The sequence below is a fragment of the Saccostrea echinata genome, unplaced genomic scaffold, assembly GCF_033153115.1.
Source record: "Saccostrea echinata isolate AGI-Se365-2 ecotype Australia unplaced genomic scaffold, CSIRO_AGI_Sech_v1 ptg000033l, whole genome shotgun sequence".
NCBI classification, from domain to species: Eukaryota; Metazoa; Mollusca; class Bivalvia; order Ostreida; family Ostreidae; genus Saccostrea; species Saccostrea echinata.
The window spans coordinates 1,168,137-1,240,225 of record NW_026889782.1 but is presented as its reverse complement, the minus strand read 5'-3'; the positions used below and the strand labels follow the sequence as shown (position 1 = coordinate 1,240,225).

The window sequence follows — 72,089 nt, the reverse complement described above, 5'->3', positions numbered from 1 at the left end:
TGTGCAAGGTAACTACATTCAAAGTAATTGAACTACCTTCTCATAATGATTTTGGCAGGTCTCCCACTAGCTCTACAGTTGTCACTGGCTTCCCATTTAGCCTTACAATGTAATTATTTTCCCCAAGCTTTACCACTCCTACCCTCAGTTTTGTTTTTCCTCATCTGGTCTACTCGAACAGCAACTTGGAAACTATAGTGGCTAACTGATCCTAAAAATTGAAAAAGAAAGTGTAGAATCAAAAAATTCTCGTTGTAGGAAAATGTTAACCTAAGAATAAGACCAATTTACCTTGTAAAACTCCTGTCTGTCATTGTATGAGAATATTAAGATACACCGACTCATATGCGCATATTTAAAAACAATTTATATATACCTGAGTAAAGGGGGAGAGTTTTACTTGCCGTATAGATAGAAATTTAAGTAGTTGGGAGTCACATACCTGGAGGTTGCAAAACTGTATAGAAGCCGAAAAAGATGAATCCTTTAAGCAATTCTTTCTGCAGGATGGCATCAAATTTTCCTGATAATAAGGATTCAGTATAGATGAGGACTGAATCCGCTTGGCGCAGTGGTTAGAGCGTCTGCATCAGAGTCGCGGAGTAAAAAGCTGATCCTTACATCGCGGGTTCGAATACACTGCGGGACGTTGGGACCGGTCCTTCGGATGAGACCGTATAAACCGAGGTCCCGTGTCGCAGTAGGTATTCTCAACAAAAAGTTCCCCCACTGCTCAATGGCCCTGAGTGCCGAGTATAGGTATAAATTTGCGCTCTCCACCGGCAAATGGTGGCGTCTCCATATGAGTGAAAAATTGTTGAGAGAGACGTTAAACAACGAAAAAACAAGAACTGAATCCATGAGATCATACAGCTGAGTAGGAGAATTATAGTAAATTAATTAAATGATTATTCATTATTAAAAGAAAAAGGATCATACTATCCTTGCCACTACCATTAGCAGGGCTATTCCCTCAAAGATTCTGATGCCCATCTTAAGGAGGGATCACAAGTTGTCCACCTCCTTATTTATATCAGTGGCCCTCACTAGCATATAATCCAGAATTGATAAGTTAACTTATAGGGCTAACGAGGCTTCTTTGGCAGCATTTTCTAGAAATCTGGCAACCCCTGTATTCTTCTTATGTTTACCCACATTACCTTCATCACAAACAATTTCCTGAACATGTGAAAGAATTGTGCACACATTAAAAGTGATTTTAAAAAAACTCCGTTTTCGCAGGTCCGTGTTGGATTTTACATGTAACCCTTCCAGCAACGACGTTCTGACACATTCTATGCTTTCGTCATCCACAAAAACATTAATAACATGATCCAGTAGTGGATCTGGAGTTTGAAAAATTTACCGGTTTTCTAAATAATTATTTTTTGAAGCTAATTAAAGGAGTGTGTGATATGCAGTAGTCTTGATTTTTTTAAAGGTTGGTGCCTAACAAATTACGAACTGCGGGTTATGGGGAAAATAAAGTTATGCTCTTGTGTTAAGTACGAATACTTCTGATTTTGGGTGAATAACCGTTAATGATTAATTGTTGTTGAACCTTCCATCTGAGAATAATCCACTCATGTACATATTCCAAGTATATACTAAAAGAGAAGACACGACACCTGCTTGAATAGCTGCAGTATTGTAGCGTTATTGTTTTATATATTAGTCTTTGACTATTAGGCTACAGATCCCATAATGCAAATATGGTGCAATTTACGGCGCAAAATTTTCTGTGCAAGACTGGGGAGAATTTCACCACTTTCCAGCATTTGTCAATCAACAACCGTTCACTCCCTAATTCTAGTCATATTCCTTAACCAACCTGTATACATCATCCTCCTCCTCCTAACGCTTTACAGTCGTCTCTACAGACCAATAAAATTCTTTGTCGGATGGTAGAAAATTCAAAGCAAGCTAGTAGTTGATGAATGCTTGAAAGTTTAAAATTCTCCCCAGAAGTGCGCAGAAAATGTTGCGCTGTAAATTGCACCATATTTGCATTACGGGATCTTTAAGTTAGTTGATTGACCAATGCTGGATAGTGAAGGAATTCTCTCTAATCTTGCAGAGTAAATTTTGTGCAATTGCACCATATTTGCATTATGTGATGATTAAAGACAAATTATATAAAACCATAACGCTAAGCAGCATTTTTCAACACAAATCTTTCTGAGTTTTTTTACATGATAATTCCAAAACCGGTTAATCGGCTTTGCATACGGATCAACAAAATCGTAATTTCTGAAAATGTTTATCTTTTTGATACAGCGTTAGTCTTTGCTGAGAGATGTATATTTCCCAATATTGATCGCAAACATATATATGTGGCCTGTAATGAACTCTACAACAAACGAACAAATCGGTACCTCAGAATTCAAATTTCCTCGACCTCTTGATCAGCCACTTGCAACTGATGGACCTATGGTACCTGCTTCAACAACATCTATGACCGGTCTCTCATCACAATCTTTTCACAACAAATCTTCTACCCGCAGCTCTGCACTTGTTCAGAATTCGTCCTTCATGAATTGTGAGACCCATTTGAATCACCACGCTGTACAGGAGCAAAATCACACAACCAGAAAAAAAACATTCCGCGTCCTTTTAGTTACTTTGGAGCTTGCATCCGGAGCTACGGCCAACAACAGCCTATCTTACCTTTATTTATTATATATCTGGTGGACAGGAAAACGACCATGAATTATTCCCAAATGTAATGGTGTATAGCATGATTAAATACGAAATATATTGTTCTTGACAATATTGACTATATCTGTAAACTAAAACGCACATGTGGAATGCAGCAAAGTTTCTTGTATGTTATTTATAACCCGATGACCGTTTTACATAAGACTTTTTTTTTAATTAAGAGCAAGGATTTACATTTTGTGAACTAGTAATGAATTATTTCGTAAAACTGACATTTGTTTTAGATTGTGACACAAAAAGGAAGCACGCTCGTTAATATACATTTGAAATAACTAAATGTTTCCGAAAGACACTTAAAGTATACACGTTTGTCAAAATTGTAGTCCTGGCGTCTGGGTAAAATGTAATTGGAAAGTATTTCAAATTATCTAGCACATGCACACGTGCATCTCCATCCATTCCAACAACAGCAGTCTATCGGGCCGCCCGCAAATCCCATTTGAGGTCCTGTCAATGAAATACAATCGTTGCCTAAGTAAAAGCTTTTCAGATAAGCATAGAAAATGTTTCCGTCCATACGTGTGTTCGTGAGGGGTCATAATCTTTCATTCCCATACATTTTTCAGACTTTGTACAAAACACCATGAATTTTTTATCTTAACTTCTTTGCGACCCATCAAAAGGACGGAAACTTATTGGAAATTGAACATTAAGGTAAAGATATTTATTGCATCTCAAATAACAGGAATATAAGTGGAATGTATATGCATAAGGATAACATTTGAAAATAGTTAATGTGATATGATATTGAACATTCTTTGAATGGTTTTAAATTAAAATGAAGAAAGTACGAAAAACATATTAATTTGATTGCTTTGTGCTGGAAAGCTGTGGCGGTGTAAAGGTTGCATGAATTAATTTCAAATGAATATGAGATCATAATACCATTTGTTTTTGTTTGTTTGTTGTTAAACGCCCCTCTCGAGAATTTTTCACTCATACGGAGACGCCACCACTTGCCGGTGGAGGGCTGCAGATTTAAACCTAAACTCGGCACTCAGGGCCACTGAGCAGTGAAAGATCTTTTTCGTACAAACACCTACTGCGGCACGGAGATTCGGTTAATGCGGTCTCATCCGAAGAACTGGTCCCGACGTCCCACAGTGGATTCGAACCCGCGACCTAAGGATCAGCTCTAAACTATAAGGCCCACAACAACGTTTTTCGAGGGGGAAAGGGGACAACCCCCCTCTCAAAAGTGACAAGCCAAAAAAGAAAAAGATAACTGACAAAAAAATTTCTCCCCGATTGAAAAGAGATAATGTGTAATATTAATTAATTATTTTCTATGCTTCATATACTTAAGTTGCTTTTATTTTTATGAATGGTTTAGAAGTTGTATGGAGATACGAAACAAAACAGGAATAAAAGAATTGACTGTTAAACAAGAGAGAAAGAACCTTTTCAAAATGATTTTTCACTCCAATCTTTTTACAATTGCAAATTGAAATTTGTAATTTGCAATATAATCTAAAACCAAAGTCTTAGCTACAAATTCCATATACTATTCAAAGAAACCTCCAGACTTTGATTGTATAAAAATTCATTCTTTCCACCTAAAACGTACTCACTGCTATATTTCAAACTTTTCAACATTGTCTTTGCCAAGTTGTACAAAAATGGGATATTTTTTTTTTATCTTACAGCTCAGTTTTAAGTCAGAAATGACAGTACACATTTAATACAGTTGAACTTCGGTATATCGAACACTGATATTCCGACTGCTAAAGGTCAAAATGGAATGTCTTTTCGTTAACTTCTGTAGTTTTATAAACTTGTTATACATAGTATATTCCCATTTCCTTCTTCAGTCACAAGAAGTTAACTAACAAAATGGAAAAGCTTGGAGATTTTTTTTTACTCAGTGCTTCAAATTGGGACCACAGTCACGGTAGCTCAGTCGGTAGAGCGCTCGCTCCGTGATCGGAAGGTCATGAGTTCGAATCTTGGCTGCGACTGATATAAGTCGATGAAAAATAGGTAGCATCAGTTCCTTTACCATGCACTCGGCAATTTGAAATGAAAGTTGGGGGTCCTTCGGGTGAGACCTTAAAAAACCGAGGCCCGTGTCACGGAAGGCGTTGGCACGATAAGGATCCCTCAATGCTCATTAGCCCCGAGAGCCGAGTAAAGGTCTAAATTTGACGCCCTTTAACCGGTATATGGTGACGTCTCTATATGAGTGAAAAATTCTTGAATGGGACGTAAAACAAAGAACTACGCACGCTAACTCGCGATTCCCGCCTAAATTTTACATCCATTTAATTCAACACTAATGGCAATTTGGCCGTAAAATTTTTATTTAATGCAAAGAACAGTTCAATGGTAATTGACTGATAATTTTAATACCAGCGTTAAATTGTTAATTAATCCTAATTCCAGCTCTTTAAACAAGAGGCCCAAGGGCCTTAACGGTCACCTGAGTATAATACAACAATTTAGAAGTTAAATACACTGATAGATGAAGCATTGTTGCCCTAGCCCCCCCCCCCTCCTCAAGAACCCCAAAAACTGAGGCCATATATTTAAAAATTTTGGAAGAGGCATCCTTGTCTATCATAATCATGCACTTAGTTTGTTTAAATAATCTCCAGTAGCAGAGAAGTTTTTCAAAGAATCAATGCATTTTCACTATATAATCAATAGAGCCCCGCCCTAACACCAGAACCCCTGACCCTGGGGCCATGAAATTCACAATTTTTGAAAAGGCATCCTTATGCGTTTAAATAGTCTCCAGTAGCAGAGAAGAAGATTTTCAAAGAATCAATGCATTTTCACTATATAATCAATACAGCCCCACCCTATCACCAGAACCCCTGACCCTGGGGCCATGAAATTCACAATTTTTGAAAAGGCATCCTTATGCATCATAACCATGCACCTAGTTTGTTTAAATAATACCCAGGAGCAGAGAAGAAGATTTTCAAAAAATTAAAGCATTTTTACTATATAATCAGAGCCCCGCCCTAACACCAGAACCCCTGACCCAGGGGCCATGGCTTTCACAATTCTGGAAGAGGCCCACCTCCTCATCATAACTACGTACTTAGTTACTTTATTAAATACCCAGGAGCAAAGAAGAAGATTTTCGAAGAATTAATGCATTTTCACTATATAATTTATAGAGCCCTGCCCTAACACCAGAACCCCTGACCCTGGGGCCATGAATTTCACAATTTTGGAAGAGGCACTCTTGCTCATCATAACTATGTACTTAGTTCCTTTATTTAATACCCAGGAGCAGAGAAGAAGATTTTCAAAGAATTAATGCATTTTCACTATATAATCAATACAGCCCCACCCTAACACCAGAACCCCTGACCCTGGGGCCATGAATTTCACAATTTTGGAAGAGGCACTCTTGCTCATCATAACTTTGTACTTGGTAACTTTATTTAATACCCAGGAGCAGAGAAGAAGATTTTCAAAGAATTAATGCACTTTCACTATATGATCTATATAGCCCCACCCTAGGGCCAGAACCCCTGACCCTGGGGCAATAAATTTCACAATTTTGGAAGAGGCACTCTTGCTCATCATAACTATGTACTTAGTTCCTTTATTTAATACCCAGGAGCAGAGAAGAAGATTTTCAAAGAATTAATGCACTTTCACTATATGATCTATATAGCCCCACCCTGGGGCCAGAACCCCTGACCCTGGGGCCATGAATTTCACAATTTTGGAAGAGGCACTCTTGCTCATCATAACTATGTACTTAGTTCCTTTATTTAATACCCAGGAGCAGAGAAGAAGATTTTCAAAAAATTAATGCATTTTCACTATATAATTATTACAGCCCCGCCCTAACACCAGAACCCCTGACCCTGGGGCCATGAATTTCACAATTTTGGAAGAGAGTCTTGCTCATCATAACTATGTACTTAGTTCCTTTATTTAATACCCAGGAGCAGAGAAGAAGATTTTCAAAGAATTAATGCACTTTCACTATATGATCTATATAGCCCCACCCTGGGGCCAGAACCCCTGACCCTGGGGCCATGAATTTCACAATTTTGGAAGAGGCACTCTTGCTCATCATAACTATGTACTTAGTTCCTTTATTTAATACCCAGGAGCAGAGAAGAAGATTTTCAAAGAATTAATGCATTTTCACTATATAATCAATACAGCCCCACCCTAACACCAGAACCCCTGACCCTGGGGCCATGAATTTCACAATTTGGGAAGAGGCACTCTTGCTCATCATAAGTATGTACTTGGTAACTTTATTTAATACCCAGGAGCAGAGAAGAAGATTTTCAAAGAATTAATGCACTTTCACTATATGATCTATATAGCCCCACCCTGGGGCCAGAACCCCTGACCCTGGGGCCATGAATTTCACAATTTTGGAAGAGGCACTCTTGCTCATCATTACTATGTACTTAGTTCCTTTATTTAATACCCAGGAGCAGAGAAGAAGATTTTCAAAAAATTAATGCATTTTCACTATATAATCAATACAGCCCCGCCCTAACACCAGAACCCCTGACCCTGGGGCCATGAATTTCACAATTTTGGAAGAGGCACTCTTGCTCATCATAACTATGTACTTGGTAACTTTATTTAATACCCAGGAGCAGAGAAGAAGATTTTCAAAGAATTAATGCACTTTCACTATATGATCTATATAGCCCCACCCTGGGGCCAGAACCCCTGACCCTGGGGCCATGAATTTCACAATTTTGGAAGAGGCACTCTTGCTCATCATAACTATGTACTTGGTAACTTTATTTAATACCCAGGAGCAGAGAAGAAGATTTTCAAAGAATTAATGCACTTTCACTATATGATCTATATAGCCCCACCCTGGGGCCAGAACCCCTGACCCTGGGGCCATGAATTTCACAATTTTGGAAGAGGCACTCTTGCTCATCATAACTATGTACTTAGTTCCTTTATTTAATACCCAGGAGCAGAGAAGAAGATTTTCAAAAAATTAATGCATTTTCACTATATAATCAATACAGCCCCGCCCTAACACCAGAACCCCTGACCCTGGGGCCATGAATTTCACAATTTTGGAAGAGAGTCTTGCTCATCATAACTATGTACTTAGTTCCTTTATTTAATACCCAGGAGCAGAGAAGAAGATTTTCAAAGAATTAATGCACTTTCACTATATGATCTATATAGCCCCACCCTGGGGCCAGAACCCCTGACCCTGGGGCCATGAATTTCACAATTTTGGAAGAGGCACTCTTGCTCATCATAACTATGTACTTAGTTCCTTTATTTAATACCCAGGAGCAGAGAAGAAGATTTTCAAAGAATTAATGCATTTTCACTATATAATCAATACAGCCCCACCCTAACACCAGAACCCCTGACCCTGGGGCCATGAATTTCACAATTTTGGAAGAGGCACTCTTGCTCATCATAACTATGTACTTGGTAACTTTATTTAATACCCAGGAGCAGAGAAGAAGATTTTCAAAGAATTAATGCACTTTCACTATATGATCTATATAGCCCCACCCTGGGGCCAGAACCCCTGACCCTGGGGCAATAAATTTCACAATTTTGGAAGAGGCACTCTTGCTCATCATAACTATGTACTTGGTAACTTTATTTAATACCCAGGAGCAGAGAAGAAGATTTTCAAAGAATTAATGCACTTTCACTATATGATCTATATAGCCCCACCCTGGGGCCAGAACCCCTGACCCTGGGGCCATGAATTTCACAATTTTGGAAGAGGCACTCTTGCTCATCATAACTATGTACTTAGTTCCTTTATTTAATACCCAGGAGCAGAGAAGAAGATTTTCAAAAAATTAATGCATTTTCACTATATAATCAATACAGCCCCGCCCTAACACCAGAACCCCTGACCCTGGGGCCATGAATTTCACAATTTTGGAAGAGACAGTCTTGCTCATCATAACTATGTACTTAGTTCCTTTATTTAATACCCAGGAGCAGAGAAGAAGATTTTCAAAGAATTTATGCACTTTCACTATATGATCTATATAGCCCCACCCTGGGGCCAGAACCCCTAACCCTGGGGCCATGAATTTCACAATTTTGGTAGAGGGCTCAATGCTTATTACAATGATGCCAACAGTTTGACTGCTTCATGTCCGGGAGTAAAGAAGAAGATTTTTAAAGATTGCATTATTTTTGGTGGTTTTAGCCCCACCCCTCAGGCCCCGGGGGGGGCAGGGACCATGAAATTCACAATTTTTGTTCCCCTTCACCCATAGATGCTATATACCAAATTTGGTTGAAATTGGTTGAGCGGTTCTAGAGAAGAAGTTAAAAATGTTCAAAAGTTAACGCACGACGGACGACGCACGACGACGGACAAAAACAGATAGCAATAGGTCACCTGAGTGACTCAGGTGACCTAATAAGGGGGTTAGACGACATTTTTCATTGAAATCGGGCTTTAAAGCATCACCACATTGTAAAATATTCTTGAATATGAATTAATGTTCCATAAATCTTTTCTTGTTTTACTCAGATAAAATTAAACATATATTATTAATAAAATACAATGTTTTAGTTGTAAACCCCTTTGAAATTGGTAAAAAAAAAAAGCATTTTTGTATTTTTTATGTCTGTTAACATATGTTAACCCAAGTGAAACACAAAAAGCTTTGGTATGAATTTGTGAAATGACAGTCCATATTACCTGTAAAAAGGAATTTTTCTTTCGCGGGGGGATGTTTTAAAAGTATTTTCCGTTTTCCGTTGATTTCTATAGTGAAAAACACAAGTTTTACCGAAATTATAGTTATCTCTCTTTGTTTTCCCAAAGAAGTAATGTTTTATGAAAATTCATATAAATATCTATATAGATATGGAAAGTCATTCAAATGTGTTAACTTTTGAAAATTGACTTGGAAGTAGGCGGGAGAACAGTACTATCGTTCGCAATTTGAGACCTTAACTCGGTGCTCCGCGCCATTGAGCAGTGAGGCATGTCTATCATGCTAACGCTTACAATGACACGGGACCTTGGTCTTAGAGCTCTCTTTCAAAACACCTATGATTTTCACTTCAAATGCAGGCTGCTTGACGGCGGAACATTTACTCTCTATTTTTAGCCTCTTAAGTTTCACGCGAAGTGTGGAAAGAGATTCTAACCCGGTAACTCCCGATACCAAAGCAAGTGCCCTACGACTTGGCTACCGCGACCGGTATCGTCTTTCAACAATTTTTTTTTCTTAAAATAGAAAATTTGGTCTAATGACTATTTAAATAGTCATAACACCAAATTTTCTATTTTAAGAAAAATGTGTGGGAAGACAGTATTATACATTTTCTATAAAAGATAATTGAAAAATTATCTTTTACTCCTTCAAAATAAGTAAAGATCATTTGAGATTTTTATAAAAACTGCAAAAGCACATTTTCCGAACTACAGTTTAAATATATTTTCATTCTTGTAAGAATTTTTTAAATGGTTAGATTTACGTTACCTGCCTTAACCATTGCCAGCAAGACCACGATTATCACCAAAATAAGTAGGAATGCCAACAACTTCATAGTCGTACTACTCTTTGCTTACAAAGAGTTTGATTTAGTGCTGCGATCCCTTATGTATATACTGTTTACCTAATCCATGAAAAGTGCAACCTCATTTTGAATTGATTGTTGATGTTTGTGATTACATAAGTTTTCTTGGTTTGCACTCAAAGGTTGGGGTCAAACAAGAAATAATAGAGAAATCAGAAAGGATTAAATACTTTACGAACATGTTTCATGCATAATTTTCTTTATGAGCTTTTCCAGGCATTTTTGTGACAAAAAAATTATGTAATGAAATATAAAACAAATTTTAATAGTTTCTACTTTCCTCTGAAGGGATGAGGTGGCACGATGGAGAAAAATTTTCTATGTTTATTTGTGACATTTTAGTTTTCTCGTAGAATAAACGAAATATTTGTATTTACAATAGCTTCCATTTAAATTGGCAATAAATTGGTTTCGATATTGTCAGAATATTATACAAATATAGCCTTTTGATGAGGTAAATCCCTGGATATATAAACGTTAGAGAAAACATATCAACCGAGCACTAAGTGTGAAGACGATATCTTTTCTATAATGTCTAGGATTCTGCCGAATCAAAGGGATATATCTGTTTTATAATTTTTATATTGATTAATGCGAAATGTCCTAAAACCAGATTTGTCTAAAGGTTTTTCATATAAGGCATTGCTTTGTCATACGCATTATGACGTCCCAACTACAATTAGCAGCTGAAGTATCTATTGTTAGAAACATCCAGTTAATAATGACTATTCTGACGACATCACAATTGTTGCTTCACAGAAGAACGAATTATAGAAAGGCCATGCCTATAAGCCATTTGTAAAGTTTAAAATAGAAACACCCAGTCTATGAAATATTTTAGACTTAATCATGTGATCTTGTTCGAGATAATCAGATCCATGTGAACTATAGAGAAAAATAATAAATATGTGTTTATATGTGTTTTATTTGAACCAGAGACATTACATCTCATAGGTACTAGTATACAAAATATGCACATATATATATTTATACATAGGATTTGCACAGGATAAGTGTAGTATATGCTATTCAATATACATGACATGTGACAATTACATAAACAATAGCATTTAATGTATTATCATTTCTTATTGTACACTATTTAAAACATCATTTCTTAATTGATAAGAAAAATACAGAAATTTACCTAGGCTACATAGTTCTTTAGTATTTGTGGAACTCAGTTACTGTAATAATTTAAATACTGATGGTTTTTTGATATAACTCTTGATATATTTAATTCTTAGTTCTTCATATCGACGACATTTTAATACAAAATGAAATTCGTCCTCTATCTAAATATATTTATACTTGATTAGAGAGAGAGTAAACCATGTAAATATTTTTACAAGTTTAATTATGGTTTGTTTACCTGAAACATCATACCGTCTCCGTAACTCAGTAGGTAGGGCGCTCGCTCCATGATCGGAAGGTCGTGTATTCGAATCACTGTCGCGACTTACCTAAGTCGATAAAAATAGGTAGCAACTGTTCCTTCGCCAAGCGCTCGGTACGTTGCGGGTCTTTCGGATGAGACCTTAAAAACCGAGGCCCCGTGTCACGGCAGGCGTTGGCACGATAAGGAACCCTTACTGCTCAATGGCCCTGAGTGCCGAGTAAATGTCTAAATCTGAAGCCCTTCACCGGTATATGGTGACCATACAAAGCCGAAATTTTTGGTGAATTGCCTAAAGGTGCGGAGTGCCAACTCAGATAATTAGCTGGAATGTTGACACTTTAGCTTGCCATCTTAGAATTTGAAATTAAAGAAGATGGATCAAAAATTCAATTTAACTTTCATTATGAATACTTTCAATTGTGTGGATTCCAATGAATTTTTTTTTACATGGAGAAGCCAAGAGTTTAGGGCATGAGCTTCTTGAGTATTTTGTTATTCATAGAAATGGCGAATATATATGCAGTAAAATTAACGTGATTCAAATAATTTAGGGTTATCCTAACTTATTAATTTCTGTGAAAGAGTGTAGTTTTATCAAGCACCGGAATTTAAAAGATTATTTATGCTGTGTACCGATACGTTTTTTCAGCTTTGTCATATTATGATGTCTGGCTATGTTTGGATTTTATTGCGAACAATGAAATATGATATATAATAATAATAAGCTGGTTTATATTAAATTAATAGATCGCATTAGAATGTGAACAGGATCAATGTTAGGAATGCAAAGTCTCTGTTATGATACTCGGTTATATTTATCTCGGTTATAAAATTTAATGAATCCCCTAGAAAACTTTCACACTCTGAAGGAAGTCTGCTCTATGAAGGAAGCAATTACAAGAAAGGAAGTCTCTATGATCTCCTGGTAACATTTGAATTCTTTTGAAATAAAAAAAATGTACATGTATCTGAGATAATGCAATAAATTTAAAGATTGATTGTATGTTCTTTTACGTCCCATTCGATAATTTTTTACTTATACATATAGAAACGTCACCTTATACCGGTAAAGGGCTTCAAATTTAGACCTTTACTCGGCACTCAGGACTATTGAGCAGTGAGGGATCTTTATTATGCCATCGCCTACCATGACACGGGGCCTCTAGATCTGTATCATGCGAAAGACCCGCAACTTTCATTTCGAAGTGCCGAGCGCTTGGCGAAGGAACAGTTGGTACTTATTTTTAATCGTCCTAGGTCAATCACGGCCGAAGTTTTCACCCACGACATTTCGATCAGGGAGCAAGCGCTCTACCAACTGAGCTACCGTGACGGTGAACTATTAAACAGATGTTGTACATATTAACAAATGATTATAGTCAAAAGAAACTATCTGTACAAAGTATTCATAAAAAAATATTCTGTGAATTACCAAGCATGGATTTATTTGCCCTGTATCTAGTTTATTTTCATTGCGACAACAAAGCATTATGAACTCAAGGTACTTTTCCAAGAAAAGCGGGCTTAACAATCAAAATAAATACTTTTAGTAGGTGTCCTCACTTGGTGTGAAAAACAAAATAGCACTATCGAAGGGAAAGTGTGCCTTATATTATGCCTGAATCGGGATATAACATGCCGAGTCGTGGCGAGGATATACACTTACATTGCTTTCATCTTTCTGTAAGTGGTATGAAGTGTCCTCTGTAATATCATATGAATTTTCATTTCTTGAGAACAAGAGCATTTGATTTCTACTAGTCCTTTACCACAATATTTACTTATAATCCATCTAGAGTTGCAACGAAGTACGGTTTCCACTGAAATTGTGAAATCCAACGGTATCCGTTCTCTCATTTATGTTTTTTTCTTAATCATCGAAGTACAGCTGTCTAGTCACAGTTCCATTCCCTCTAGTCGCCCGCGTGGCGCAGTGGTTAAAGCGTCTGCTCTAGAGTCGCGAAGTAAGGAGTTGATCCTTACGTCGCGGGTTCGAATCGCACTGTGGGACGTGGAGGCCGGTCCTTCGGATGAGACCGTATAAACCGAGGTCCCGTGTCGCAGTAGGTGCTGGCACGAAAAAGATCCCTCACTGCTCAATGGCCGTAAGTGCCGAGTATAGGACAAAATTTGCAGCTCTCCACCGGCAATGGTGGCGTCTCCATGTGAGTGAAAAATTCTCGAGAGGGACGTTAAACAACATGCAATCAATCAATCAATCATTCCCTCTTCCATATGCCATTGCAGGAACGTTTGATGCGGCACTCCCAAGTTGCATTATATCTCGTACAATATAATTTCGTTGGATTTTGATCCTCCATAATGCAACACTTGAAAATAAAACGGACGCAGTTTTACGCCCATGTCCGTGTCTCTTCAATTCCTCGCAATCACCGATTTTCTGATCCTCGATCAAAGCTTCCATTCTTAAGATCTCTTTGGATCAAATACAGACTGTAAATGTGAAGTCACCTAAATATTCTTACCATTTGCCTCTTTCGTAAGTTCATTAATCCTGGAATATCATCATTAGTGTCTTCAAAATAAGAAGGCGGGTTTAGTGTCTCTATTAAAAGTGAATGCACAGGGGCTTGCTCCCCGCGTGTAATAATTATTCATTTAAAAAAATCATATACGGTAATACTAAAAATACACAAGGGAGGACGCCATTTTGGACCCCTTCCTCGCTTCAACCTCTGTTTTCGTTATATTTTCCCGTATTTTACTGACTCACCGCCTCGGATCTGTCAAGTAATGATTCTTCTAGGACATAATGCTTAAAATTTCCCCTTGGAGCCTCTACAATACACATTTCAGACTAATAATAATCCAAACTCGCTCTTTAGGACAGTTGATAGGGATAGAAAACGAAAGTAACCTCGGCGTTTTACATTCGAATACGGAATTAGAACGCGGTTTTTTCAAATTTATAATTAGCAGCTATGTTAACTAGTAGAAAAACCCCGAGATTTTCGAATGTGTTTTCGTTTTCTGTCCCTATCAACTGTCCTAAAGAGCGAGTTTGGATTATTATTAGTCTGAAATGTGTATTGTAGAGGCTCCAAGGGGAAAATTTAAGCATTATGTCCTAGAAGAATCATTACTTGACAGATCCGAGGCGGTGAGTCAGTAAAATACGGGAAAATATAACGAAAACAGAGGTTGAAGCGAGGAAGGGGTCCAAAATGGCGTCCTCCCTTGTGTAGTTTTAGTATTAACGTATATGGGTTTTTTTTAATAAATAATTATTACACGCCGGGAGCAAGCCCCTGTGGTGAATGCGTCCTTGCTCAAATCAAATAATTTTTTCTCAACTCGCGTTCATTCAGAAGACGTGTACATGTATGGGTTGTAAACTACATGACAAGGTCCATAATTATTATTTATTTTCAGGTGTTGAGTTAGAGTTGTGAATAAGTACATTCTGAATTTTATCAGGTCGTGATGCAGAACATAAACATCAGTTCTGACTAGTGTGTGTTTGTCTTTCTGTCTTTCAATAACTGAACAAAAGGAAAAAAAAAGGAGTGCTGTGCAGTGCTTGCATGAATCAGCATTTCTGTATTTAGAAAGAAAGAAGTTGAAGTTTCAGAGTAAATGAAAATATTCAGAATTCAATCTTCTATGATGTGGTATTAGTGATCTATATTTTTCAAAATATAAATGATTCTTGTGCAACACATCCACCTGACTGTATTTGTCCACCTTCACTGACAAGAATCCCTGTCGCTTGTTGTCTGTTTTCTGGAATTTTCTGACGCATGGCAAAGTGGTGAAGTTTGACATTGTCAAAATGATAGTTTGTATACAGTTTATAAACATTGTCCTGTTTGTATAATTTTAAACGCGAAGGGTCCATTCCTACATCGAGTAGTCAAACCAAAACGTCTCCAATCTCAATGTCAGGTAATGTTTTCAAGTCTGCGAAGCATTCGTCAGCAGCAATATCCTTGATGTCAGGTATATTGTACGCCGTTTTTATCCACAGCAAGTTTTAGGAACAAAAACTAAACTTTCCAGGAATTTGGAGTAGGCCTAAGATCATTTTCGAAAAACTCAGTGATGTGTTCTATAGAATTCAACATTCATTTACTTTGAAACCAATGATACTTCCTGTTGTTTCTCTGAAACCATTTACTATGGATCAAGCCATAAAATCAAAGCTTCAACGGTTAATTAGATGTAAATCAACAATTATGAATCGCAAAGTGTACGTTCCAGAATTATCTCCGAATGAAGAAGTCCCAGGGGAGAGCTTTGCAACGGAGATGTGCAATAACAGTAAAACTTCAAGAATAAACATCCTGCCGAAATCACCAGGTCCTCGAGTGCGAGAAAAAAGGAGCAAAGAAAAGTCCAAGAGACTTTCTCCAGTACCATCCAAGATGAATTTTAAGAAAACCAGATTGGGTAGAATTTTAACAACCCTGGCAGGTACCAGAAGTAACCGTATTCAACTCAACAACAAAAATAGTTTAATCGAAAAGTTTCATTTCAATGATTTGTTATACATATACATGTTATTGATTGATTGATTGATTGTATGTTGTTTTACGTCCAATTTAAGAATTTTTCACTCATATAGAGACGTCACCATATACCGGTAAAGGGATTCAAATTCTAACCTTTACTCGGCACTCGGGGCCATTGAGCAGTGAGGGATCTTTATCGTGTCAATGCCTGCCGTGACATGGGGCCTCGGTTTTAAAGGTCTGGATCCGGTTGCACGAACGTTAGTTAACTTTAACTGGCTGTTAACCTTACGTTAACCCGACGTTAAATTTAATGGCGAGTTAAACCGGTTGCACAAAAGTTAACTATTAGTTAAAGCTTAATTAATTTTCTGATTTAACTAACAGATTTAACTGAGGTTACCTAGGTACATTAAATATTTAATTAAACATTAAAATCAAAATCGCGAACTTGTTATCATTTCAAAACTTGTTTGCGAGGAAGGAAGAACTTATACAGAGATAATAGAAATGTCTGACTTGAGCAACATGCAAATTCAATCCTTAATTTCTATTTAGGCAAGATTGTATTATATATGTATATTGCGGATATATGTTGCGATATTATCTGCAAAAAACAACAAGACGAAATTATTCCATATGAGTGGCGATGTAGGTACTTTCTTTTTATCCGATTATGCATACAATGTCATTATATTTTATTAAAAAAGATCATTATTTTAAAAAATTGTAAGCCTCAGACAAGTAAGTGAAAAGTAAATTAATCGTTCAATTCCACAAACTTCAAGCACTTAAAACGGGGAGGGGGTGTTCCTCTCCCACTTTTTTTTTTTTTTTTTTTTTTTTTTTTAGAGATTTTTCAAAATTATTTTCAATTTCCACTCCCAAAAGTCGATGTGCTAGAAGTTAATACAGAAAACTACATGTACATAATTTGTAATTGCAATGTTTATACTACATGTAAAATGACCATCTTTCAATGTAAAAATTCATATTTGAAGTAACTATCTTTAATAATATATTTAATATATGTTACCAATATAAGATTTACAGTAAATAACCTTAGCAAATTAACATTTACGAACTGACGTCATTTTAATTATGACGTCAGAAATATTTCACCATAGGTAAGGGAAATGCGCGTGTAGAACGATTTTAACAGAGAGCTAACTTTAAGACATCGATTAAATGTGAGTTAGCTAATTTATTTTTAATAGACTTTCGAACAACAAAGTTTTAGCTGACAATGACGTAACTCGTCGTTAAAAATTTAACAGCTAGTTACGACACTAACTGAAAGTTAATTTAACTAATGTTCGTGCAACCAGATCCTGATCATCTGAAGGACCCACAACTTTCACTTCAAAGTGCCGAGCGCATGGCGAAGGAACAGTTGTTACCCATTATTTATCGACTTTGGTCAGTCGGCCGAGATTCGAACTCACGACCTACCGAACACGGAGCGAGCGCTCTACCGACTGAGCTACCGTGACGGTCATACATTTGTGAAACTGGATTTAAATACAAAAGGATTTTAACTAAACATAACAGTGAACATCACCAGTGAAAAGACATTTAATGTAATATTTGTGCCAAAGCGTTTTGTAGGGAAATATAATCTAGGAAGACATTGTTTTTCAAAGTACAGTTTTGAGGAATTTATTGACATTTTTATCGATTTACACCATGTCTAATCATGGTAATCTTACTTTCACGGCTAAAATATTTGAAGAGATTAGTTCAGACGAAGATGAAATATTAGATACTAATTCAGCGAGTAAGGAGGCACAAAATGAAGAGGATGTAGAGCCCGACGTTATTTCAATCAAAATGATCGGGAAGAGGACGATATGGGGGAAGCCATCCAGGACAAGAGTTAGGATGAAGTGAAATCTACCAGTACTACATTGATAGTTCAACTGATAAAAGAAAAATTCCTGATGGACACTTGGAGAGTGTACGCGACATTGAATATGCCTATACTGAAAACATCTAAGAGAGAAATATTGTTGTGTCAGATTTCTCATTCGACTTTATGATTTCGCTCAATTGCGCTCCATTTTTAGCAGGCATATTTTTGTATTCATATGAAGCAGAATTTATTCCTAATCTTATATATGAGAAGAAGAATACACTTGCTATGGCATTCAGCTCGACATTTAGATATATGGACGACGTATTATTTAACAATAGTTTTTTCCATTCATATGGCGACACGATATATCCCAGTGAGCTTCATATGAAAGATACCACATTATATATTAAGTCATTATTTACACACAGAATTTCCGGATTACGACAAGGAGCACACGGCGGTTGTGACCGGTCAGCAGGGGATGTTCACTCCTCCATGGCACCTGAACACACCTCTGATTTTTTAGAGGTTTGTGTTTGCTCTGCTCCTGATTTGTATTGTTAAGGTAGAACCTATGTCGGAAAAGTTTTTGTCGCAAGATTTTTAAACTTATCAAAATGATAAATAAGCACTCGTTTATCATTCAGTTAAAATGTATGGTACGTTTCCTTGTTATTGAATGTAGAGCAGTCTGTGCAACTTGGAATATAATTTGACACTGCTACATATTTTCAGCCATTTTTAGGGTTACTGGTCATGAAGAGAATATGGAAATTCACAAAAATACTTCCTCAAACATAATCGTTTAAAGACTTTATTAACTGAACCATGTTAAGCAATTTTATTCAAGAATAAATTCTTTATAATTCAACTGACCTAAACGATTAAGTCTACATTTCAAAGAATAAAGGCAAATACGCTCAATATTTTTTTAGTCAATTTACCACGTTAATTTTTAAGTATTTTTCAAAAGTCTTTGTCAGAATGTTTTCAATCTTTAATATGTTGAAGAACATTTCCGAATAATAACAGAAAGTGATTAAAATATATACCTTTCCCCGCAAATTAATGAGAAACATACTATTTATCAATACCTTTTTTGTTGACGTTTTTGCACTTAAACAGGATTTAAGTTTAGGGTAACTTTCAGATTTACATGTGGATATTTATCCAAAAATGTTTTTTTTTAATTAAAAAGATAATATTTGAGGGAAACATTATTATATTCACCAACCATTCTGAATATAATTAACAAATAATTACGAAAAGGAATGCACGTCATTTCATCATTGACATTACAAAATTTACACACTCTTTGACTCGGACGCATTTCATCAAAATATTGTACTATTTAGGTTTCTTAGGATTTTTTATTCCTTCAAAATAGTTTCATGCCATTCACATTACCACAGTTGTGTAACTTCATTACATGAGACAGTCTTGGATTAAAATCGTAAAGCACGAGAAAAAGTGACATTAAATTAATTATGACGTCATAATGGATCTAGCACCAAACTCATTTACTCGATATGGCGTCAAAGGACTTAGGTTCTACGTTAAAATGGACTTTTGAGCTTGAATACTGTTCGTTGTCGCAATATATTTCATTCCTTGATGAAGACGCAAGTTCCCGAACAATGCAGGGAAGTTGCAAAATGCAAGTTCCCGAACAATGCAGGAAAGCTGCAAAATGTAGACGAACAATGTAATAATCCGTAAATAATTATGTAACTGTGGATAGTCATTTATAATTTTATTTCTTTGTCATTTCCAGTGGCGGATTTAAGGGGGGGGGGTGCACCCGGCGTGCGCCCCCTTAAACTGTCAAAGTTAGCGTAAATCATAGTTTCGTCGAGAAAGTGTAAACGTGTCTACTCGGTAGACTCCATTTTTACCCTACAAATCCTCTGGAATCCAGGAGCTTCCGGAAGCTTCGCCCCCTGAGCCCCAACCAAGGCTTCGCCCTGGACCCACTGGGGGGGGGGGGGGCTCAAGGCGGCCCCCAGACCCCCTACCTACTTATTGCACCACCCTAACTTCAGTTCCTGGATCCGCGCGTCTGGTCTCAATATTATTTCATTATACATGTACACATGTACTGATTGTACACCATTTAATGTTTTAAGACGCGATTCTTTAATAATATTTTTTTTAATGTTTTGATTCTTTTTCTTTCCCAGTATATTTTCAGTATAATGCAGTATAGTATGACTCTATATAGAGTTGGGGAATTTTTGCATTTCCCATGCATATATAGTTTTTATGCCCCCGTAATCGAAGATTCGGGGGCATATAATTTTTGCCCTGTCCGTTCGTCTGGCTGTCTGTCTGTTTGTCTGCAAAAACTTTAACCTTGCCCATAATTTTGATTGGTTGGACCTATGGGTTTCATATTTCACATGTGTATTCCTTGTGACAAGACCGTACCATTATATTTGACCTTGATCTTGGAGTTTGACCCACTTTTGCAAAAATTTTTGAGACCTTAACCTTGGCCGTAACTTTTGAACACTTGGAGCCTGGGCTTTCAAACTTCACAAGTGTATATCTTGTGAAAAGGCCTTCCCTTGGATACCAACATCTTTGACCCTTTGACCTTGACCATGGAGTTTGACCTACTGATGAATAAACTTTAACCTTGACTGTAACTTTTGAACAATTTGAGCTAGGTCTTTCATACTTCACATGTGTACTCCTTATGACAAGACCTTTCTTTGGGTACCATCATATTTGACCTTGACCTTGGAGTTTGACCTACTTCAATTTTTAAAATTTTTAACCTTGGTCTTAACTTTTGAACAGTTAGTGCTAGGGTTTTCATACTTCACACATGCATGAGAAGACCTTGTCCCTTTGACCTTGACCTTGGATTTTGACCTACTTTTGAAAAACTTTAATCTGGCCATAACTTTTGAACAGTTGATGTAAGGGCTTTCATTCTTCACATATGCATTTCTTGTGACAAGACCTTCCTTTAAATACCAACAACTCTAACCATTTCACCTTGACCTTGAAATATGACCTACTTTTGAGAAACTTTAACCTTGGCCATAACTTTTGAACAGGTGGTGTTAGGGCTTTCATACTTTACATGTTTATTCCTTGTGACAAGACCTACCTTTGGATACAAACAATTATGGCATTGTCCTTGACCTTGGAGTTTAACTTTTAAAAATTTTTAACGTTGGCCATAACATTTGAACGCTTGGTTCTAGGGCTTTCATATTTCACGATCATGTGTATCACTTGTGACAAGAACTACTCTTGGGCACCATTTGACCGTGACTTTGCTGTTTTAATTACTTTAAAAAAAACTTTAACCTTCGCCATAACTTTTAAACCGGGTTGTACTAGGGCTTTCATATTTCACAGGTATATTCCTCAAAACAAGACCTTTCTTAAGGTACCAACATTTTTGATTTCTTTACCTGGAGTTTGACTTGCATTTAAGAAACTTTAACCTTCGCCATAAGCTGCCATACGGGGGCATCAGTGTTTCACAAACACATCTTGTTTTAATCTTGTTTACCAGGTATTCATTTTGATTCAGTGTAAACCAAGCATTTTTGATTGTACTGTACAGAAATGTTCTTAATGCACGAATCTCTCTAAAAGGAATGTACACAGTGTTCATATTTTAATTTACATCAATTGCTGTTCACTGTTGAATGTATTATGGATATTCTGAAATTCATGATTTTTTTTTCTTGAAACTTATCTGTCTCTTGTTCTTTTCAGTTACTTTGCATCCAGAGTTGTATGGCTAAAGATGGAAGCTAAAGAGAGTGGAGGAACAGGGACTTGTTTAATACAGTACACTAGTTTACTACGATACAATAACACAAGGTATCCATCTTTTTCGAGTCCAAAGATGTAAGTTACCGCATCGTCCGCAGTTTGCCATTATTAAAAAAAGCATGCAGTGGTTAGCGGAAACCCCCTATTGTAACTCATCTGGCACTGAAAAACTAGCGCTTGCGTGTGTGAGCCAGTGAGTGCGTGCGTAACGGAAGTTATGCAAGTAATAATTATTATTGGGATAGACCTTTTTTTAGCGCAGGGAAGCTCTACATTGCAGTGCCTTTGTTTATCATGTACCACTGATTGGCAAAAAACGACCAAAAACTTATTCGTATATTAAAACGTGTACAGTTTGATTAAATTCAAAACAAATTGTTCTTTAACAGAATCGAATATTTCTGTTAATTCCCATGCAAAATGAAGTTTGAAAAACTTGTAGATGACATATGGAAATAAGGAACAGTTATCAAGCACAAAGGTCCATTGAAACAATACAAGTTGGAAGCAGAGCAAACTTGGACCTGTAAAAAAGATCAGGTGGGATCAGAGGCCATAGAGGAGAAAGCATTCCCTGTCGACCTGTCACACCCGCCATGGCTCCTTGTCATGATCGGGTAAACGGATACCCTGTAGACAATTCAGTGTGTAAATTATGGTCTAACAATTGAATGAAAAAACGTCAGTCAGCATTCGACTAAATGATAGGTTGTATTTGCTGACAAGGTCATTGTATCGACCATAGAATTTGCGAAATGTTAACTTTAAACGAAACTGTTGATATCATTGTTTGATCAACTTGTTCGTCAATAGCTTGTCTCGTTTAAGAAATTGTTCGTACGTAGAGCATGCTATTGCGTATCGAATCAACTGGAACATAGACTCCATACACAGGTAATAAGGTTACATGTATATTCTTACATAAATAAGGGAAGTTGACGACAGAAAAGTTGAAGTCATAAAAATTTAGTTGTTATTTACCATTAACGTTTTTTCTCTATTTGAACATCCAAATATGAAACGGATGTGACAGACTCTGTAGTATCCTGTATTTCGATTTCAAAGTATGCAGCGAAGTTGCGAAGGATTACGTGAATCACAAACTAGCCAGCATCTCAGCACAGTTTGGCTGTGCAACATCACGTACTGATTTTTATCATCTACAAGATCTACAAGTCAAATGCTGACTGACGTTTTTCATACTTATTGTTAGGCCATTATTTATACACTGAACTGTCTTCGGATTTTTCCGTTTTTTTCCCCGATCATGACAAGGAGCACACGGCGGGTGTGACTGGTCGGCAGGGGATGCTCACTTCTCCATGGCAGCTGATCCCACCTCTGAATGTTGAGGTTTGTGTTTGCTGTGCTCTAAACTTGTATCGTTTCATTGGACTTTCGAGATTGAATACTGTTCGTGATCTTCATATTTCATTTATGTAACAACCGATCTTATATAACATACATATTATTATTATTTAACGAAACCTGCATTTGGCATTTTTGTTCCCAAAGGACTCAATTTAATTATATTTCAAATATTTCCGTGAGATATAATAATGCATTGACCTTCAATTCAACACTAAAATAACAGCTCTTTAAAGTATGACTACCTATAAATAGATAAAAACTACTCAGGTATGAAAACCTACTGCGCATGCCTCAGGTAAACCCCATCTGCTCGATAATCGATGACTTTCAATTCAGCTCGCCAAGTGAGTACACGTGTTTTCGTGTTCGAATGGCCAATGCCCAACTTCGTTCGCCGGGTCCTGGACAGGCAACGCCGGCACGTCATGAAAGTAATGAAGAACAGGAAAGCTCACCCGCAGAGGCGGAGGAGAGTGATAACAATAAGGTAGATGAGTCGGAGGACTCTCAAGTAGAACATGTCTCTGTAGCGGACAAAACAGAGGATGATTATCGGCGGCAGTGGTGTCGGAGCAAATTCGAAATGCAAAAAGTAAGTCTGGCGACGTTTCTAATAGAACACAGGCGAGCTAAAAAAAAAACGTAAAAAGAGCAGGTCCTCAAATGAATCAAGTTCCAGCTCCTCTAGTTCTAGTTCCTCTAATTCCTCAAGCTCGTCAAGCTCTAGTTCCGAGTCTGATTCAGATTCTGATTTGTTTTTGTGTTCCGCTGATAGCACAAAATTTAAACCAAAAATTTCTAAAAAGATACTTAATTTTGTTACTAAGTACGCAACTAAAGGAATCGATAAAAAGAACAGACAAAATGTTTTCCAAAGATTTGTCCTATACCTAATTCAAAAAAGCTTCAGGGTTTGTCTTTGGATAGATTTTTCAAGAAAATTTATTTCAAGGGGAAAAAATGGAATGGCAAATTAGAGAAAAATAAAATCAATACACAGATGAGAATTCTAGATGCTTTAGGGCCACTTTCCGTTTTATGGAGCGAGGCAGAACGAATAGGCAAAACGGGCAAGGGTATGGACCCTTCTGATGTAATTCAGTTTGTCCAAAGAGCAATTATGTTTGTAGGAAATTCTCATTTCCTTTACAATACTGATAGGCGTAAAGCAGTTTTAGCTAAAACAATGCCAGAGTCAGTAGATGTACTTTCCGATAAGAGGTACAAAAATCACTGGGAAAGTGTAAAAATGATTTATTTGGAAAACACTTTCTCAAACAATTAGCTAAAGATAACAAAGATAACAGAGAATTAAAACAGCTTTTGTCTAATGGTAATGAGAAGAAAGTTTGGTCTCAGACAAGACAATTTTCTGATAGAAACCGCCAGTTTTTTCTTCAGAGGCCCTCATCAAGCCTTCAGTATGGGGGTCGTAGACAGACAGACAGGAGGCAGTTCACTCAGAATCAGAGATTCGCACAGTACCCACAGTACAGGGGTCAGGGAGCGAATCAGAAATTTACAGCGCCTCCCAAGAAACCAAACACTCAATGAGTCAGGCGAGTCACAGACAGAAAGTTATCAGACATCGATCGGAATCTGTCAAAATTTCTGTTCCCGAATGCTGTAGTTATCCCTCAGTCAGTGCCTGTAGGGGGGCGTGTGAAATATTTCATTCAGAACTGGAAAGTAATTACACGGGATCCTTGGATCCTACAGTCGATCGAAGAAATAAAACTTCCTCTATTATCAAATCCTTATCAGAAACAAATGCCTGTTCCATCCAAATTCAAAACAGCGGAACAGTTATTGATAGATTCCGAAATAGAAAAATTAGTGTCAAAACATGCGGTACGGGAGACAACTCCCACACGCGATTCATTTTACAGCAACGTTTTCTTGGTACCCAAGAAAGGGGGCGAGATAAGACCTGTAATAAATCTAAGAAATCTGAAAAGTTTTCTCCCTTACGAACACTTCAAAATGGAGGGGGTACAGTTGCTGAGAGATCTCATGGAGGAGGGAGATTGGTTAGTAAAACTAGATCTAAAGGATGCGTATTTGACGATAAACATGGCAGAGGAATTCCGAAAATTTCTGAAATTTTTTTGGAAAAACAAAATAATGGAGTTTACATCCCTTCCATTCGGGATTGCAATAGCACCGCGAGTGTTTACAAAGATAATAAAAATTCCAATAGCAATTTTACGTCGTTTGGGCATACGTCTGGTGATTTACCTAGACGACATTCTGATTATGAACCAATCTCTCTCAGGCATTCAATCAGATCTATCAACAGCTTTTTACCTCTTAGAAAACCTAGGGTTTTTAATCAATCAGAAAAAAATCTGTTCTAGTCCCTTCGCATGTAACAGAATTTCTGGGATTCACTGTAAACTCGGAAACAATGACCCTCTCTCTCCCAAAAGAAAAGGTACTAAAGATAAAACAGAACTGCTTAGATCTTGTGAGTCGTCAGTCTGTCTCAGCTCGAGATCCAGCCCAATTAATAGGGCGTCTAACTGCTACAAATCAAGCGGTTCTACCCTCTCCTCTCCATTACAGAAGTCTACAGTTACTAAAAACAAGAGCCTTACATGCGGGAGGGAGTTATGTGCAATTAGACGAGGATTCGAAACAGGAACTAATATGGTGGTCGACAAAAATAAGTGTATGGAATGGGAGAGCTTTAGTCCGCCCCCAGCCAAACATCATCGTCAAATCAGATGCAAGTCTGTTAGGATGGGGTGCAATTTGTCAGAATGCAAAAATCATAAAAAAGCACGTACTACTGCAGTCGGACAACAAAGTGACGATAGCTTATATAAACAACATGGGGGGAACAAAATCAAAGAAGTTGATAGAACTTGCAAGTCAGATTTGGCAATGTTGTTTGGAAAGGGACATAACTCTAACAGGGGAATATTTACTTGAATTTAGAGGCAGACTTGGAGAGTCGTCATTTCGAGGACACGAGTTCCTGGAAATTAGATCCACAGATATTCAGTCATCTAATGAAGATAATGGGCCCTTGTTCAGTAGATCTTTTTGCAGACAGGACAAATCCCCAGCTGAACACTTATTTCAGCTGGAGGGTAGACCCTCATGCACAGGCATCAGATGCGATGCTACAGACATGGAGGGACATTCTAGGTTACGCTTTTCCCCCGTTTTGCATGATAATGCCTTGTCTAGCGAAAGTGAGGGAGGAGAGGTGCCAAGTTGTGATCGTAACACCGACATGGCAAACGCAACCTTGGTATCCTCTCCTCCTTCAGATGTCGATAGACTTTCCAGTACTGATACCCATGGGCTCGAGAACCTTAACGTCTCCCCAGGGGGAAGTTCACCCTTTGATCGCCAACAGCACATTACAACTAGCAGGGTGGAAGGTATCAGGAGATATTACACGTCAGAAGGTTTTTCAAACCAAGTTAAAGAACTACTCTTGCACGCATGGAGACCAGGTACAAAATCTGCTTACGACAGTGCCTGGTCGAAATGGAATAGCTGGTGTTTGGAACGATCAATTGATCCCTTTTCAGCCCCTTTGGCCTCTGTTCTAGATTTTTTTTAGCTTGGATGTTTTATCAGGGCTATAAATACCGAACAATTAATGTTCATAGGTCGGCAATTTCCTCAGTGTTACCGCAGTTGAATGGAGTTTCTGTCGGACAGGTCCCTGTTGTGAAACAACTTTTTAAGGAATATTAATTAAAGATCCTCCACAACCTAAATATGTTTTTTCCTGGGATATTAATGTTGTTCTTAAACATTTGTCTGATTTTCCTTGTGATAACGACCTTTCGATTTTACAACTGAGCAAAAAAATTACCATTTTACTTGCTCTAGGAACTCCTAAAAGGGTTTCGGAAATTGCTCGATTCGATCGCCGATTTATGGAAAGAAAGGGTGATAGTATTTTTTTTCATTTACCAGGTCTATCAAAATCTCACATGAACAATGCATGTAGATCTGTTCAGTACGATAAAATTGATAATGAAAGACTCTGCGTGGTACATTGTTGCTCTGTTTACGAGAAACGAACTGAATCATTTAGATCGCAGCTCAAAACTGAACCCGATCCGTTGCTCCGCGCAACCAAAAAACCCCATAATGGGGTTTCTGCACAAACGATTAGCAACTGGATAAAGTCTGTTATGTTAGATGCAGGCATCGATACATCAAAATTTCAGGCGCATTCGTGCAGAATGGTCTCAAGTAGAGCGCATAATACCGGAATACCTTTAGAGGAAATTCTGTCAAAAGCAGATTGGTCAAATGCTCGAACATTTAGAACTTTTATTTAAGTAATACTTCGTCTGATATGTCTTATACACGTAATATTTTGAATTTGGTGAGTTTTATTTTCGGCTTTAAACATGCATTATAATATCTCACGGAAATATTTGAAATATAATTGAAGATTTTATGAGGGCGCGAAGCGCCCGAAATGAAATATAAATTATATGATAATATTGAAGTGAGATATAATAATGCATTTCCCTCCCACCCTTACCCGTTTATTGGGTCAGTGGGAGATGTTTATTCATTTTTTCTATTACTTGATACCTGATAGCATTACCTAATATTTGAATTATTTTTATCGTATATGTTGTAGGGGGATAATCCTGTACCATAAAACGCCACGACGCCACGATGCCTTCCGGATTTTAACTGCATGGTGGTTTTTTAAGTGTACTAAAAATGATGGACATAATTGCTTTACAATTCCGATCTTCATGTTTAATAATTCGATGATTACTGTGTTAAATAGAATTATCTTTGTTGTGTATTTATTATAAATTCTGTCAAAATAACATTTGAAGTTTTCTTTGCTTTGTTTTGGCTCGCATATTGAAAGTCATCGATTATCGAGCAGATGGGGTTTACCTGAGGCATGCGCAGTAGGTTTTCATACCTGAGTAGTTTTTATCTATTTATAGGTAGTCATACTTTAAAGAGCTGTTATTTTAGTGTTGAATTGAAGGTCAATGCATTATTATATCTCACTTCAATATTATCATATAATTTATATTTCATTTCGGGCGCTTCGCGCCCTCATAAAATCTTCAATTCTAAGAACTTTTAACATAAGAATAAAACATTTTTTATTCAAAGCAAGAATTTTCATTTTATGAACTATTTTGAAACATTATGTAGAACTGACATTTGTTTAAGGCTGTGGCATAAAAAAGGAGAAGCATACGTTAGTTAATATTGGAAATAACCATTAAACGTTTCCGAAAGACACATTAAGTTTTCATACACATTTCTCAAAATCGTAGTCCTCGCATGTGGTTAAAATGGTAATTGGATTGTTAATCTCTATTATCTTGCACATGCACACGTGCATTTCCAACCGTTCCAACAACAGCAGTCTATCAGGCCAGCCATTTCCTGTAAATGTCCTGTAAATGAAATAATAAGAGTATTATATATCATGTATCTGTGAGAAAATCTGTCATGCAACGAATTTTTACATTCAACATTTATTTTGCTTATAAAGTGTGTGAAAAGCTACGGCATTCAAAACACAACACGGACGTGGAGGTCAAAAGGTCAATGAATGTGCAAAGTTTTAAATTAATTTGCACAATCAATTATTTGACCTTGCTACTATTTTGTCATTTTTCTGGCATAAAATATTGAATAAGCTAGAAAATTATTTTTAAGTCTTAAACTTTTACCGAATTTAACCAGAAAGATCAAAGTTGTCATATATATTCAAAAAGAAAATCAAAAGTGGGGGTCTATGATGTAAATTTTCAGCTATCACTAAATAAGTGTTAATTTATAAGTTAAAATTGGGCCTAATTTTTCCTGGAATTTCAGAATATATTTGCTATATTTATCAATAAAGTGATAGAATTCATAAAATGTAATTTAATAAATTTTTCAGGACCAGCGTAAAACATTTCACTACACAAAATAACTCATTGAGCAGCTTGCATAGGAATCCAAACCTAACAGTACGGTAAATACTTCGAAAGAGAAAAATTGATCATTTCCTTCTAAAAAACTTTCCGCCACAAAAGATAGTTTCTCACTTAATGCTTTTTGTTTGGACTTAAATCTTGAGTATTTATTTGAATGTACAGTGTAGCTTAACTTGCATTGAAGAATCCAAATTTAATGTAACAACCTAAGTATGATGTAATATTCTAGAAATAAAGGTCCAGACAAAAATTAGGTCAAAAGCTCAGGATTGAACCGCTTTAAGGAGATATTCTTGTCAGGTTTCAAGATCAAGTTGCTATTGTAAACAGATTTAAGCGAAGAATCATTTAAACGGTTCTTTCTGTCTTATTCGACGGTCAATACTTTTTGTTTCTGTTCCCTTTTGTATCTCTATATGACTTGATTCATTCAAAAAATAAAAAATTAAATGGCGATAAGGAAACACGACATAATACCTTAAAGATTTAAGAAAATTATAGAGGAAAAAATCTGAATTGGAAGTCTTATGATATAAACAGTATGTGGTATAATGTTTTTACGCAAAAGAATAACATGATAAAATTTTAAGTAGTACACTGAAGAAGTACATTGTAGGTAGCTTATTAATGAAAACATAATTTTTTATCCAAAAAAGATAATGACCTTGCTCTGGCCTTGCAACAAAAACAAGGGCCTTAGTTGTCACCTGAGTATAATACAATAAAAAGGTTCATAAAAGTATACATAATATGAAAATAGCTGCTGAATCCATGTTACCTAAGAACAAGAGAAAGAAGATGGTTTGGGATCAACTATATATTGTTTTGTACTCATCAACAAATCTTACATTTGCCACTATCATCATGCAACTTAGAAATAAATATCAGTGTTTATGCACTTTTGTTTAACCCATTTCATTCCCCCTCACGTTGCCTTCTCTTGGTTTTTGAGGAACATTTGATGCATACAAAGATAAAATATCTTTATATTTTTGTCTCATTTTTATTTATTAATTATTCAATGCTACGTGACCACTAAAAACAATGAAAGTATTTTTGTATGATATGTTATTAAAAAAAACAACGTATAGTTCTCTTATTTTATTGACCTTTCAATGACATTGTTTAGAAGTGATTACATATCATAGATGAATAGCAAACGTACCGGTAATTAATTTTTCTCAGCAGAATTCAAATTAATAGAGCCCTGCCCAGCTGACACCAGAACAATTGACCAAATTGTCCAGAATTTCCAAAATAGGGTAAAAATACTCATGCTTATTACAAGATTATTATACCCCTGCTTAAAAAAGTGGGAGGGTATATAGTGATCGGGGTGTCCGTCCGTCCGTCTGTCTGTCCGTCCGTCCGTCTGTTAAGCTTTGGAGTACCTATCTCTTATCCGCAACTCCTCTTAAACCACAGAATGAAATTTAATGAGACTTTCACAGAATCTTTGTTACATAGTGCCATTGTGTACCTCTTATTTTACTTTTTGATATGACACTTATTTCGGGTCTCCCAGGGCATACATGGATTTTGCCATTATAATCATATGGGCGGCAGGGGGTATCATTTAGTGAGCTCAGTGCTCACAGTACCTCTGGTTAGAACTCTGTTTTTCAAGGAGATTTTGACAGAAATATGCGTTTTCACTATAGATTCAACACAGTTCCACCTAACACCAAAATCCCTGGACTACGGGACAGGAAATTCACATTTTTGGAAAAGGCACACTTGCTCATCATTGCTATGTAATTAGTTTATCTGCTTAATACATAGGAGCAAAGCAGATTTTCAAAGAATTAATGCATTTTCACTTCATAATCAATAAAGACCCACCCTAACACAAGAGCCCCAAAGCAAGGGGTCGAAAAACTTACAATTTTGGAAGAAACACCCTTGCACACAATTGTGGAAGAAGCAGACTTGTACATGAGTAATAAAAATTACTAAAAGCCCAGGGACAGAGAAGAAAAAAAAATTTCCGTTTACGTTCAACAGAGCACCTGCCCAACACCAAACCCCTAAAACAGGGGTTATAAATTAAATAATCTTGCAAGAGGCATGCTTTTTTATCATAGCCATGCAAAAAGTTAGTCTATTAATTATCAAATGGCCGAGAAGATATTTTAAAGGCATTTTTCCATCTGATTTATATTGTCAGTCTTAACACCAGAACCTCTTACCCGTGGGGCCAAGAAATTCACAATTTGGCACCATTGCCAAACATAACCATGCACTAAATTATTTGCCAAATACCCAAAAGCAGAGGTTTACAAAGATTTAATGCATTTTTACTATATTATTAATAGAACCCCGGCCCTTGGGCCATGAAATTCACATTTATTGAAGAGACAACCTTGCTCATCATAACCATGCACTAAGTTTGTCTTCTTACTTCCCAGAGGCAGAGAAGGAATTTTTTAAAAGATGTAATGCAGTATATGTTTAATAGAGAGTTTTTGCCTTAACACACAGAAGAGGAGAAGGCACTCTTGTTTGTTTAATGCCCAGGAGCCCACCACACCCCTGACAAGAACCCCAGGGACCATTAAATTCAATTTTTTCTCTTCATTCATAAATGCTATCTGCAAGAATTGGTTGATTCTGGTTCAGCAGTTTCAGAGAACCTTAAAATGTTCAAATATTTACGCACAACAAAGGACAAAAACAGATGGCAATAGGTCATCTGAATGACTCGTGACCTATTTAAACTGACAAATTTAATTTGATACCATCTCTAATTGATATCGTTCTCTTCAATTTGTGGAAATCTCAGTTATTTTTAAGTACAATAAATATGAGAATAATTCATCTTAACAGCAAAATAAAAAATGCAAATGACCTACACTGTAGTTTCTAGCCGTTATTATATTTTGACCAATATGGATTACAAAATAAGGCAACTACCCGAACTCGACCAAAAGGCCATGTGATATAATAGTCAAGACTACAAATTATAAACACATTTTAGTTACGCAAAAATGATCTCTTATATAATCAGATTGCTAGTTCTTCGGTTTAACGAAGTTTAAACAAATAGCATTAAATGATTATTTAATTGTTCGTTTATTTTACGCAAATGAGACGTTACCAAACTTCAAACTGAGACATTTAACCGGCTCGGTACTCCGGGCTATTGAGCAGTGGGTTCTTTATCATGTAACGTGGCTACCGCGAACGGTGCTATAAATTGCATATGAAAGATAAGTATGTTGTTCTTGTTGAAAATGCACATAAATCATGTAGGGATGGAAAACTGCAAATGCACACAAGGTTTTTCCATTTCAAGTAATGCAGTTTCATCATACATTAGTTCTGGTTAGAAAAAAAGGTTAGATTAACATTACCTGCTTGCACCATTGCCAATAAGGCGACGATTATCACCAAAATAAGTAGGAATGCCAATAACTTCATAGTCGTGCTGCTTTGCTTACGTACAGTTAGATTTAGTGCCGTGGTCCCTTAAATATATATACTGTTTACCTGACGCATGAAAAGTGCAACCTTATTTACATTTTAAATTAGCTGTAGATGTTTGTGATTACATAAGTTTTGCACAATTAGCATTGAAAGTCGGTGTCAAACAAGAAAACAGAAAAAAAAAAGAAACAAAAAGGATGAAATAACTCACGTGCATGTTTCATGCATGATTAAATTCAGGAGTTTTTCCAAATATTTTTTTTAAGAAATAAAAATTGCGTCAGGAAATACATATTTTAATAAATTTTACTCTGAAGAGATAAGGGTGGCACGAGAGGGAAATATTTACTATGTAAATTTATGAACGTGTAATTTTCTCGTAGAATAAACAAAACTATTAGTAACTAGCATCCATTATTTTTTTATTTACAAAATGCATCATTACACAAGTTAGCAACAGTGCTTTTCAATTCTCAATGGCTTTATGTAATGAATATTATATAAATATACATAGACTTTTGATGAGGTCAATCCCTATATATATATATATATATATATATATATATATATATATATATATATATATATATATATATATATATATACATATATATATAGACTTATGAGAAAACATATCGACAAAACGAGAAATGCGAAGTCCATATTCTTTCCTTAAGGTCAATATAACAAAGGAATTGTACTGAATTAAAAGGATATATTTATTTTATTATTTATTTTCATACGTAAACTTGGTTTCTTCGTAAACGGAACAAATCTATTAAAAAAAAAGTAGCATTCTTTTAATATACAAATAGTAAGTAGTTAATACTTTTAAATATTGTCCAAGGCTTTATGTTTAAATATTGTACATGGATTTATGAAATAAATATTTTTTTTTACATTTATACATAAATAAAGAGAGTGGAAAATGTAAATATTTTGTATCATGTATCAATGAATCGCTTCGAGAAAGAAATATTTTAAAAATAATGACAATGTATAACACAAGCTAAGTACGGTTTGTTTACCGAAAGTATAACTTATTGACGTGCTATTATTATTTAATTCTAAACACCTTTTTTAGCATGTTTTCGAATTACGTCTTATTTTTTTTCAGTACATTTAATTAATGCGTGTTCCACGGCTAGTTGTCATTTCAAAATATGTAACATCCTGTTTACAAGCATATTTCAAAATTTGGTTTTCCCTGGCCGTTTTAGAAAATAATCCGACTTGAAGCATTTGTAAGAATATGAAAAAATTCCCACAAAGCAAAGGAAATTCCTAGTTTAAAAAAATGTGATTTGTAGGCGCAGTTTTAATTTTTATAAATAAAATATGTGGAGATAACGAATAGTATTCAAGCTCAAAAGTCCATTCAACATTACAAAATAGTATAGCAAACACGGACCTCCAAGACATCAGAGGTAGGATCAGGTGCCATGGAGGAATGATCATCCCCTCCCGATCGGTCACACCCGCCTTGTGCTCCTTGTCATGATCGGGAAATAACGGACAAACGTCGACAAATCAGTATGTAAATAATGGCCTAACAATTAGTATGAAAAAAGTCAGTCAGCATTTGACTTAATGAAAGATGGTGTTTGCTGACAAGGTCATTGTATCGACCATAGAACTTGCGAAATGATGACTTTAAACGAGACTGCTGATATTCTTGTTTCATCAACTTGTTTGTCAATAAGTTACCTCGTTTTAGAAATTGTTCATACGTGAGCATGCTCTTGCGTATCGAATCAACTGAGAGATATAAACCCCGTATGCAGGTGATAATGGTATATTGCTCTACAAGTAAGGGAAGTTGACGATTGAAAAGTTAAAGTCATCACGTTTGTCATAAAGTTTTGTTGTTAGATTACCTTTAACGTCTTTTTCTAATAAAATATCCTAATATGAAACATATGTGTCAGTCTCTGTGGTACCTTTTATCTCAAGCTCACCGGGATATATCGTATCGACATAAGAATGGAAATAGCCATTGTTAATTGACAATATGTCGTCGATATATCTAAATATCGAGTTGAAGTCAATGTTGAATGGACAAATTCTGCTTCATATGAATACAAAAATAGGTCTGCTAATAGCGGGGCGCAATTTGTACCCATGGGAATTCCAATAGTTTGTTGGAAGACCTGTTCTCCAAAAACCACATAGATACTGTCAAGCAGAAATTCGAGGATCTTTTTAATGTTAACCTCAGAGTACTTGTGTGTACAATCAGATTGTTTTATAACAAAGTAATTTTGCAAATGACCAATGACAAGGTAAGTAAATTTACGAGTTTCATTTTTATTGAAAAAGCAGCTGTCAACAATGTCAGAAAGTCTGGACTTTAATTTATCGTGGGGAATAGATGTATATAAAGTTGGAAAGTCCTAAGTTTTTATGTTGTTGATTTTGGTAAAATTTTGCGATTTCAAATGTTCCAAAAGTTCCTTGGATTTTTTTTATACATGTATATACAAATTAAAAACTCTGTTTTTATTGGCGGGTGTGGTCGGTCGTCAGGGAATGCTTACATCTCCATGGTATCCCATCCCACCTCTAGTGTTTTAAGGTTCGTGTTTGCCATTGTTTGCTATTTATAATGTTAAATGACTGCAAACGGTAGTATTGTTTCACCACCAGCCCCAAGGCAAATTCTTAAAACAAGTTATCTGAATTTTTTAACTTTTAGATATATTTATATCATTATAACCCGGAGACTTTGTGGTCATTTATCAAAATCAACGAATATTTTAAAATCATGAAATAGGGACAGAACGAATAGCATTCAGGCTCATAGTCTATTTAAACAATACAGATCATGAGCAGTCAAACATGGGCCTCCAAAAATTAGAGGCGGGATCAGGTGCCATGGAGGAGTAAGCATCCCCTGTCGACTGGCTTCAACCGCCGCGCAGCTCTGTTAAGGCGAACTATGAAGAAATCAATGGAATATGAACGTGTATATATACATTTTTAAACTGAATTTATTTTTGTGAAGCTATTATATATATATATATATATATATATATATATATATATATATATATATATATATATATATATATAGTGTTTAAATGATGGCACTAAACAAAGGTTTCAGATTTGTATTAATGGCCTAAACTAACATTTGTAAATAATATTCTGTTTAATGATAAAACGCATTTTTCACTTTGAAAAAAAAATAACTTGATCCCCCTCTCTCTGCACATAAAATGCGTCAAATTTTACCATGATGACGTCATGTCGACAAGTGCATTGCGATCATTGACTTGTTTATATCTTGTTGTGTGGGATTTAACTAGCGATAAAAATGAATGCAATGGTAAGTTTTGATGTAGTTTATTATTCTTATGCAGTTTAAAATCGCAAATTATTTCATTTTCTGTTATTGTGAGGAATTGCTATTTCTGTGTGATGTCACAGTAAGCATTTTCCGTATAATTTAGGCCCGGCCCCCTTTATGCAACCTTAACAGAGCTGCGCGTGTACTCCTTGTCAAGATCGGGTAAATGGAAAAATCCGTAGAAATAATGGCCTTACAATTAGTATGAAAAAAAAAATCAAGTCGGCATTAAACCTAATGATAGATTGTATTTGCTGATAATGTCATTGTATCGACCATAACAATTGAGATATGATGACTTCAAATTGAGATATGATGACTTCAAACGAGACTTGATATCCTTGTTTCATCAACTTGTTACTTAATAGCTTGCCTCGTTTTAACAAGATGCCCAAGGAGTATCTATGTATAATACAACACTGTAAAGGATCCATACAAGTAGTATAAAACAAAATTAATTGATAAAATGGAGCTATGTTGACCAAACATTTCAGAAATCCCTTCCTTAATATAACGTGTGAGACCCAAATGATCTCCTTTGGATCATACTTGGTTTTCCTAAGTCTTACTGGAATGATAATACATGCAAAATATACAAATACAATGGACGAATCCACTGCGGGACAAAGAGACTGGTCCTTCGGATGAGACCATATAAATCGAGGTCTAGTGTTGCAGTACGTGTTGGCACAAAAAAGATCCCTCACTGATCAATGGCCCTGAGTGCCGAGAATAGGTATTAATTGGCACCCCTCCACCGGCATGTTGTGGCGTCTCCATATGAGTGCAACAATTCTCTAAAGGGACAAAACAACAAACACACGAACATAAACAATGGACACTTGCCTAGTGTGTAAGGTATTCAATATACATGTATACAGATATGTTTTTAGCACTTGCCTAGTGCTACAATTAAGTACACAAAGGGAGACTTGGCTATACAACGTGGCTATTCGCCACTTGTCAGAGTACAACATTTTCCTAGTCGCCCTGTCTCTCTGTGATTATTTATTCACTTGGTAAAGTATAAACGTCTTAATGCAGTCTCCTGCCAACTAAATTCTGATCTCCATGGCTTTACCTTACAATAACTCATAATTTGTCAAAGCAATATGAGATGCAACTTTGATGTCGGAAATTTTTGTTGCAATATTGAAATTAACTATTTCATTGACAGAAAAAAGAACATTTATAAAATTGCATTAATATATTGCACAAATAACATGCAGTAATAAAAATGTAAATATATATATCTAATTATAAGTAAAGGTGCATTTTCTCTGCTCCTGGGTATTTCGGAGACAGTGTACAAAATTGTAATAAGTAAAGCAAGTAAGAGTACCTCCCCTTTGCGAAATTGTGTTCATAAAAAAAATCATTGTATATAATTTAAATTACGGGTGATTTGATTGAAGGAGAATTCAAGAATAGTATACGAAATTCATTTCTTCACGTTGTGTATTTATACCAGTTGATCACTCGCAGTGTATACATATTGTATTATTCAATTGTTGTTTTTTTTATCAGATTAATATCTATAGTAACAATATAATACTTGCTATGATTGTGATCAAATAATCGGTAAATAGTTGTGAAAGATATTGATTATATGCTGTCAATCGTATATTATTGTTTTGGAGTTGGGTTCACTGTATTTCGACCCGGTCTCGATCTCGATAGCATGTTTGATAGCATTTATCACGTTTCATCTTTGAACACTTCATTGTCATTGTTTATATCAACTTAATAAGTAATAGCTACTTGTACTTATCACATTTTGGAAGATAAAATCCCATTTTGTATGGTTATTAATGATTCTCCATTAGAAAACTTCACTGCGTGCACTTTCCCTGATTTGTTTATTCCGGAAATGGCGTAGGGTCGTTTCGGGTCAGCGATTGGTTAATTGAGGTAACCAGTGGGTACAGTAAAGGTATATAAAGAGCCGAAAATTCGTCTGCTATTGAGAGAAGGGGGGGGGGAGTTGGGAGGATAACTGAGGCCTCCAAGTCGTTAACTTTTGAAGTTCTCCCATCATACGCATTTTAGAATGATGGCAGACCTAATGCAGACCAGATGGGTAATTATATTAGTCAAGTTATATTAAATAGAGACGCTAAGATATCTCTGTGGGAGGCCCATAAGTAGAGTTGGGAGACCCATCGGCGGGAAAACTTATGGGAGAATTTATGGGAGTTACAATTTATTAATAAAACTATATAGGACTTATAGGTTAGGTATAAATAAAGTATATTAAATTAAGGAAAGTATATTTTAGTACAAGTAGCTAATTTTTATGATTATTTTGGGAGATTTACTTTATTCATACGGGTTGTGGGAGTGACAGATATTTAAGGTGTCAGATATTGTGATTTTTACAATAGTCATATAAAATTGTACATAGTATAAATAAATTTTATTTGATGAACTTTTATCCTGACTTAATTATTTATTCTAAATAAAGTTGACGTACGGGAGTGGAAAGCCCACAAAGTTGCCATACTCTCTCCCGAGGTGGGAGGCGCAACACTGGTGTCAGAAGTGGGATCAATCCCTTGTTAGGGTGGAATTTTCCGCATTTCCGGTTAGCTTTATTTAATTCAAAATTTTACAAACATTTCAAATTTAATATTGTACAATAAAATACTAAACACAGTAGATGTCAGATTTAGAAGAATCTGGGGAAGTCACTTTCAGAACCATAGGTCAGCAAGTTTTTAGTCCCACTGTATCCGTCATGGAAACTGGGAAAGTCCCTGATCCTGCAGAAGGTATCTCAGCAGCCATCTCTCCCATACCTGAAAATGCAAATGTTTCATTAGTTAGAATTTGACAAGAGCAATTTTCTAATGAATTTGCAAAGATGAATCGAAGGATAGGAGAGCAATTTGTAAGCATTAGGGAAGAAATTGATTGGAAGTTAGGAAATATGCAGGAAGAAATTTTGATGTTTAAACATGAATCCCAGAATTTATGGGAACGGGATCAAACAAGGGTAAAAGGTGCCCACATAAATGATAGACCCCCATATCAAATGCCATCGCATTTAGGTAATGACAATTTTAGGGAAAATAGATACCCAAGCTCATTTGACCAATATAGAGTGGGAGGAGCTAATGGGATGAATAGAGGGATTATTGATGATCAATATAACTTTATGGGTGACCTCCCTGAAATTAGTAGGAAAGCCTCAAGGTCAGGGATGGGAGATTACCATCAGTTACCTAACGTACCCAATATGAACAGATTTAGCACTCCCAATCACAATGGGAATAGGAATGTGTTAACACCCACTAGGGATCCCCCCAGAGAAAAGGCCAAACCCAGGATATTTGATGGGATTGAGGACTTTGACGACTATCTCTCACAGTTTGAGATAGTTGCCGACCTTAATAGTTGGGATTATAGAACCAAATCTTTACAGTTAGCGGGTCATTTAGCTAAAGATGCATGTAGTTTGTTGGGAGAGTTGAGCCCAGGTCAGAGAAGGGATTATAATACCCTGATAACAGCCTTGAAAAGACTCTTTGGGGCAACAGAAAGATCTGAAATGTTTAGAGCAAAATTAAAAACCCGGATGAGGGGTCAAAATGAGAGCATCTCTGAACTGGCCCAGGCAATAAAGAAATTAACCAGGCAAGCCTATCCCAGCGCTGAGCCAAATCTCACTAATGTATTAGCATTAGACCAATTTATAGACGCGTTACGAATACCCGACATTAGGCTGCGGCTGAGGGAGGCCCGACCTAGGGATATAAATAAAGCAGAAACTCTTGCAATTAGGTTAGAAACTTATAGTTTGGCAGACACACAGAAATGTACAAGCAGTGTAAACGCCATAGATTCTAGTGGGAATAGTAACACCCATGATTCATTGACAAAGTTGTAAGGGAGATTGAATGAGAACATAGAAAGGTTAGAAAAAGCAACCAGTAGACAGAATCCCAGCCCACCTATTAGAAGGGGAAAATGGGAATCAGAGAAATAACCAGAGAGATTTTGGTTGGAGAGCCCAAAAATCTAATTTTAATGGCCCAAACCACAGGAGGGAAAATAGGAGTAGCTATTGGTGGAAAACCCTAAATGGGAGCGCCCTAAGTCCCAAAAAGGGAAATAATCCGAACTCAGGGAAACAACAGGAAAACCGTCCCGTGTCGACTTCGCGGGTCGGAAATCGGCAAACATAAGGGGGAGACCCACTCAATTAGAAGCAAATAAAATGAAACCCCAGAATAATGAAACAAAGTGTCAAGAAAATTGTAGTAATATTAAAAATGATTCAAAAATTTATGATATGTTTTTGACCTCAAATGAGGGAAATGAGAGTGAAAAGGTTGAGAGGGAAAAGGGAGAAAACTCTGTCCTAAAAGAAACCCTTTCTAAGGCACCAAAGTAGTTGTTCATAATGCAAGCAAAATTGAATCAGGTATTTTTGTTCCCACACAAATCAATGGGAAAGAATGTCGATTATTAGTAGATTCTGGGGCGGATGTTACCATTATTAGCACCCAATTTTTAGAGAAATGTTTGGATGGGGAAGCACCTTTCTTAGAACCCTATGATGTGAAACTTAGTCTCTGCTACAGAGGACCTAATACCAAATAGTGGGAAATGTGAAGTCTATTTTAAAATGGGGGAAAATGAAATCACCCACAAAGTGATAGTAGCTGATATTAGGTACAATGGTATCTTAGGTTTAGACTTCATGACTGAACATTCATGTGATATATTAGTTCAAAAGATGTGTTTACGTGTTAAGGGTCTGGAAATTCATTGCTTTAGATATAGTAGTGATGTGGTAGATCACACATTTAGAGTTGCATTAATGGAGGACGTGAAAGTACCTCCCAACTCAGAATTTATTGCCCAAGGTAGAATATTAGATTCTATTCCTAAATGGGATGAGGCATTAGTAGAGCCAAATAAAGAATTTATGGGTAAACATGAAGTGTTAGTGGCTAGACCACATCTGGGATAATCCCATTGAAAGTCATGAATGTGTCAGACAACGAAATTGAACTCCATAAACATAGTCTTATAGGAGCAATGGAAAAAATTTCTATGTTTAGAGGTGATAATTTCGCTATATCAGAAACCAGCTTGGTAGATACCCCCACTATATTACCAGAACATCTGAAAAATTTGTATGAAGAGTCATGTATTGTGATAACCGAAATTGAAAAAGTACAATTAGAGGACTTACTTGTAAAGTATCAGGGTTGTTTCTCTAAAGATTCAGAAGATATGGGACTTACAAATATGGCAGAGCATAGGATAGATACTGGGGATAGTAGACCCATTAAACAAGCCCCAAGAAGAATCCCTCTTGCTAAAATGCAAGGGAAATTAAAGAAATGTTAGCTAAGGGAGTGATTGAAGAATCAGAGTCCCTGGAGCTCCCCTATAGTTCTAGTCAAAAAGAAAGATAACTTGATAAGGTTTTGTATAGACTTTAGAAAACTCAATGAAGTAGATATCAAGGATAGTCACCCTATTCCTAGGATAGAGTCAATCTTAGATGCCCTCTCGGGATCAAAATACTACTCGACTATAGATAAGAAAAGTGGATATTGGCAGGTTAAGGTAGCAGATGAAGATAAACCCAAAACAGCATTCTCCATTCCGGGGGGTAGTCATTGGAATTTTACTGTCATGCCTTTCGGTTTGTGCAATGCGGGTGCCACTTTCTAAAGACTGATGTAAAAAGTACTACTGTGGAATCATTTAAATTCGTGGGGGTCAATGTTCGTGAACAAGCAAAATTTTATTGCTTCGTGGGGATGTAATTTCGTGGGCAGCTCGTTTATTTGGTAGAATTAATTAATCAGTACGTTAACAAAAAATTGTTCGTGGGAATGTAAATTCGTGGGTAAGGGTGACCCATGAAATCCACGAAGTTTGATCCCCCACGAACAATGATGATTCCACAGTATATCATTTGTCATGGGAAATTTGCATGGTATATCTTGACGACATTATTGTCTTAGCCCCTAATTTTTCCCAACACCTTAGGAACGTAGAAAAAGTGTTCCGTAGATTACAGCATGCAAACCTTAAAATCAACCCTAAAAAGTGCAAACTTTTACAGAGGGAAATAGCATACTTAGGACATATTATCAGTGAACAGGGAATGAAGACTGACCCTGACAAAATAAATGCGGTCCAAGACTGGCCCATACCTAAGAATGTTAGGGATGTCCGTAGTTTTCTGGGCATTTGCTCCTATTATCGGAAAATTGTCCAGGGTTTTTCTATAATTGCTAAGCCCTTGCACAAATAAACAGAAAAATCCCAAAAGTTTGTATGGGACTCGGATTGTCAAGAAGCCTTTGACAAGTTGAAAAGAGCTTTAACCTTCTTATCTTAAGAAAGAGGGACAATATGTCATAGATACGGATGCCTCAAATACGGGTATGGGGTCTGTCCTATCAAAAATCCAAGATGGAGAAGGAAAGGTCATATGCTATTATAGTAAATTATTTAACACGGCTGAACGCCGATGCTGTGTAAATAGACGGGAATTGTTAGCTATTGTTCAGTCCATCAAACACTTTCACCATTATCTTTATGGACAAGTATTTAAAATCAGAACAGACCATGGTTCATTGCGATGGCTTCTGAAATTTAAGAATCCCGAAGGTCAGATAGCCCGTTGGCTAGAGACATTAGTTTCTTACCAATTCGAAATAGAGCACAGGCCAGGTCGCTTGCATCGGAACGCAGACACTAGAGTGCAAATACTGTGCTAAAGCAGGGGTAAAATACCTACCTAAAGAATCTACACAAAAATGTTCAGTCGTTGAAACTAGGTCAAAACAAAAGGCACCTGAAAATAAAGAAAGTATAAGTAACAGAAAATTTTGATGTAGGAAAATATCAAAATGAAGACCCAGATTTAAAGCATGTTATTAAGTGGGTACAAGATGGAACTCAACCCAATTGGGAAGATATCTCCCATTTAAGAGAAACTTGCAAATTTTATTGGGTGCGGATCGAATCTTAAGAATACAGACACAATATCCTATACTATGTCCATGATGGGTTGGATAGGAATTATTGTATAGTGATCCCAAAAGCTTTTTATGGGAGAAGTTTTGACCCTGTTAGACAATAGCACTACAGGAGGTCACTTAGGTATTAAAAAGACCCTATCTAAAGTAAGGGAAAGATATTTTTGGTACAAAATGAGTACTGATACAAAACATTGGTGTGTAACATGCGACATTTGTGAACCTAGAAAATCCCCTAATAGGAGAATAAGAGCCCCACTTCAAAAATATATGGTTGGTGCTCCTTTAGAAAGGGTGGCAATTGACATTATGGGACCATTGCCCAAATCCAATAAGGGAAATCTTTACATCTTAGTTATGGGCGATTATTTTACGAAATGGGTGGATGCGGTACCCGTACGTAACCAGAAAGCCATTACAGTAGCTCAAAAGTTAATTGATAGAATAGTTAGTATTTTTGGAACACCTATGCAAATCCATAGCGATCAGGGAAGATCATTTGAGTCAGATGTATTTAGGGAAATGTGTCGGATATTAGGCATTGAGAAAACCCGAACCTTACCATATAGACCTCAATCAGATGGTTTAGTAGAGCGGGCAAACAGAACAATAGAAAATATGTTAGCATCATTTGTCTCTCAAAATCAAAAAGATTGGGATGAACATTTATCCTTACTCATGTTAGCTTATAGGTCCACCCAGCACGAGTCAACCATAGGCACTCCCCAGCTTAATTGTTAAAAAAATATATATCTACTATACTATAAACATAACAAGGCATGAAACTAGCCTCCATGTTGGATTCCGCTTAGGGGCACTTTCTGACTAATAGCGAGAATTTCTCGCCCAAGTCGGACTTTTCTCAAACATCGAAGGCTGTCATTTATTGAAATAAAATCAAATCAGGTTGAATCTCGCAGTACGTCCGTCGCATTCACGCGTTTTCTAGCATTTCTCTGCAAACCAGGTCTCCTCGGCCGGAACTTAAAGGTTTATGGGGGTAAAGATAATTCGATCATCGTTTACCTTCAAAGTACGAGAACGACATTTCGCGGAAAACTAACATTTAATTTTCAAAAATGAACAAAATCTATTGTGAAATATATTTATTTGTATATCAATAAGACATTCAATTTTTCTTTGCATTTTTATTACTTCTATTGATAAAAAAAGAAGTCTAGCAGATACTTGAACTTATGAAAATATATTGTCACCCGGTTAGTCTATAAGTCAGCAGAGCCAATGGGTTATATATATATATATATATATATATATATTTATATTTATATTTATAAGCAGTCTTAAAGACAGTGACAGATTTATTCGGGAGGGGGGGGTTCACCCCCTTTCAAATTTTTAAGAAAAAAAGGAAAAGAGGGGGGGGGGGTATTCAATATAAAAGAAAGTCTTGATAAAACTTATGCTTTAATACTAATTTTAACTACAAGTTATGAGTTTCTATTGCCATTTAATCTTTTTGACCCCCCCCCCCTTTTTGAAATCCCGGATTCATCTCTGGAAAGTATACTTGCATACATGTAAATTATTAAGTATTACTTTTATTGCAAAATAAATAAATATACAAGTACATGAATATTTTATCCTGATAGCGGGACTTATTTCTTATAGATGGTGTCATACAGATACTGATTAGTTTTGACCAAAAACCAGCTTCAGTCTGGACAGTTAACAAATGCAAAGGCAGCTAGATTAGGAGTCATTTATTAGACTATAGCTTATGTCATTACAATGAACTTCCTGAGCCCCGCCCCGCGCTGATTTCACTGCAACAACTACATATAAACACAATCATATACACAAAGTGCTAAACTATTCATTTCGTCATGCGCAAGATTGTAAAGTGTGAATTTGCACATGACAACTACAGTGAAGGATTCAATTCGTGATGTGTAATTCTGAGGGGACAACTATTTGATTCCGATAGGTGTTGGTAGATTTTGGAGAGAAAAAAAATCTGTCCTAAAACATGTTGGGAAAAAAAAAATTATTTTCCACTAGGAAGAAAATGAATTATTTGACTTAGAGTTATGTTAACCTCCACCCCCCACCCGCAGACACTCTAATTTTCTCATTTTTTTCTTTATTTTTTCCTACCTACTTTTTTGGTGTATAGTAGAAATTAAAAAAAAATTTCCCTAACCATCTAGGAAATAAATAATCTGTCCTTCAATGACATGAAAATAAACATTTTGACTCGAAAAAAATGCCTCCCCCCCTTTAGAAACAAATTGTCCTCTAAATTCCATCATTGAACTAAAAAAGCCAAGTCTTTTCCTTGTACATAGTTTTTTTTCTTCCAATAAATTTCACAATTTTCGTGCAGAACTTACTTCTGCAAATATCCGCTATATTTTATTATATTTATTTACTAAACATTTTACCCCCCCCCCCCGGTTTAATCCATCTGCTTAAACGTGTCCCTCCCCCTCCTTTCGCCCCTATAATTTTGCCAATACATGAATATACTAATACTATGCAATAGAAAACAAACCTACCTTACGACTGTCCTCCTTTAATAATATTTTTTATTGTCAAAGAATTGTTGTTCAGTTGAACCCCCCCCCCCCCCAGCACACACACACAAACACACACTGAAACTGCTTTTTATGGGCCTGAAAATGTGTATTAAATCTTGCAAGGTCCTCTTGATGTAAAATTATATTTATTTCACAGTACATTCGTTTGTTATGAAAAACAACGTTAGCTTTCCACGAGGTGGACTTTGAAGGTAAACGACGATCGAATTATCTATAAACCCTTAAACCTTTAAGTTCCGGCCGAGAAGACCTGGTTTGCAGAGAAATGCTAGAAAACGCGTGAATGCGACGGACGTACTGCGAGATTCAACCTGATTTGATTTTATTTCAATAAATGACAGCCTTCGATGTCTGAGAAAAGTCCGACTTGGGCGAGAAATTCTCGCTATTAGTCAGAAAGTGCCCCTAAGCGGAATCCAACATGGAGGCTAGTTTCATGCCTTGTTATGTTTATAGTATAGTAGAGATATATTTTGTAACAATTAAGCTGGGGAGTGCCTATGGAGTCACTGGTGTAAGTCCATGTGAGATGATGTTTGGTAGGCATGTTTCTCTCCCAGCTGATTTAGTATTGGGAAGGCTACAACCTGAATGTACATTAGAAATGTCAGAATATGCTTACAAATTGTCTCAAACTATGGATAAAATACATGAGTTTGCTAGGAATAAAATGGGTTTAGCTACAGGAAAAATGTTAAGGGAATACAACTCAAAGATGAATTTTCAAGGTTACGAAGAGAGAGATCTTGTATGGTACTATGCCTATAATATTAATAAAATGGGATCACCAAAGCTCCAATGTCATTGGTTAGGACCTTACTTAATCCTGAAAAGAATCAATGATGTCATATACAAAATTAGAAAATCGACAAAAAGCAAACCCAAGGTTGTTCACTATAATTTGTTGAAGCCTTACAAAGGAATTAATAAACCCAACTAGTAATATGGGATCTGCCTAGAAATATATGCAGCTTAGGGAATATTAAATAGCTCATCATTTTGTCATAAATTTTAGTAGGTCATTTTCTGCAGTATTTTTATGCCCATTATTGATGTTTTGGGATATTATCACAGAATGAGGGACTAAGTGTCCCTTTATCACTTTGAAGGTCCAAAGATTCAGATGTGGCCTTTATGAAGAGGAGAGAGAGTTCACCCAACAAAGTCATTGTGAACGTCATATGACGGCAGTCCATTCCGGCTTTGTGTTGAAGTGCGCCACTTGTGGAATGATCCTGGGCCGTAAAGACCAGAAGCATGGTTGCGAGGGGAGGACCCTACAGAGAGTGAAAAAATCCACCTTAACACTTACAATAGAGGAAGAGAAGGAGTTTGAGACGTTCCAGCGCGGGAGAGGAAGGCACGCTGTTCCCTTTATGAAGGAGCTCCCCTTGGTCTTCAGCGACCAGCCATACCATCCAGGCCAGGCCAAAGGAGGTCCCAATTCACAGAGCAGCATCGGGTAAAGAAGGGTAGGAAGCAGGCTAAGAGGTCCACTCCAGTGCCACCACCCTAGCTGCAATAATGTAGCCCTCTCCGATTTTTTTAATATGATATTTTCAGAAGAGGGCTACAATTCCACTGCATCTCCGTAATGGTGCAAATATATTTTTTAGATACGGGCGACTGCAGGCAAAATAAATTGTTTTTTGCATTCAACTTACTTCCAATAAGACGGTATTTTTATTCACTATCAACATCATAGCCCGTTATACGCGAAAACCAAGTAAAATAAATCTGCGTGTTTTCCAGTCGTTCACCTCAGCAGCCATGACAGTTCTCGCGTGATGTACTGAGACTTGCACTTGAAATTTAGAATCACTTTATAATGTAAATGTCGGTGTTGATAAATGTTTGTGTTGTATGATATCACTAAACATCGATAAATAAAAGCATTCCATGTGATATTTTTATCATAAACAGTGATATTTATGCTTATAATAAGGGAAATCCACACAGATCCGCTCCCCTAGATCCCAAATTCTCATTGGTTGTCCCAAAATAAAATCGATCAAGGTCAGTAAACATGGCGGATAAATTCAAGTTGTGATGTTGACATACACGAAAAATAACCGATATACGGATTGTTCTGTATATTTTTGGATCAACTCATGTCCTGCATAACTACATTTTATGAGTTCAGGTAAGATATGTTAACAAAATACCCACTTACTGATAATTTGAGCTGAAATCTGTGCGGTAGTGAATCACTCCCGCACTTGCACCATTACGGAGATCCTAAGGAGTTGTAGCCCTCCCCCCCCCCCCCCCAAAAAAAAAAAAATCGGAGAGGGCTACATTATTGCAGCTACCACCACCCGTGCCTTCAGAGAAGAACACTGCGTCAGCACAGAACCCCATCCCGCCGGTTGATGCAGTTGTCCTACCTGTAACTTCACCACTCAAGAGCCGATCAACTCCTGGGACACCCACAAGGAAGTCCTTTAAGCGACTCTTTGGAGACACGCTGAGTGATTCCTCAGAGGAAGAGACCCTTCTGTCTCCGGATGTCTACATTGCCGAACCACCGGCAACTTCAGCACCTATTCGGACGGTTACCACCATCACCGATAGGGAGTTTGACAAGAAGGACGCCTCCATCCAAGCATCTCTCCCCAGTAGCGTGCAACCCTCATCCACAATGCTGCAGGAACGAATTGGACTAGATGTAGGAGGGAAATTATTTGTAACGACACGTGCCACACTAAGGAACCACCCAGATTCGTTGTTTGCACGGATGATGGAGGACCCTAACATTATGCAATCTTACACCATTCGTGACCGAGGGGACCTGAATGTGTATTTTTTTAGACCGAGACTCTACGTATTTCGATGTTATACTTCATTTCCTTAGAGACGGGGCCAAGAACATCAACTGTCATCTGCCCAGTGATGCCAAAATATTACATAAGTTACACATTGAAGCCGTTTTCTATAGGTTAGAGACTTTAGCTGAGATAATTGTGAGTCCGATGTTTGTAATGATCTTGGGACATAAGGAAATTTTAGAGGAATAACTGATTTGTGTATGATATTTAATGCGATAATGAAGTCAAGGTATTAATTTTCTATTTGAATATATGTTCAAGTTAATCATTCATAAGTGAAGTGTTTATTATGCATTGACGGTAGGAGAATTATAAATATTGTAAAGCCCACTAGATTCCATTTGATTTTGCATTTGTTGTTTTTAATGTATGGATACTTAGTGGAAGAGATATTGTTAATTCTTTTGTACATTGCAAACATGTATTATAATTATGTTGTATAAAGATGAATTTAAGTTAAGAGTGATACAATTGGTTACCATTTTTTTCAGTAATGTCATTTGTTGTCGTTTCATGCATACATGTCATTGTACATATACATTGTATTTTTGTCATTGATTTATACTTACTTATATATAGCTGCAAGTGATGATATCAGTAGACCCATGTCCAGTTGCATTCGGGACGAATGTTTTCTTCAGGAGAGGGCTATGTTAAAAAATTCATTTCTTCACGTTGTGTATTTATACCAGTTGATCACTCGCAGTGTATACATATTGTTTTATTCGATCGTTGTTTTCTTCAGATTTATATGTATAGTAACAATATAATACTTCCTATGATTGTGATCAAATAATCGGTAAATAGTTGTAAAAGACACTGATTATATGCTGTCAATCGTATATTATTGTTTTGGAGTCGGGTTCACTGTATTTCGACCCGGTCTCGATCTCGATAGCATGTTTGATGTCATTTATCACGTTTCATCTTTTAACACTTCATTGTCATTGTTTATATCAACTTAATAAGTAATAGCTACTTGTACTTATCACATTTTGGAAGATAAAATCCTATTTTGTATGGTTATTAATGATTCTCCATTAGAAAACTTCACTGCATGCACTTTCCCTGATTTGTTTATTCCGGAAGTGGCGTAGGGTCGTTTCGGGTCAGCGATTGGTTAATTGAGGTAACCAGTGGGTACAGTAAAGGTATATAAAGAGCCGAAAATTCGTCTGCTATAGAGAGAAGGGGGAGAAGTTGGAAGGATAACTGAGGACTCCAAGTCGTTAACTTTCGAAGTTCTCCCATCATATGCATTTTCGAGGGATGGTAGACCTAATGCAGTCCAGATGAGTAATTATATTAGTCAGGTTATATTAAATAGAGACGCTGAGATATCCCTGTGGGAGGCCCATAAGTAGAGTTGGGAGACCCATCGACGGGAAAACTTATGAGAAAATTTATGGGAGTTACAGTTTATAAATAAAACTATATAGGGCTTATAGGTTAGGTATAAATAAAGTATATTAAATTAAGGAAAGTATATTTTAATACAAGTAGCTAATTTTTATAATTATTTTGGGAGAATTAGATTATTCATACGGGTTGTGGGTGTGACAGATTTTTATGGTGTCAGATATTGTGATTTTTACAATAGTCATATCAAATTGTACATAGTATAAATTTTATTTGTTGAACTTTTATCCTGACTTTATTTTTCTAAATTAAGTTGACGTACGGTAGTGGAAAGCCCACAAAGTTGCCCCACTCTCTCCCGAGGTGGGAGGCACAACACTATGTAAAACTTTGATCCCCCATTGTGGCCCAACCCTATCCCCGGGGGTCATGATTTGAACAAATTTGAATCTACATTACCTGAGGATGCTTCTATATAACTATGACTAATCATGGCTTTGCTGTTCTTGAGAAGAAGATTTTACAAGTTTTTTCCCAATATGTTCCTATGTAAAATTTTGATCCCCCATTATGGCCCCACCCTACCCCCAGGGGTCATCATTTGGACAAATGTGAATCTATACTATATAAAGATGGTTTCCTAAACGTTTCAACTTCTTTGGCGCAATGGTTCTTGAGAAGAAGATTTTTAAAACATGCCACCAAATTTTCACTATTTCTGATTTATCCCCCCTTGAATAAGGGCGTGGTCTTTCATTTGAACAAACTTGAATCCTCTTCACCCAGGGATACTTTGTGGCAAGTTTGGTTGATATTGGCCCAGTGGTTCTGGAGAAGAAGTCGAAAATGTGAAAAGTTTACAGATGGACTACAGGCAAAATGTGATCAGAAAAGCTCACTTGAGCTTTTAGCTCAGGTGAGCAAAAAAAAAAGAATCAAAGAAGTAGGTTCACTATCTCATAAAATGGCCCTGTCCATATACCAATTAAAAGACTAAGTCCCAATGTCCCATTTCGAACATCAGTATAAAGTAGAGACTTAGTGCTTTCATTTCCAATAGAAAATTTTCCCCGGAGAGTCCAAGTATTGAAAAGCAGACTTTGTTAAACTGCAATGTTCTTGAATTTTGAAGAAAATGAGTGAATTTGAGCATCATCAATTAATAATTAAAATATGAGCCCACCCTGCGATCCAAAAAAATTGTCACGGATTAGAATCTTTTGAAACAGTTCTTTATTTATATAATTAAACATTTAAGATCAGAGGTTGGGGGCTATGCAAAATATAAAAAAAGGTTACATTTTTGGCAATTTTTAAAGAAATTTTCGAGACTTGGGGAAATTGACGCAATTCATCACGTCATAGTACATGTACTTGAGAGAAAATTACGTCATTTTTAATTGATAAGGAGTCAACTGTGGATCTTTTCACAAAAAATCTTACGGCATATTTCTATCTTAAGTGAAAACTTATGATAAAAATCATTTTCACAAAACTTCTTCAGAGAGTCGTAAATGCAAAATGTGTCGTAACTTTACGAGAGCCCCAACCCTCTCTTATGTATTTTAAAACCAATATTTATTGTACAAATATAACCGCAAAATCCAAAACACACGTTAAATTGAACTTTTGAAAGCAATTTCCAATAATATTTTATATTCTTCCACAATCATAATCGAAAAAATAAATGAAATACATTATAAAATATTTACGATTAAGATTCTCATATTACCTACTTTTACGTCAGACTCTTGATTGTGACGTCAGATTTTAAACTTTCTTACTTCACGAACGATTGTACTCGATATTTGTTGTCAGTAATGTTTGCTATGCTAAAAAATGTTGAAAACTAAGTTTTATTTTTAATTTGACCCACTTATCTAAGGATTATAAAGCATATTGAAGTCGTTGCTAGGGAAGAAGTCTGTCGTAAGTAATGAATGCGTTCGTGAAACGCACTTAAGGTTTATCGTAAGAGATTCTTAAGTTAAAATCTACTCAAAAATTTAAAGATTTTTTTTTGTGAAAAGGGCTACAGGGGTTCAATTGCGATTTAACATATTTTCAACTAAAACTGAGCAGTTCTGATTTTTCAGGAAAAAACATAGATGAACCTTGTTTTTTGAGGGAAAAAAACTGCATATAAGGTTCTTTTGGTGATTTAATTTTTTTTTTTTTGCAAATTTTATAATTTAAACAGCACTTTAAACCGCATCAAACACTGTTTATTTGTCATATATGTCCGACTTTTCTTCTACCAGATGCCAATTGGTATCAAAGCGTCCTTCCCAAGTAATGTTTTTAAATGCTTCATCCTAAAAACCTGAATTCTGCTCTCGGACACCCCTTGGAATTATTTCTACTAAAATAGTTTACGATGACAGCGTTTATATTCTGGTTTCCGATGTATTTAGTTGTTCATTGAGGATTGTAAATTTACCTTGTTTGTATAGATTATGTAATGAATATCAATATACAACAAGCAGATCGTCCGTCCAATTCAGCGAAAATGAAGACAGAAATGCAAATTAGTATGTAAAAAAAAGAACACAGTTCTTAAGAACATTTGATTTACAATGATGTGAGACGATTTCAGTGACTTTTACTATTCAATTACAAGGATATATTTGTAAAAATATACATTTTATACAATAATGAATATAAATATACGATAAATCAATAAAAATCAATAATTTGTCAATTTTGCAATTAATTTTCACAGCATGCATTCTTTTACGTCTTTAATCTGTAATTTAAAACAAGAATAAATACAAGTACAACTAATAAATATCAAATACACAGAAGTCTAACAGAAGATACAAATTAACTACAGCTCGTTTCAAACAACTAGAGGTCTGCCGTCCAATTAACCCTCCTTTTATGTAATATTATATGCAGTTAGTTACAATTAGATATACATGTTTGCTAGTTATAGAAAAACTAAAACGGTACCAAAATCTATAAAAGAAAATTTTAGGATATGAAATATAGAGATAACGAACATGAATTAAGCTCAAAAATCCATTTAAAGAATATAAATCGGGAGAAGAGCAAACACATATCTCTAAAAACATAAGAAGAGGGATAAGTACCATGGAGGAGTAAGCATCACCTGTCGACTGCGAAAATAAAAGATAACACGCTAACCACTAGGTTAACATAACCATCAGTTTAAGGAGGTTGGATCCTGTCTTCAAAAGTATTAAGAAATTTTTATCAAGTAAATTTTTAGAATCTACATACAGACCTTGATAAAAAAAAATCAAAACAAAAAATGGAGGTCAATGCGCTTCTTTTGGCGCTACGGAGCATTTAATATGACCTTGCACTGTAATTACTTCTAATATATAAATCAATTTTTGAAAGTTTTTCTTCTAATATTTTTATCAAAATAGATTGTGGGAACAAACACAGTCTATTTTCATCTGGAATGGTCACATTGAAAAATGTGACCAAAAAATTTCAAATTACTTCGTATTGTTAATTATTTTACCTTTCTGCACTCAAGTAATGTAATTTTTCTGGCATTGAAAATTTAACAAACAATAAAATCAGTTGAAACTAATGACATTTTTCTGAATATAAGCAGAATGGTTAAAATTATCTAAAATATTAAGCAAAGAAAATTAAAAGTAGGGGTCTGTGATGTTAATTTTTAAATATTATTAAAATAATGTTAATTTTAAGCTTAAGTTGGGCTTTTTTCCCAGGACTTTCACAATATATTTGCTATACTTGAAAAAAAAAGATAGAATACATGACAGTTAATTTAATATATAATTAAGGACCAGTATAAAACATTTCACTGCACAAAATTACTCTGTGTGCAGGCTGCATGTAAAATTAGGAATCCAAACTTAACAATACTGTAAATACTTCGAAAGAGAAAAATTGATCATTTTCTTCTAAAAAAAAAAAAAAAAAAAAAAAAAAACCTTCCGCCACAAAATTTAGTTCCTCAAATATTGCTTTTGGTACGGCATTTAATCTTGGAGGTTTAATTGAAAATAGTTAAATAAGCATTGTAGAATTCAAATTTATTATAATAACTAAATTATTATGCTTTTTTTTATGTAGGGGTCAAGACAAAAATTTGCTCAAAAGCTTGGGAAAGAACCTCTTCAAAGTGAAAATGAAGAATATCTATAATATGAAATAATGTTCAAGTAAATTAAGCATTCTAATGAGAATCTACTATATTATATTAAAATCAAAGAGAAATGTTAAAAAAAAGTACTTATTTTTATTGACTTAATGTGGACAACGAAAGGGATTCCGGAAAAAAATCTAACATGTGCCCTAAAAATCTTAATTGCATATCAACAAGTTAAGAAGAAATGATCCTTAAAATTTTCAGGACTTTACCTTCAACCATTTTTGAGAACATGCTCGGACAAAATTTCATTTTCAGGAGGTTGCATCCTGCTATCAAAGTCTAAAGAACTTTTTGTCAATTATAGTTTTAGTTCTAAACATAGCTTAATTCAAAGCAAAAAATGGGGGTCAATATGTTTTTTTTTTTTTGTTTTTTGTTTTTTGTTTTTTTTTGGGGGGGGGGGGGGGGGGCTCTGCTGTGCATTAAATATGACCTTTCCGAACCGAATTGCATCTTACACGTAAATCACTTTTTCAAAGTTTTTTCTCCAATATTTTGTTATCCAAAATACGTCATGCGACCAAATACAGTCTTATTCTCGCTTGAATAGACATATGAATTTTTTTTACGTAGGAAATATTTCAAATTACTTCGCATTATCAATTATTTGACCTTTGTGCACCAAAAAAATGTAATTTTTCAGGCGTTAAAAATCTATCAAACAAAAAATTACCAAAAATTCTTAAACTATTATTGAATTTCAGAAGAAGGCTAAAGTTATATATATTCAGAAAAGAAAATTAAAAGTGGAAGTCTATTACAATTATATATATATTACTACATAATGTATAAAGTGTTAATTCTAAGCAAAATTAAGGCTATTTTTCTGAGTTTTACACTAAATTTGCTATATTTGACACAATTTGACGGGAAAAAAACATAAGAATTAATTTAATATATAATTTGGGACAAACAAAACAATCTCACTTCACCAAATAACTCTGTGTGCAGCCTGGACGGAAGAAATGACTCAAAAATAGGACTCAGAAAAATGATCATCTTTTTAAAAAAAAACATTCCGCCACAAAAAATCGTTTCTTACTTAATGTTCTTTGTATGACATGCAATCGAGGGGTTTTAATTGAACATAGTTTATTTTGCATTGTAAAGTCCAAATTTATTGTAAGAACTAAAATAAGCAGAATTCTAAAAAAGAAATAGACGTTCAGACGAAAATCTCGTCCCGAGCTCAGGATCGAACCTTCTTGAAATAGGCTGTTACTCGTGACCTGATGTAAAGTCATCCCCCCCCCCCCCCGAAAATAACTAGATAGTTTGATAGTTCATAAATTCTGATAGTTCTATAACAAAGAGTGAAAAGTTTCTGAGAAACTCTGTACACAAAACTAGTAAGAAAAAAAAATTTAATGAAAAAACCCTAAGAATAATGTGTTATTTAGAAGATTTTCATAAAAGCTATTTTAAAATTTCTTCTATTTGAATGTTAATCCAAATTATGTTTTTCAATTCATCATCTGATTATAATTAGGGATCATGTTGGATTGTTAGTTTACACGATCGCATGTATGAGGTCAATAAAAAACACCATTTTTTTAAGTATCCCAACAACTGATTTACCAACATTTAAAAGAAAGCTGCATCATAGAGTCATGGAAGCATGATGGTAAAAAGAATCCATATTGTGATACACTATATTTTATGTTTTGTTTCTAAAAGCAAGAGAGAGATTGAAAACACATGATGCAAAGTTGAAATGGTTTAGGATTGATACAATTTTGTAACAAAAAATGTCTTCCTGGGCCATCAGTTGTCCACATTTTTCGTGTCGAAGATCTGGTTCTTTTTCTTCCTGTAGAATGCAAAAAATATAGAGGAGCCATCTCAAAAACTCAAAAGAGGGAAAATTTACTGATCGTTTTATTCCTACTAATACAAAGCAGATGTTTTTTTTACTCCAATATCAAACCCAACCTCATTTAAGATAATATTTGTCTTATAATAGATATTCTAGCCTCACCCAGGAAAGGGGGGGGGGATTAGAATATTACTAGAGTCCCAATTTTGCGTTCTGTGTTAATTCACGTATGCAAAACATTATTTCATTGTTTTCAGTGAAATAAAACATGATGAAATAAAAAGACACATTTAGGCCTCGTTGCACAGTGGTTAGAGCTTTCGCTTTAGAGTCGCGGAGTAAGGAGTTGATCCTTATGTCGCGGGTTCAAATCCCACTGTGGGACGTGGAGACCGGTCCTTCGGATGAGACCGTATAAGCCGAGGTCCCGTGTCGCAGTTTGTGCTGGCAAGAAAAAAATCCCTCACTGCTCAATGGCCCTGTGTGCCGAGTATAGGTCAAAATTTGTAGCTCTCCACCGGCAAGTGGTGGCGTCTCCATTTGAGTGAAAGATTCTCGATAGGGACGTTAAACAATAAACAAACAAACAAACATTAAGGCATCTGAATTAAAACACACGTTTTTCTTTAAATAAAATTGAGATGGAAGTTGTGCAGTGAATCTATTAAAGAATGGGAAACGTTAAATACTTATCCTTGGGTCAAAAACGTGCTCTTTAATGAATTGTCATTCAATTCAATATTTTGCAAAAATAACTTAAAATTCCAATCAGTTAAATCAATATATATATGTTGGCCTAACTTCTGTTTAACTCTGCTAAAAATTAACATTTCTGTACCTTTTACGGTGTATCAAAGAAAATTTAAAAAAAATAATAAAATAAACTTTCTAAGTTCAATGCATAAGGATATGAAAATGATTTGTTGAATAATAATTGTAATTTACTTACGATTTCTTGCATGTTTTCCAGATCACTATACACGTAACAGTGATTACAGATACTGCCAATCCACAGACAGAGCCCACGACAGCTATGATTTTCATAAGCTGGAGTAAAGACGGGGAGGAATTTTTGTCGGCGGTAATTGTTCCTTGTTTACAATCTGAAATATACTAGATTGATATCAAACCAGTATAACGTGGTCAATGTTCATTTCATGCCTAAATTGCACTTCTACTTAAACTATTTAAAAAGAACGAGAAAAAAAAATAGTGGTTTAATTAGGCCAAAATAAAAAAAAAATGTTTGTTTGCCCTTTTCTGACCCAGATTTTTAACAATGGGTAGGTAGGTAGGAAAAATATTTTATTTTTTCTTCTAAAATTTATACCAAGAAGCATAAGTGTCAAGAAGCTCATTTGAGACACTTTCGCTTTTGCTCCTCTTCAAAATGTTATTTTCGAAAGATTTCCTTTCTACATTACCATAAAAAAAATTGTGGGTCCACCCTAGGCCCAGGGGCTCATGACATTTTTTCTGTTCCATCTATGAACCACGATACATCATAAAACAAATTTTCAACGGATTTTATGCTGAAACTACACAACAGATTTACAGCAGGGTCATCTCTGACCATATTATTTATTTCTTCTCTTCTCCAGGTCATGTTGTGGAAGACAACAGAAACAATTCAGGGTGTCCAATCTAAACCTTGTAAATAAACAAGAGGCCCATTGGCCACACCGCTCACCTGGGCACATTGGCTAGGAAAAAAGCAAAAATCAGTTCATTATTGAAAAGCTTAAATGCATGTGGTCCCGACCAACCCCTAAAACAGGAGGGGGGGGGTCATGATTTGAACAAAATTGAATCTACACCAAGGATGCTTACATATTTCTTTGACAAACTGTGGCTTTTTTTCCTACTAGTTTGAACTTTCATTGTGGCCCCCACCCTACCCCAAGGGGTCATGATTTGAACAAACTTGAATCTGCACTACCTGGGGATGTATCCACATAAATATGACAAATCATGGCTATGCTGTTCATGAGAAGAAGATTTTTCCTATGTATTCCTAAGTAAAACTTTGATCGTCCATTGTGGCCCCACCCTACTCCGGGGGTCAAGATTATGTCCAATCATAGCTTTGCTGTTCTTGAGAAGAAGATTTTTGAAGATTTTTCCTATATATTCCTATTGTAAACTTTGATCGTCCATTGTGGCCCCACCCTACCTCAGGCCCATTGGCCACATCGCTCACCTGAGTACATTGGCTAGGAAAAAAGCAAAAATCAGTTCATTATTGAAAAGCTTAAATGCATGTGGTCCCGACCAACCCCTAAAACAGGAAGGGGGGGGGGTTGTAATGATTTGAACAAAATTGAATCTACACCAAGGATGCTTACATATTTCTTTGACTTACTGTGCCTTTTTTTCCTACTAGTTTGAACTTTCATTGTGGCCCCCCACCCTACCCCCAGGGGTCATGATTTGAACAAACTTGAATCTGCACTACCTGAGGATGTATCCACATAAATATGACAAATCATGGTTATGCTGTTCATGAGAAGAAGATTTTTCCTATGTATTCCTAAGTAAAACTTTGATCGTCCATTGTGACCCCACCCTACTCCGGGGGTCAAGATTATGTCCAATCATAGCTTTGCTGTTCTTCAGAAGAAGGTTTTTGAAGATTTTTCCTATATATTCTTATGGTAAACTTTGATCGTCCATTGTGGCCCCACCCTACCTCCGGGGGTCATGATTTGAAGAAACTTGAATCTTCACTACCTGACAATGATTCCACATGAGTTTCATCTTTCTTGGCCCAGTGGTTCTGGAAAAGATTTTTAAAAGTCATTAAATTTTCACTTTTTTGTAATTATCTCCCCTTGGAAGAGGGGGTGGCCCTTGATTTGATCAAACTTGAATCCCTATCACCCAAGAATACTCTGTGTCAGGTTTGGTTGAAATTGGCACAGTGGTTCTTGAGAAGATGAAAAAGTTAACGACGACGACAAGGACGACAGACAACGGACTTTAACCTCACTTGAGGCTTTGGCTCAGGTGAGCTAAAAATTCACTCCACAACGGAAAATAATCCAGTTAAGGAAAACGTGTTAATAAGAACATTAACAAACTATAAGTGTAACAAAAAATTGAAACTTACAGTAATCCACGTCCACAATTATAATACACCTATTAAAATCAATTACAAAAAGACAAAATGACGAGAAAAAAATCTAACGCACTTGTGTCACACGTGTGGTTTGTCCATCCAGCAGCGGATCCTCCATAGCAGGACCCAGTAACTCGGTCACACAGGAAGGGTGTGCTACAGTTACTACTACATCTCAGAGAACAGTTTTTTCCGTACCAGCCAGTGGTGCATGCTGTACATGTATCAAACAAACTATTATTAACCTTATTTCTATCTTGACGGATCATGCTTAGATCCTTGGATTTACATTAGAATCAGTCTAAATGCATCCAATGTGCTTTTTCAGGGAGGTTAATACTATCCCAATTACAAATATACAAATGTTTTCCTCAGACATATCAACAATGTTTTTTTTTATGTAGACAGATTAAAAATTAAGGAAACTGATGATCCATAGTTTAATTATTCTCAAAATTCGAAATGTTAAATGCTTCAAGTGAAGCGCTGTATTTAATATGGCAGTAAAGAGAATCCCTTACGTTGTGTGCAGTTAGTCATAGTCCAGCCACTTTCACAACCAGATAAGCAAGTTCCATCCACGTGATCACAAGATTCATTAAAACAATGTCCACAATGGTACACACAGTTAGCCCCGTACGTGTTATTTGAACACTCTACAATATATTCAGCTTTATTACATTTTCAAAAGTGAAATACTGTGATTTATTTATTGAATAAAAGTGATATTCTCTCACAGTGTGAAAGGATACCAAAATGATATTCTCTAACAGTGTGAAAGGATATCAAAGTAAGCAAAAAATAATTTCAGCCTGTCATAAGATAGAAATAGTAACTAAGCATCTTGATAGAGCTAAACTGCAAATTTCTTCCCAAATATGTTGCTAAAATCCATGCTATGTACGTAATATTTTCAATCACACAACTGCTAAGCTATGACGTCTCAATCACTCAACTATGACCTCAAGCCTATGACACTGTGTTAAGAAAAGAAAGAGGCAAAGAGAATCTAAGGGAATTTTCTTAATGATATACACCTATTAAAATTAATTACAAAAAGACAAAATGACGAGAAAAAATTCTAACGCACTTGTGTCACACGTGTTGTTTGTCCATCCAGCAGCGCATCCTTCATAGCAGGACCCAGTAATTCGGTCACACAGGAAGGGTGTGCTACAGTTACTACTACATCTCAGAGAACAGTTTTTTCCGTACCAGCCAGTGGTGCATGCTGTACATGTATCAAACAAACTATTATTAACCTTATTTCTATCTTGACGGATCATGCTTAGATCCTTGGATTTACATTAGAATCAGTCTAAATGCATCCAATGTGCTTTTTCAGGGAGGTTAATACTATCCCAATTACAAATATACAAATGTTTTCCTCAGAGATATAAACAATGTTTTTTTTTTATATAGACAGATTCAAAATTAAGGAAACTGATGATCCATAGTTTAATTATACTCAAAATTCGAAATGTTAAATGCTTCAAGTGAAGCGCTGTATTTAATATGGCAGTAAAGAGAATCCCTTACGTTGTGTGCAGTTAGTTATAGTCCAGCCACTTTCACAACCAGATAAGCAAGTTCCATCCACGTGATCACAAGATTCATTAAAACAATGTCCACAATGGTACACACAGTTAGCCCCGTACGTGTTATTTGAACACTCTACAATATATTCAGCTTTATTACATTTTCAAAAGTGAAATACTGTGATTTATTTATTGAATAAAAGTGATATTCTCTCACAGTGTGAAAGGATACCAAAATGATATTCTCTAACAGTGTGAAAGGATATCAAAGTAAGCAAAAAATAATTTTTGGCCTGTCATAAGATAGAAATAGTAACTAAGCATCTTGATAGAGCTAAACTGCAAATTTCTTCCCAAATATGTTGCTAAAATCCATGCTATGTACGTAATATTTTCAATCACACAACTGCTAAGCTATGACGTCTCAATCACTCAACTATGACCTCAAGCCTATGACACTGTGTTAAGAAAAGAAAGAGGCAAAGAGAATCTAAGGGAATTTTCTTAATGATATACACCTATTAAAATTAATTACAAAAAGACAAAATGACGAGAAAAAATTCTAACGCACTTGTGTCACACGTGTTGTTTGTCCATCCAGCAGCGCATCCTTCATAGCAGGACCCAGTAATTCGGTCACACAGGAAGGGTGTGCTACAGTTACTACTACATCTCAGAGAACAGTTTTTTCCGTACCAGCCAGTGGTGCATGCTGTACATGTATCAAACAAACTATTATTAACCTTATTTCTATCTTGACGGATCATGCTTAGATCCTTGGATTTACATTAGAATCAGTCTAAATGCATCCAATGTGCTTTTATCAGGGAGGTTAATACTATCCCAATTACAAATATACAAATGTTTTCCTCAGAGATATAAACAATGTTTTTTTTTTATATAGACAGATTCAAAATTAAGGAAACTGATGATCCATAGTTTAATTATACTTAAAATTCGAAATGTTAAATGCTTCAAGTGAAGCGCTGTATTTAATATGGCAGTAAAGAGAATCCCTTACGTTGTGTGCAGTTAGTCATAGTCCAGCCACTTTCACAACCAGATAAGCAAGTTCCATCCACGTGATCACAAGATTCATTAAAACAATGTCCACAATGGTACACACAGTTAGCCCCGTACGTGTTATTTGAACACTCTACAATATATTCAGCTTTATTACATTTTCAAAAGTGAAATACTGTGATTTATTTATTGAATAAAGTGATATTCTCTCACAGTGTGAAAGGATACCAAAATGTTGTTCTCTAACAGTGTGAAAGGATATCAAAGTAAGCAAAAAATAATTTCTGGCCTGTCATAAGATAGAAATAGTAACTAAGCATCTTGATAGAGCTAAACTGCAAATTTCTTCCCAAATATGTTGCTAAAATCCATGCTATGTACGTAATATTTTCAATCACACAACTGCTGAGCTATGACGTCTCAATCAATCAACTATGACCTCAAGCCTATGACACTGTGTTAAGAAAAGAAAGAAGCAAAGAGAAAATCTAAAGGAATTTTCTTAATAATATACACCTATTAAAATTAATTACAAAAAGACAAAATGACGAGAAAAAATTCTAACGCAGATGGGTCACGCGTGTGGTTTGTCCATACAGCAGCGCATCCTTCATAGCAGGACCCAGTAACTCGGTCACACAGGAAGGGTGTGCTACAGTTACTACTACATCTCAGAGAACAGTTTTTTCCGTACCAGCCAGTGGTGCATGCTGTACATGTATCAAACAAACTATTATTAACCTTATTTCTATCTTGACGGATCATGCTTAGATCCTTGGATTTACATTAGAATCAGTCTAAATGCATCCAATGTGCTTTTTCAGGGAGGTTAATACTATCCCAATTACAAATATACAAATGTTTTCTTCAGAGATATAAACAATGTTTTTTTTTTATATAGACAGATTAAAAATTAAGGAAACTGATGATCCATAGTTTAATTATACTCAAAATTCGAAATGTTAAATGCTTCAAGTGAAGCGCTGTATTTAATGTGGCAGTAAAGAGAATCCCTTACGTTGTGTGCAGTTAGTCATAGTCCAGCCACTTTCACAACCAGATAAGCAAGTTCCATCCACGTGATCACAAGATTCATTAAAACACTGTCCACAATGGTACACACAGTTAGCCCCGTACGTGTTATTTGAACACTCTACAATATATTCAGCTTTATTACATTTTCAAAAGTGAAATACTGTGATTTATTTATTGAATAAAGTGATATTCTCTCACAGTGTGAAAGGATACCAAAATGTTGTTCTCTAACAGTGTGAAAGGATATCAAAGTAAGCAAAAAATAATTTCTGGCCTGTCATAAGATAGAAATAGTAACTAAGCATCTTGATAGAGCTAAACTGCAAATTTCTTCCCAAATATGTTGCTAAAATCCATGCTATGTACGTAATATTTTCAATCACACAACTGCTGAGCTATGACGTCTCAATCAATCAACTATGACCTCAAGCCTATGACACTGTGTTAAGAAAAGAAAGAAGCAAAGAGAAAATCTAAAGGAATTTTCTTAATAATATACACCTATTAAAATTAATTACAAAAAGACAAAATGACGAGAAAAAATTCTAACGCAGATGGGTCACGCGTGTGGTTTGTCCATACAGCAGCGCATCCTTCATAGCAGGACCCAGTAACTCGGTCACACAGGAAGGGTGTGCTACAGTTACTACTACATCTCAGAGAACAGTTTTTTCCGTACCAGCCAGTGGTGCATGCTGTACATGTATCAAACAAACTATTATTAACCTTATTTCTATCTTGACGGATCATGCTTAGATCCTTGGATTTACATTAGAATCAGTCTAAATGCATCCAATGTGCTTTTTCAGGGAGGTTAATACTATCCCAATTACAAATATACAAATGTTTTCTTCAGAGATATAAACAATGTTTTTTTTTTATATAGACAGATTAAAAATTAAGGAAACTGATGATCCATAGTTTAATTATACTCAAAATTCGAAATGTTAAATGCTTCAAGTGAAGCGCTGTATTTAATGTGGCAGTAAAGAGAATCCCTTACGTTGTGTGCAGTTAGTCATAGTCCAGCCACTTTCACAACCAGATAAGCAAGTTCCATCCACGTGATCACAAGATTCATTAAAACACTGTCCACAATGGTACACACAGTTAGCCCCGTACGTGTTATTTGAACACTCTACAATATATTCAGCTTTATTACATTTTCAAAAGTGAAATACTGTGATTTATTTATTGAATAAAGTGATATTCTCTCACAGTGTGAAAGGATACCAAAATGTTGTTCTCTAACAGTGTGAAAGGATATCAAAGTAAGCAAAAAATAATTTCTGGCCTGTCATAAGATAGAAATAGTAACTAAGCATCTTGATAGAGCTAAACTGCAAATTTCTTCCCAAATATGTTGCTAAAATCCATGCTATGTACGTAATATTTTCAATCACACAACTGCTAAGCTATGACGTCTCAATCAATCAACTATGACCTTAAGCCTATAACACTGTGTTAAGAAAAGAAAGAAGCAAAGAGAAAATCTAAAGGAATTTTCTTAATAATATACACCTATTAAAATTAATTACAAAAATACAAAATGACGAGAAAAAATCTAATGCAGTTGGGTCACACGTGTGGTTTGTCCATCCAGCAGCGGATCCTCCATAGCAGGACCCAGTAACTCGGTCACACAGGAAGGGTGTGCTACAGTTACTACTACATCTCAGAGAACAGTTTTTTCCGTACCAGCCAGTGGTGCATGCTGTACATGTATCAAACAAACTATTATTAACCTTACTTCTATCTTGACGGATCATGCTTAGATCCTTGGATTTACATTAGAATCAGTCTAAATGCATCCAATGTGCTTTTTCAGGGAGGTTAATACTATCCCAATTACAAATATACAAATGTTTTCCTCAGACATATCAACAATGTTTTTTTTTTATGTAGACAGATTAAAAATTACGGAAACTGATGATCCATAGTTTAATTATTCTCAAAATTCGAAATGTTAAATGCTTCAAGTGAAGCGCTGTATTTAATATGGCAGTAAAGAGAATCCCTTACGTTGTGTGCAGTTAGTCATAGTCCAGCCACTTTCACAACCAGATAAGCAAGTTCCATCCACGTGATCACAAGATTCATTAAAACAATGTCCACAATGGTACACACAGTTAGCCCCGTACGTGTTATTTGAACACTCTACAATATATTCAGATTTATTACATTTTCAAAAGTGAAATACTGTGATTTATTTATTGAATAAAGTGATATTCTCTCACAGTGTGAAAGGATACCAAAATGTTGTTCTCTAACAGTGTGAAAGGATATCAAAGTAAGCAAAAAATAATTTCTGGCCTGTCATAAGATAGAAATAGTAACTAAGCATCTTGATAGAGCTAAACTGCAAATTTCTTCCCAAATATGTTGCTAAAATCCATGCTATGTACGTAATATTTTCAATCACACAACTGCTGAGCTATGACGTCTCAATCAATCAACTATGACCTCAAGCCTATGACACTGTGTTAAGAAAAGAAAGAAGCAAAGAGAAAATCTAAAGGAATTTTCTTAATAATATACACCTATTAAAATTAATTACAAAAAGACAAAATGACGAGAAAAAATTCTAACGCAGATGGGTCACGCGTGTGGTTTGTCCATACAGCAGCGCATCCTTCATAGCAGGACCCAGTAACTCGGTCACACAGGAAGGGTGTGCTACAGTTACTACTACATCTCAGAGAACAGTTTTTTCCGTACCAGCCAGTGGTGCATGCTGTACATGTATCAAACAAACTATTATTAACCTTACTTCTATCTTGACGGATCATGCTTAGATCCTTGGATTTACATTAGAATCAGTCTAAATGCATCCAATGTGCTTTTTCAGGGAGGTTAATACTATCCCAATTACAAATATACAAATGTTTTCCTCAGACATATCAACAATGTTTTTTTTTTATGTAGACAGATTAAAAATTACGGAAACTGATGATCCATAGTTTAATTATTCTCAAAATTCGAAATGTTAAATGCTTCAAGTGAAGCGCTGTATTTAATATGGCAGTAAAGAGAATCCCTTACGTTGTGTGCAGTTAGTCATAGTCCAGCCACTTTCACAACCAGATAAGCAAGTTCCATCCACGTGATCACAAGATTCATTAAAACAATGTCCACAATGGTACACACAGTTAGCCCCGTACGTGTTATTTGAACACTCTACAATATATTCAGCTTTATTACATTTTCAAAAGTGAAATACTATGATTTATTTATTGAATAAAAGTGGTATTCTCTCACAGTGTGAAAGGATACCAAAATGATGTTCTCTAACAGTGTGAAAGGATATCAAAGTAAGCAAAAAATAATTTCTGGCCTGTCATAAGATAGAAATAGTAACTAAGCATCTTGATAGAGCTAAACTGCAAATTTCTTCCCAAATATGTTGCTAAAATCCATGCTATGTACGTAATATTTTCAATCACACAACTGCTAAGCTATGACGTCTCAATCACTCAACTTTGACCTCAAGCCTATGACACTGTGTTAAGAAAAGAAAGAGGCAAAGAGAAAATCTAAGGGAATTTTCTTAATAATATACACCTATTAAAATTAATTACAAAAAGACAAAATGACGAGAAAAAATTCTAACGCACTTGTGTCACACGTGTTGTTTGTCCATCCAGCAGCGCATCCTTCATAGCAGGACCCAGTAATTCGGTCACACAGGAAGGGTGTGCTACAGTTACTACTACATCTCAGAGAACAGTTTTTTCCGTACCAGCCAGTGGTGCATGCTGTACATGTATCAAACAAACTATTATTAACCTTATTTCTATCTTGACGGATCATGCTTAGATCCTTGGATTTACATTAGAATCAGTCTAAATGCATCCAATGTGCTTTTATCAGGGAGGTTAATACTATCCCAATTACAAATATACAAATGTTTTCCTCAGAGATATAAACAATGTTTTTTTTTATGTAGACAGATTAAAAATTAAGGAAACTGATGATCCATAGTTTAATTATACTTAAAATTCGAAATGTTAAATGCTGCAAGTGAAGCGCTGTATTTAATATGGCAGTAAAGAGAATCCCTTACGTTGTGTGCAGTTAGTCATAGTCCAGCCACTTTCACAACCAGATAAGCAAGTTCCATCCACGTGATCACAAGATTCATTAAAACAATGTCCACAATGGTACACACAGTTAGACCCGTACGTGTTATTTGAACACTCTACAATATATTCAGCTTTATTACATTTTCAAAAGTGAAATACTGTGATTTATTTATTGAATAAAAGTGATATTCTCTCACAGTGTGAAAGGATAACAAAATGATATTCTCTCACAGTGTGAAAGGATATCAAAGTAAGCAAAAAATAATTTCTGGCCTGTTATAAGATAGAAATAGTAACTAAGCATCTTGATAGAGCTAAACTGCAAATTTCTTCCCAAATATGTTGCTAAAATCCATGATATGTACGTAATATTTTCAATCACACAACTGCTAAGCTATGACGTCTCAATCAATCAACTATGACCTCAAGCCTATGACACTGTGTTAAGAAAAGAAAGAGGCAAAGAGAAAATCTAAGGGAATTTTCTTAATAATATACACCTATTAAAATTAATTACAAAAAGACAAAATGACGAGAAAATATTCTTACGCACTTATGTCACACGTGTGGTTTGTCCATCCAGCAGCGCATCCTTCATAGCAGGACCCAGTAACTCGGTCACACAGGAAGGGTGTGCTACAGTTACTACTACATCTCAGAGAACAGTTTTTTCCGTACCAGCCAGTGGTGCATGCTGTACATGTATCAAACAAACTATTATTAACCTTATTTCTATCTTGACGGATCATGCTTAGATCCTTGGATCTGGTATTTACATTAGAATCAGTCTAAATGTGTTTTTGCAGGGAGGTTCATAATGTTCCAATGATAAATGGAAAAATGTTTTCCACAGAAATATAAACATTTAGACAGATGTAGACAGATTTAAAATTAACGGAAAATAATGATCCATTGTTTTATTACATTCATAAGTTGAAATATTAAATACCAGAAGAAGAACCACATATTTACTATATTAGTAAATAGAGTCCCTTACGTTGTTTGCAGTTAGTCGTGGTCCAGCCATTTTCACACCCAGATGAGCAAGTTCCATCCACGTGATCACAAGATTCGTTAAAACAATGTCCACAATGGTACATACAGTTAACACCGTACGTGTTATTTGAACACTCTACCTCTGCAATATATTCGGTTATAAGAAAGAAGAGCGCTTAAATTTCTCTAATTTTTATATTATAGTATTTTATTAAATCAATAAGTTTTACCATCTGTACAGTTTTCCTCAGTGTAACCACTCTTACAAACACAGGACCCGTCTACAGCATTACATTGATCACAGTTCTGCTTGCAGGGTGTACAGGGACTACCGTAGTGATTAGCTGGGCAGCCTTTAATGATATGTCTTAAAAAAGTTATCTAAACTAATTTTTCAATATTTTTTTCATATTTCAGATTAATTAAACTTGAAATAAGAAATCAACTTTCCTTTATATCGAAAAACTAACACTCTTCAAGCAAGAAACAGAACGACAGGAAACTGATAAAATGTAAGGAATTTCTTTCTGACAGTAAAAATAAAATAAAATGTTACCTCTATCATAAATGTGTAATAAAGTTTAATTTACGAAATTGACAATTGTGACATGTTGAATTTATTTGGATTGCGTGATACAGAATTGTATTATTCAACTCTAGAGAGATACAAATAATCACATACACACAGATTATAAACAAGATCTCACCATTTATCTCTATTTCACATAGTGAAACGGATGTATTTGCATTTTCTGTATAATTTTCAACCAGAAAATCTAATTGCATGTGGATTTTGCTAAACTGAATTGTATAAGGAACAATTATTTTTTGGACTGAGCCATCAGACAAATCCACTGTTCCATTCTGTCCTGTCTCAAACGTCCCGTTCCGATCAGGATAAAAGGTATAATTAAACTTGACGTTTGTTACCTCTGTAAAGAAGATTATTTCCACATTATGTTTTTAAATATAACTACAAATTACGTAACTTACATGTAAATATATCAGAGTCGATTGACTGATGTCTATTAACTACGACATAAATTTATTTTTATTAAAAAAAAAAATATAAATATGAAATGTCTACAATATTCAAGAATATTTCTTCAGCAAAGATTGTCATTTTGATAGGAGGCGAATGGGACGCAAAATAATGGTATTTTTCTTTGTTTAGGTAACTTTCTAGTGCATTAATGCAATAAAATAATTCATATTTATATACATTTATGGTTCGAAATTATTATTATTTTTTATCTGAGACGTGTAACAATACATGAATTTCAATATTAATATAAGTGGGTTATAACATACTCAAATACCAAACGCAGTTGGGAAAAAATAGTGTTTTCAATCTCATTTATAGAATACTTAAATATATATATATATATATATATATATATATATATATATATATATATATATATATATATATATATATATATATATCTATGAAAACATACCCTTATTGGAAAAATAAAAACGAACATCTTTAATGTTGTAAGCATTTTCAAGATATATCTCCAAGGCATAAGGACCATTATTCGAAATATTTAGCTCAATGCAGTTCTGTTGTCCGGTGTAACCATCAACCAAAACTTGAGAGGGAAAACCAAAGACATTTCCAACGAAAAGTTCCCACATGTATGTTTGTTTCTGCAGAGCAACATTTTCCTTTACTAGATAGATAAATATTGAAATGCTGGTCAAAAAATTATCAAAAAATCATCCCATCTATCAGAAAGAATTTACATTTTTGAAGGTTCGGATATTTTCTTGACAAATGCGACATGTCCTTTTCATTAAAATACAACAATCACACATTTTACAATTGCCTTAAAACAACATGGATCTTAATTATCAAATATGTTACTCTTGAACATAAAAAAGGAAGATGATCATAAATTCCTTTGCTGAATACTCCCAAAATTAATAAAGAAGTAGTACTTTTGCTACAATCTGGCCCGGTATAATTTTCTTTGCAAACGTAACAGGTCCCGTCGTTAACATCACAGACTTCACAATTATCATCCTTAACACAAGGCTGACAGTTCTCACCAAAGTGGTCAACATCACATCCTTAAGCAAATAAGGAAATTACAATTATACTTATGATGTAAATATGACTTATTCAATCGTGAAACTAACTCTTACGCAATTTTTTTAAATTATGAAAAGAATTCTGATGATTTCTAAATTATTTTTAATTTGTGGTATATTTTAAAGTATTTGAAATTATTTGTATTTAGTAATACTTCTCTTAATAAGGGAAAATATTTAGGAAATATATTTGTCTCATTTTTGGCTTTTATCTAAAAACTAATAAAAGTACTTTTTTCATCGATCCTCAACCCAAATATAAAACATTGATATAGGATATAAAAAGTATTACGATTTTCTATCGCTCAATTCCATTTTAGTGTATGCAGTATTTTTTATCTCGAAAATGAAAATCGGGATATTTGGAATTGATATCGTAAAGTGTATTTAGAGAATAAAAATCGTCTGCATTATAGTTACAGTCTTATTCTGAGCTATATGAGATAGATGAAATTGCATACCATCACTGTAAATGTATACTGTTTATAATATATTTACTTGAATGTGCTAGCTGGCATATAGGGGAAAGTGTTAATATTTCGGAAACTTCATTATGCGTTTTCGGATATACTTGGCATTTACCACTTAACATAGGCATGTCATTGTGATACACCGATTGATGCGGGGAACCCTCTGATACTTGTTTTCGTGGTCCATCGTTTTTTTTTTTTTTTTTTTTTTTTTTTTTTTTTTTTTGTCGTGAAATTAATCACTTGTAAACGCGTTAAAACAGTGCCTGGTAGTGAGGTTGTAACTTCGGACAATGGTGTTTTTACTTCGGACACACCGTGTTACAACTTCGGACAGTGGGTATATAAGGAATTGTTTTGTTGCTCTGCTGCACCGATTACACGATTACCATGTTAATTACTGCAGGGAACTTCAGTTTGTCGGGACGTATTTAAATTAAAATATTCTTTTTCATAAAATATAAATATGTTAGTGCACAACTGTATATTTTGCAGCAAAAAAAAATATATTTACCAGAAAAACGAACTAGCGTGAACTATTTATAGGATAAACACATGAAGCTAACACATCTATAATTTTCTAACGTCTCAACTCCATGAAATAAAATTTTATCATTTAATACTTGCGTCATCTATTGTTCCTTGCGTATTTATTTCAAACTTTCTTTTAATTGATTCTATATATAACAAGCATTCTGAGAGTATTGCATTAGCAACACTAGTCCCCTACCGGCAAGTGTAATCATCTGGTTCACGTTACAAATTGAAAATGCCATTTTCCCGTCAAAAATCAATGAAGCGAAACAAAATGCAAACTTGATCTATAAGTAATCAAGGTAAAGTCACATACCAAAAATCACCTCATATCTGAAAGCGTTTAGAAGAAAATTGCGGGAAACGCTTAAAAATTGAAAAGGTCTTAATTCCGTCAAAAATCAATGAAGTGGAACGAAATGCAAACTTGATCTGTAACTCATCAAGATACACTCTCATACCAAAAATCAACTCAATATCTGCAAGCGTTTAGGGAAAAAAGTGCGGAAAACCAAGTGGGACAAACTGACAGACAGACAGAGAGACGGACGGACAGACTCAGAGGAAACCTATAGTCCCCCTCCGGTTTCACCGGTAGGGGACTAAAAAAATCTATATTAAAAAAAAATAAGTAGTATTTACACCGAAAATAAAATTTTTCATTAGGCTAAAGAATATCGATGCAGTCAGAAATCCTGAAGGGTTTGTATAAATGGGAGAAATGAAAATAAAACGATAAATCAGTGCTTCAGATGCAGACCTGTTTTCCCATATTGTTGTCTCTAACTATTTTTATTAGATTTGTCAGTGAGATTTGGCATTAACCAGTAAGATTTCCATTTCCACCGATTTTACGTACATTAGTAGAGAACAACTACATTTCTGATTACCATTTCTCATAACGAAAACTAACTGCTAAAATCCAAATGAACGGATTTCCGTTTTCTGTATTTTCATACCAGCAAAACCTGAGACCTATTCTGGACTCAAAATCCGTACAAATTATGGCGAAATCGTAAGAGTAAACAGGTCTGCAGATGCTAAATATTTTCTTTTTCTCAATGATATTGCTTGCAATGACATTGAGGTATTAAAAATGACACTGAGGTGTTTAAAAAAAAAAACAACAAAACACTTGAATATCTTTTGCAAGGTAGCCCTACTAAGTAGATGTATTACATGTACAGTACCTTGTGTTCAGGTAAATGTATGTGTTGCGTCAAGCGAAATGGGACCTTCGTGACCAAATTTCCGATAATTGTTTTTTGACAGTTTCCGATAGAGCAAGTCCTTCTGAATATTTTAATACCAAATTTTTATTGGATACCTACTTAATTCTGATTAAAACTTAAAATGAAATCAGTGCAATGCTTACAAGCTAACGTTATAAAACGTTAAATAACGTCACATAAGTCATCGCCAAAACCACTTTAGTATTCGGTTAAATTAATTTTACCAGATGTATTTAAAAATTAATATTTTTAGATGAATCTATTTAATGTAAAAAAGTGATGTATGTCAAGGAAAAATATTTGCATGTATACTGAAATACAAAGTAAGAAGTAAATCTTCAAGGATTATATTCAATGACATCATCTCATTAATACGTTTTCTT

At 35.4% G+C, this 72,089-nt stretch overlaps 1 long non-coding RNA gene and 1 pseudogene across 1 annotated transcript; one reads left to right on the top strand and one right to left on the bottom strand.

The window, feature by feature from the left end:
* Positions 1 to 23,440: 23,440 nt before the first annotated feature.
* Positions 23,441 to 24,694, top strand: LOC133198930 (pre-mRNA-splicing factor CWC22 homolog; annotated as a pseudogene).
* Positions 24,695 to 28,234: 3,540 nt separating this feature from the next.
* LOC133198932 (uncharacterized) lies at positions 28,235 to 32,534 on the bottom strand. Its single transcript, XR_009722673.1, has 2 exons — positions 32,433 to 32,534; positions 28,235 to 28,551 (listed from the first exon to the last, which is right to left on the bottom strand). It is a non-coding gene; the product is annotated as an uncharacterized LOC133198932 (long non-coding RNA).
* Between the last annotated feature and the right edge of the window lie 39,555 nt (positions 32,535 to 72,089).